This window comes from Phoca vitulina, unplaced genomic scaffold, assembly GCF_004348235.1.
Source record: "Phoca vitulina isolate PV1807 unplaced genomic scaffold, GSC_HSeal_1.0 scaffold57, whole genome shotgun sequence".
Classification (NCBI taxonomy): Eukaryota; Metazoa; Chordata; class Mammalia; order Carnivora; family Phocidae; genus Phoca; species Phoca vitulina.
In genome coordinates this window covers 61,580-133,668 of record NW_022589760.1, presented here as the reverse complement: position 1 = coordinate 133,668, position 72,089 = coordinate 61,580, and the positions used below count along the sequence as shown (strand labels likewise).

The window sequence follows — 72,089 nt, the reverse complement described above, 5'->3', positions numbered from 1 at the left end:
GGCCGCACCTTTCCTGGTTCTTTGGCTGATGAGAAAACTTGTTGGAGCTTTTTTTTGTCTGTGACTATTGGCATCTCTGGATTATCTTTTTCTCCAGCTCTAAGTCTGGAATATATGAGATAAAAAGAAAACCTAAGGAACTCACTATGATGTCATTCCTTGGGTCTCACCTTTCAGAGTCTTCTTAAGTTTGTTTCCCATATAATGTCCATAGTTTTAAGTTGAACTTAGAGAAATAAAGAATTTGTATACCTTTCCAGAAGCAGAAGTTTGTCTTTTAAGTTGCGCACTTGGGATAGTCATATTGGTAGAAGTTAATGAGATGAATAAACCAGCTCTTCTCTATCTACGCTGTTGCCTCAATTCATCTGCAGATCTAGAGGTCTTCTTTATGGATTAAGTTACTTTTATATTGCAGTAAATTGGTATTTTTATTTCCATTAAGTTATGATTTCTAACTGCACAAATAACGTGGAGTATTTTTTTATAAGAAAACTATGAAATATGGGGAAAGGAAAAAAAAACCTACTTGAATCCCACTATCTGTTGATATGCATTGCTATCATTTTTGTATATATAGTAAATGAAAAGCGGAGACTAAAAAGAGCCTAAGCTAGCTACACAGTCCTGTCTGGTATTGAGACTGTGTGAATAGGCAGAAAGGATGGGAAAAGGTCCATCAAAAAGTAAATCTGGAAAATTTATTCCTAACTCATGTGATTTTAGGCCATTTTCTCTAGTAATTTTTTGTCTATTTATAAGCTGCATACATTTATTTTATTTTATTATTTTTTAATTTTATTTTGTTGTGTTAGTCACCATACAATACATCATTAGTTTTTGATGTAGTGATCCACGATTCATTGTTTTCATATAACACCCAGAGCTCCATGCAGTACGTGCCCTCCTTAATACCCATCACTGGGCTAAACCATCCCCCAACCCCCTCCCCTCTAAAACCCTGTTTGTTTCTTAGAGTCCATAGTCTCTCATGGTTCATTTCTCCCTCTGATTTCCCCCCCTTCCTTTTTCCCTTCCTTCTCCTAATGTCCTCCATGCTATTCCTTATGTTCCACAAATAAGTGAAACCATATGATAATTGACTTTCTCTGTTTGACTCCTTTTACTTAGCATAATCTCCTCCAGTCCCATCCATGTTGATGTAAAAGTTGGGTATTCATCTTTTCTGATGGCTGAGTAATATTCCATTGTATATATGGACCACATCTTCTTTATCCATTCATCTGTTGAAGGGCATCTCTGCTCCTCCCTCTTGTTTCCAGACTGCAGGTGGAGTCATCATTTAAGACAGCAGATCAAAAAGGTGGAAAGAACCTGTGTTCTTGATTAAATCACTGGGCTGCTGAATCAACCAACCCAGAAGCCCACTGTATATCTGACCTTCCTGGGATGAGAGGCAATATGGGAGGCATTTAGGGACTTTTAGCCTGGGGTATAAGGAATAAAACTTATGTGGACATTCTAAAAAGAAAAAGTAGAGCCAAGACAGACAGACTTGAAAGTGGCCAGAACTTTGAATGTGTTCCTCTACCCACACTTAGATACAATGACAGGGGTAGAAACCTTACTGGCTTGAGTTGTTTGAGCACAAATTCTATCCAATCTTATTTAGCTATTAAGCTACAGAGACCAGAGACTACCTCCAGGATATTCACTATATATATATATATATACACAGACACACACACACACACACACACACACACACAAAAGTGGAGATTTTATATATATAGGTATATTATATATATTATATATTATATATATAATAGGTATACACACACACATACACAAGTACAAACACACAACTAAGACATCAGCTGCCATATATTACAGCTGAGATAGTTTTAGCCCAAGCTTATTACTAAACAATGAAAAAAATAACTACCAGAGTTACAAAAATATATCATCAAAAATTTCCAGTTTTCAACAAAATATTACAAGACATGAAAAGAAACAAGAATTTGTAACCCATTCTCAGGGGGAAAAAAGTCAAAAGAAACTGCCTTTGAGTGTCCCCGGGTATTAGATTTAGCAGATAAAGACTTCAAAGCAGAAATTATAAATATATCCAGATAACTAAAGAAATCACTTTAATATAATTATACAAAAGTGTGGAACAATGAGTCAACAAATAAGGATCCTCAATAAAGAGATAGAAGTAAAATAAGAACCGAATTTCCATTGGGTTCAATTTGTAAAGTACAATAACCGAAATGAACATTTCACTTAAGGCTCAAGAGCATATTTGAAATGGCAAAAACAACAATAATAACATCAAAAAACTGTGAATATGAGGATATATCTTGAGAAATTATCTACTCTGAAGAACAAAGAGAAAAAAATAATGAACAATGAACAGTCTCAGAGATCTTTGGAATATCATCAAGTGTACCAAGTAATGGGAATGGCAGTAGTGGGGGGGGGCAGAAATATATTTGAAGTAATATACCTGAAAACTTCCCAAATTTTGATAAAAAAATATTAATCTACAGTAACAAGAAGCTCAACAAACCCCATGTAGAATAATTACTAAGGGAACTACAACTAGACACATCATAGTCAAACTTCCAAAAACCAATGACAAAGAGAAAACTGAAAACAGCAAAAGAAAAATGACTTGGCACATACAAGGGATCAAAAATATGATTAGGGGCCAACTTCCTATTGGAAGTAACATGTCAGAAGGCAGTGATGCTGGAAAAAACCCTGCCAACCAAGATTTCTATATCCAGAAAAAATTATTATTTAGAAGCTAAGATTAAATAAAGACATTCCAGAAAAAGACAGACTGAGAGAATTTGTTGTGCATACCTGTCTTACAAGAAACAATACAAGAAGTCTTCAGGCTGAAAAAAATGACACCAGACATTAACTCAAATCCTCAGAAAGAAATGAATAGCAACAGGTATGGTAAATATATGGATTAATATAAGAGATTTTATCAATATATTTTCTCATTTCTTCTCTTAAATTCTTTAAAAGGCATAAGATGACACAAAACAATGATTATAACTCTGTATTGTTGGATTTATAACATATGTAGATGTAATATACATGGCAATAGCACAGAGGAGGGAGGGATAGAATGGAATTTTTGTCTGAACAAATATCTTTGTTTTATTGGAATTTCATTAGCATTAATCTGAAATAGGTTACAATAAATTAAGATGCATGTTGTAATCCTTAAAGCAACCGCTAATAAAAATTCTCAAAAAACTATAGTAAACATAAAAAATCACTGGAAGAACTAAAATGGATATCAAAAATAATTTTAACCTCAAGAAAGGAGTCCAGTAAGAATAGAAGAACAAAAAAAAAAAAAAAATAGAAGAGACATTACTCAGTCATAAAAAAGAATGAAATCTTGTATTTGCAATGACATGGATGGAGCAGGACAGTATTATGCTGAATGAAATAAGTCAGTCAGAGAAACACAAATACCATGTGATTTCACTCATCTGTGGAATTTAAGAAATAAAACACACAAGCAAAGGGGGAGAGAGAGAGAGAAAAGAGAGAGAGAGAAACCAAGAAACAGACCTAACTATAGAGAACAAACTGATGGTTACCAGAGGGGAGGTGGGCAGGAGGATGGGTTAAATAGGTGATGGAGATTAAGGAGTACATTTGTCATGATGAGCACTGGGTGATCTATGGAACTGTTGAATTATTATATTGTACAAATAAAACTAATATTACACTGTATGTTAACTAGCTGGAATTCAAATAAAAACTTAAAAGAATAGGAGAGACCTAGAAAACAAATAAAAAATAAGAAATGAAACTCTAAATATATCAATGATTACATTAATCAAAAGGAAGCAAATCACAAACTGGGTAACAAAACAAAATTCAACTATATATGGTCTTTAAGAGACACCTTAGATTTAAAGACACAAATGATTTGAAAGTAAAAGATTCAAAAAAGATATATCTTGCAAACAGTAACTACAAGAGTGTTGGAGTGAATTAATTAATATCAGAAAAAAATAGACTTTAAGAAATATTATGAGACATAGGGAATATTTCATAATGATAAAAAGGCCAATACCTTGAGAAGATAAAACAATTATATATGTGTATGATCCCAAAAGCGGAGCCCCCAAATACATGAAACAAAAACTGACAGAACTGAAAGGAACAATAGTTGGAAACTTCAAAACTCTATTAATCAGTAATTGATAGAGTAACTAGATGGAAAATTAATGACTTTAACAGCATTATGAACCAATGTGACATGTGTGTATGTATGAGTGCATGTGTCTGTGTGTATAAAATGCATCGCTCTGTAAATGTAGAATACACATTCTTTTCAAGCACAGATGAAACATTCCCTGAGATTGACAATATGCTAAACCATAAGTCTCAATAACTTTAAAAAAATGAAAATGACACATTTTCTTGGTTCACAACAGAATTAATTGAAAAATCAAGAGAGAAACAAATCTGGGAAATTTCAAAACATTCAGAGATTAATACACTTCTAAATAACACATGAGTGCATTTCTTGACTGGATTTTTTGTTTTCTGGGTGTTGAGTTTGATAAGTTCTTTATAGATCTTGGATACTAGCCCTCTATCTGATAAGACATTTGCAAATAGCTTCTCCCATTCCGTAGGCTGCCTTTTAGTTTTGTTGACTATTTCTTTTGCTGTGCAGAAGCTTTTTATCTTGATGAAGTCCCAATAGCTCATTTTTGCTTTTGTTTCCCTTGCCTCTGGAGACGTGTCTAGTAAGAAGTTGCTATTGCCAAGGTCAAAGACGTTGCTGCCTGTGTTCTCTAGGATTTTGATGGACTCCTGTCTCATATTTAGGGCTTTCATCCATTTTGAGTTTATTTTGTGTATGGTGTAAGAAAGTGGTCCAGTTTCATTCTTCTGCATGTTGCTGTCCAGTTTCCCCAACACCATTTGTTGAAGAGACTGTCTTTTTTTCCATTGGATATTCTTTCGTGCTTTTTGAAGATTAGTTGACCATAGAGTTGAGCCATTTCCGGTTCTCTATTCTGTTCCATTGATCTATGTGTCTGTTTTTGTGCCAGTACCATACTGTCTTAATGATTACAGCTTTGTAGTACAGCTTGAAGTCCGGAATTGTGATGCCTCCCACTTTGCCTTTCTTTTTCAACATTCCTCTGGCTGTTTGGAGTCTTTTCTGGTTCCATACAAATTTTATAATTGTTTGTTCTAGCTTTGTGAAAAATGCTGGTGTTATTTTGATAGGGATTGCATTGAATGTGTAGAAATGGACAGAAGACATGAACAGACATTTCTCCAAAGACATACAAATGGGTAGCAGACACATGAAAAAATGCTCAACATCACGGAAATACAAATCAAAACCACAATGAGATACCACCTCACACCAGTCAGAATAGCTAAAATTAACAAGTCAGGAAACAACAGATGTTGGCGAGGATGTGGAGAAAAGAGTACCCTCTTACGCTGTTGGTGGGAATGCAAACTGGGGCAGCCACTCTGGAAAACAGTATGGCGGTTTCTCAAAAAGCTAAAAATAGAACTACCCTATGATCCAGCAATCACACTACTAGGTATTTATCCAAAGGATATAAAAATAGTGATTCGAAGGGGCACATGCACCCCAATGTTTATGGTAGCAATGTCCACAATAGCCTAAGTATGGAAAGTATGGAAAGAGCCCAGATGTCCATTAACTGATGAATGAATAAAGAAGTGGTGCTCCTATACATATGTAAAATATATATAGATACAGGAATATTACTCAGCCATCAAAAAGAATAAAATCTTGCCATTTGCAATGACATGGATGGAACTAGAGGGTATTATGCTAAGCAAAATAAGCCAGTCAGAGAAAGACAGATACTGTATGATGTCACTCAGATGTGGAATTTAAGAAACAAAACTGGTGAACACAGGGGAAGAGAAGGAAAAATAAAATAAGATAAAAACAGAGAGGGAGGCAAACCATAAGACTCTTAGCTATAGGGAACAAACTGAGGGTTGGTGGAGGGGAGGTGGGTAGGGGGTGGGGTAACTGGGTGATGGGCATTAAGGAGGACACTTGATGTAATGAGCACTGGGTATTATATGCAACTGATGAATCATGAAATTCTACCCTGAAACTAATAATATGCTATATGTTAAATAACTTGAATTTACATAAAATTTTTAAAAAATAACACATGGGTGAAGGAAAAAAGAAAAAAATTAGAAAATACTTTGAATTTTGAAAATATTTTGAAATGAATGCTCAATCATAGCATATCAAAGTTTTGGAATGCAACTAAGGCAATGCACAGAGATAAATTTATACCTTCAAACACCTATATCAGAAAAGAAAGAGTCTCAAACCATTAACCCAAGCTTCTATTTTAAGAAACTAGATAAAAGAAGAGCAAACTAAACTCAATACAAGCAGAGGAAAGAACAGAGCAGAAATCAATGAAATGGACACCAGAAAAAACAATAGATATATTTTCGAAATCAAAAGTTGGCATTTTGAAAATGTATGCAAAACTGCCAAACTGTTAGCTAGACTGACCATGGAAAAAAGACAAATGACAAGAATAAGTAATAAAAAGGGACACCACTGCAAAACCCACAGAAAGTAAAAGGATTTTAAAGAAACATGCACAACTTTGTGCCAGCAAATTACACAACCTAGATGAAACAGACAAATTCTTAGGAAAGATACACATTATCAAAACTAGCTCAATAAGAAATAGAAAATCTGTACAGACCAATAAGTAATGAAAATGAACTAGTAATTATAAATCTTCCAATATAGGAAAATCCAGGCTTAGATGTCTTCACCAGAGAACTCCATCAATAAAGAAAAAAATAATACCAAATCCTTCACAAACTCTTTCAGCAAATGATAGCAGTATTGTCTTGATATAAAAGCTGAAAATAGGTATCAAAAGAAAATTAATCCATAGACCAATATCCCACATGAACAGACATGAAATTCCTTAATAATATTTAAGCAAATTGAATCCAGCAACATATCCCAGAAGGTCAAGGTTTGCTTAACATCTGAAAATTAATATAATACATTTTATTAGTAAAATAAAAAAACCCACATGATTATTTCAATAGATGCAAATAAAAGCATTTGGCAACAACCAACAAACTTTCATGATAAAAAAACTCAACAGGGCATTAAGGAGGGCACATGTTGTAATGAGCACTGGGTGTTATACGCAAATAATGAAACATTGAACACTACATCAAAAACTAATGATGTACTGTATGTTGGCTAATTGAACATAATAAAAAAATCTCAACAAACTAGGAATATAAGTAAACTTCCTAAACATGATAAAGAACATTTATTGCAACTGAAACCTGGTAGAGAGAGTTTCTTAGCATTGCTTCCTTGCCTCAGCGCCCACTACAATCCAGTATGGTCTCATCCTAATTTATTATATCTGTGACAACCCTATTTCCTCACATTCTGAGGTGTTGGTGGTTAAGATTTCAACATATCATTTGAGGGACACAATTCAACCCTTAACAATCCGCTTGGACACTCTGTTATTTTTGCCTCAATGTTCTGTATTATTCCCTTACTAAATCTCTCTATCGCAATGTAGTGCTTTCCAAATGTTCCAAACTGTACTAACACCACAAGTTACATTTTATCAGATCCATTTCATAAACATTAAATGCTTCTGGTTCAAGGTCAAAGGACTTAGGACAGCCCAGGAATCACCTCCTGCATTTTCACTAATTCCTACCTTCAGTAAATTGGCAACGAGATGAATTTAGAGACAAAGGGGCATTGTGGGCCTACCTGTTAAACCACTGAAGCTCTCCAAAAATAATCCAAAGTGATAGGGCCAACTGTGTATGAGGGACCATGAGCAGATAACACAACTAAAATCCAGAAAGAATCCATCACATCCCAGGGGAAACCCTGCGCAGAGATTCTACTGAAAACAGTTAAACAGGTCAGATGGTGTGAGTAAATGCACAACAGCAAAATGCACATTGATGTAAAATATGCCAAGCCCATGTGTCTGCAACAGCAGAGCTGCCCAAGCATAAGGTTACGGGGTGTTTTGTAAACAAATGCAGCTCTGTTGCAGAGGGACATTGGTCAGATCCCAATTCTGCAGAAATAACAAAAAAGGGAAGCAAAGCCATCAAGGGGCAGAGGAAGCAGAGGAAAATGTAGTCGTCAGCACACACTCACACACAGACACACTCAAACACACACACTCACATACTCATCAGGTTCTCTTATAACAATACTAGAATTTGCTCAAGACAGTTTGCTGAGGTTAGAAAGGACACATTCAGTCCTCCAATGAGAATAGCCTTCTGAGATGTGACCTGAACTGTGCCCTTTACCAGTGTACACACACTGAAAACATGTCATCCACACAGTGGTGATAATAGGTAATATTAGAAACATCCTGAATTCCAAATAACATGAAATTATGAGAATTATGTCAGTCACATCATTAGGATAGAACTCAAGGTAGGGATTAAAAGTGAGTTATAATGGAAACAAATGATGAGACATGATTTGTTGTCTATTAGATTAGCAATGACTCACATTATCTTCAACGTGTTGAAAACAGTCACGGTGCTACTGCATTGTTAAGAATATAAAGTAGTCATAGGATTTTGAATGTAACATGTTAAAACGAAAATTTTTACATTGCATAGCTTTGAAAGAACGCTTTCAGAAATTTATAAAGAAATGCTTACAGAGATATCTGTATATATGAACAAGAGTGTTAAGTATACTATTGTACATAGTAGAAGATACGGTAAGGGAACTAAAATTTCATCAATAAGATACTGGTAAAATAAATTTTGGAGCATCCATATGATGAAATACCCAGTTGATGTAAAAACAAATAAAAAAACCTACAGAGTTTGTTGTAAAGTAACTTAAAATGTAAAAAAAAAAAAAGTGTTATCATAGAAAAGTAATTATGTGGAAAGGTGGTCATAATAAGTGCAAATGCAGCTTACAAAGATCATAAGTGTCACATATCCATTTTGCTTATATTGGTCTCCAGCTATGTATCCATAGGTCTCAAAGGATAAAATAAAAATGATCTTTTGGTTATCATACTGCTTTCTCATCAGCACACGAGGTTGCACTTTCTGTCTGGAGGCTGTCAGTATCCCTGTACACTGGCAGTGCCCTTTCCACCCAGATTTCTAGAAGGTGCTGTCTGAATTTTTAAAAAAGATTTATTTATTTACCTGGGCGGGGGGGAGAGAGAGAGAGAGAGAATCTTCAAGCCGACTCCCTGCTGGGCATGGAGCCCAGTGCGGGGCTCGATCTCAGAACCCTGAGATATGACCTGAGCCAAAACCAAGCGTGGGATGCTTAACCGGCTCAGCCACCCAGGTGCCCCCCCCCCGCCCCCTCCTCAATTTTGACCACAGTCCCTCCCTCCCACCTTCCAGCTCCGCGATATTCAAGCTGCGGTTCAGGCTTCTGTCATGAGGTGGCTCCAATGTACCTTAGTTATCAAACTTTTCTACAAAGTTTATTCAAGGACCAAAAAAACACAATACCCTCCCTTAAAACCCAGCCTTTGAACCTATGTACAGAATGATTCTAATTCTGTCTGAATAAAAAACCGATAGGTGTAAAAGAAGATTGTAAACAAATCATATACTCCGGGGCATGCAGACAATGAAACACCAAGTGGAGGTAAGCACGCCTTGGCAGGTGGCGCAGCGAAAGGAATACAGAGCCAGGCAGGCGGAAGGTAACTGGGCGAAGATGGGGCATCAGAACAGGGTCGGGGCATCTGTGTCCTTTGTTATGGACAGTGAATGAGGACTGAATGTGTCCTTTTTAACCTCAGCAAACTGTCTTGAGCAAACTCTAGTAGAGGACAGGAGGTCTGGGAAGCCTGTATAAGGGGGGCGATAATAGAGGGTGAACGCCCTGCCCTGTTCTGTGGGAGGGACTCTCTACAGTTTAGACACTTCAACCTACACTAATCAGGGAAGAGCTATGTCAATGAACGCAATGTAGATTTGGAACAGCTAAAGGAACTGCTTTAACATACATATGAATTTTCCAAGTAGAATTGGTATCATAGCAAAATAAACAGTTTCATAACATTTGTTATTTACAAAATAGACAGTACCCCTTTCCCTTAGAAAAGAAAAATGAGGATGATGCCACCTGGTGGCCACATCCAGGATTGCAGCTCTGAGTGGTTCAGATCAGTGGAAGGGCTCAAGAGGGATGGAAGGATAGAAGTTGTGATCTTGGCTTAGTGGTATCAGCCAGTATTTTCTGGAATTCTACACCTACTGTGAGCAGTCAGTCCCTCTGTGTCCGTTATTTTCTAGGACGTCTAAACCTAAGATCAGCTGTCCAGCCCCGGCCTGAACTGTAGAGAAAGCTGTACTTGTGAGTGTGTGTTTGAGGTGATAGAGCTAGGGGAGACCCAGAAACACACATGCACACGCACACACACACACACAGATGGGCTGTGAATTCCAATTTTAAATCTATTTTGTTTCCGTATAAAATTACATACAATGAATATATTTTCAAAGTAATACATGTTCACATTACCTTTGTCAGTCTGTTCACAGTAGTTTTCAAATTTTTAGGAAAATTTCTTTTTTAAAAGGTTTTACTTATTTATTTGAGAGACAGAACAAGCAGGGAGGAGGGGCAGAGGGAGAGAACGAGAGAGACCGAGAGAGAAAGAGAGAGAGCGAGAGAAGCAGACTCCCTGCTGAACAGGGAGCTCGATGTGGGGCTCAATCCCAGGACCCTGGGATCATGACCTGAGCTGAAGGCAGATGCTTAACTGACTAAGCTGAGGTGCCCGGAAAATATCTTTTTCCCCAATACATTTCAAATGATATGCAAAAGTACATTTACACATTGAAACTATCCTGCCTCTCTCACCTCTTATCACTGGCCAGACTCCTACCCACTGACTCAAAGGGGTCTGCTGTCACAGAATGGTGTCTCTTCTCCAGATGTGTCCCTCTAGGTGAAGGGTACACAAACATAAATACCTGCACACACACAGCGTCTTTTCTGTGGGGCGACCCGATTAAGCAGTAAAAAAAGTCACCCAAGGCAGAACAAAGGAAATAGAAGGTTATTGAATATATGCAAGGGAGCACTGGGCAGGACAGCAAAGGAGAGACTACTAGGAGGCAGTGTTGGGGGGCTGTAGTTAAGGGGAGAAGGTGAGGAGGTATGGGAACATATGGAATTTTCCTTTTTTAGTACCTGTGCCCACTTGTAAATAGCCCATTGGTCAGGGAGGGCTTATGGTATTTTGAGGTGGGTTGCCTAATGAACCCGTTTACATTCAGCTTGGTGGTCATTGTGGGCCCTTTTACCTTGCTCAGGTTTCCATGTTCAAACCTACTGCCCATGAGCGGCCTGTACATTTTCCAAAAGAGAAATCACATTTCTCATCTTCTTTTGCATCTTGTCTTTTCCACTTAATATTCTTCTTAGGATTTATTTTGCATCTTATTAGTTCAAGTTCTGAGGGTTAATTTTACGGGTTAACCTGACTAGCCATGGATTACCCAGATTAAATATTATCCTGGGTGTATGTGTGAAGGTGTTTCTCGATGAGATTAGTACTTGAATTGGTGGACTTAGTAGACTGTCCTCTCCAGTGTGGATGAGCCTCACCCAATCTGTGGAAAGCCTGAATAGAACAAAAGTTAAAAAGAGGAAGAATTCATCCCTTTTGCTTCCTGCTGCACTGCTTGAAATCTCATCTTCTCTGGCCCTCACACTGGGACTTAAACTATTGGCTTCCCCTTGGGTACTTGGCTGGCTCAGTCAGAAGAGCATGTGATTCCTAATCTTGGGGTCGTGAGTTTGAGCCACATGTTGGGTGCAGAGATTACTTAAATAAATAAACTTTAAAAAAAATTTTAAAAACTCAGTCTCACTATTGGCTTCCCAGGTTCCTAGGCCTTTGGACTCAAACTGAATTGTACCGCTGGCTGTGCTGGGTCTCCAGCTTGGAAATGGCAGACCATAAGACCTCTCAGCCTCCATAATAGAATGAGCCAATTCCTCATAATAAATCTCCTTTTATATATAAATGGATGTCCTGTTTCCATTTCTCTGGAGAACCCTAAGACACTAGTGATTTAAGCATATTTTAACATATTTATTGGTCTTTTATAAATTCATTTGAATTATCTGTTGAAATTAGTTGTTTGTCATTTTGTTACTGAATGTGCTTCACAAATCATGGATATTAACCCAATATCTGAGGTGTAGTTTATAAATGTTTTCTCCCATTTTAATACAACTCTTTGTGTTTTATTTTTCATTTAGAAAGTGTTTTAAATTTCAACAGTGTGACTTAAAAACAATGCAAGTACTACTTAAAAAGGAAAAAATGTGGGGACCATGTACTGTCAGCTTCTAGGGAGATGAGAGCATTCAGAGCGCTAGAGGCATCAAGACAAAATGGAAACAACTTTAGAGTGATTCCAGAGTGAACTGCTGATCAGGAGATGAGAGCATTGTCTTTCTGATCAATTAGACTCCCCAGAGTCAGCCCAACTCAACATTTCAGGGATCAGCTAATGGATATGGCCCACCACCCATGTCTGAGGGCACAAGGGATGGGATTCCATCTCCTCTGTCATCTTCATCACCCAGAGGGGTTGCTAAGTGACTATGCACAAGGCCACAATAGCAGGGGAGTGTGATCCAACCAATTCTCCAGTCCTTAAAGCCCATCTTCTATAAAGGAGTCTGCTCTGTGTCCTCTAGGGAGGGCAAGGGATGGAGCTTCATTCCTATTCTGGCACTTACCTGCAGAAGTGACTTAGACTCTTTTGTCAGTCTCAGCTTGGTTATCTGTGAAATAGGACTCATGATACCTGATATCTTCATCAAAGAGTTGTCCCGAAGGGTAAATGGCTCAGACAATAAGTCATGTAGTGGGACTTCAATGGCCCTTTAAATGTTGAGACACAGCAGTTAAGAGCTGGCTAAGCCTCTGGGCTAAGGCCAGCATTGTGAAGTCATTTCTCATTGTTTCTTCTAAGGAAATTACAGACATATAAAGGAAGGGAGAAAATATCTCTCTGACATGCGTTGAGTTCAAAGTTTTGGAGATGGTAAGTTCTCTATATTCTTCAGTGTTTCAGAATGTCATAAAAGCTGTTACACATCATTCCTTTGAGCAGATCCTAATCTAGTTCCCCCCCACTGGGAAGATAGGCTTGTCTTTGACTCAGCTGTGAGCTTAGTGATAGATTGTACCAGGGAAACAAGGTGTGGTGTTTGCCTAACTGCTACTCTTGCATTATTCCATATGTTAATATATTTACAGAAAAATTCAGACCTCATCCCACAGTCACCAGTGCTGAGGTCCTCAAATCATTCATTATCCAGCTACATCACACCAGGACGTCAGCCATCTGCTACTTCCCTGAGAAGCAAAAATCCAAGAACTATTATCATATCTTTGACACCCAAGTACCCATCCTTTCATGCACTAATAACTAAGTATATATTGAGTAAATTCCATTCCACTGTTCCATTGGAGGCATCTCATTAACTTTACACTGGAAAAAAGGAGGTAATAGGGGAAATGAATATATGACATATTCAAAGGTTAAATCTGAGATGAGATAGCTCTTTCACATTAACTTTTTTTAAAATGAAAAGTATACTTTCTAAAGAATAGTTTACAGCAAAATTGACTGGGAGGTACAGAGATTTCCCATATACCTCCTGTTTCCACACATGCATAGCCTCCCCATTACCAACATCCCTTAACAGAGTGGTACATGTATTACAATTGATGAACCAACATGGACACACCATAATCACTCAAAGTCCATAGTTTACCTTAGGGTTCACTCTTGGTGTTGGACATTTTATGTGTTGGACAAATGTATAAGACATATAGCCATCATTGCAGTATCATACAAAATATTTTCATTGCCCTAAAAACCCTCTGTGCTCTGCCTATTTATCCTCCCCCTACTTCCAGCAAACCCTTAGAAACCACTAATCTTTTTAACTATCTCCATAGTTTTGCTATTTTCAGAATGTCATATAGTTGGACTTTTACAATATGTAGCTTTTTCTAATTGCTTCTTTCACTTACTAATATGCACTTAGAGTTCATCCATGTCTTTTCAAGGCTTGATAGATCATTTATTTTTAAGGATTAATAATATTCCATTGTGTGGATATACCACAGTTTATCCATTCACCTAAAGAAGGGCATCTTAGTTGCCTTCAAGTTTTGGCAATAAAGCTGCTATAAACATCTGTGTGAGGTTTTTGTGAGGACATAAGTTCTTATTTCCTTTGGGTAAACACCAAGGACTGTGATCGCTGGATTATGTGGGAAGAGTATGTTTAGTTTTGTAAGAAACCACCAAACTTTCTAAAGCTGCAACTATTTTGTGCTCTTACGGCAATCAATGAGAGATCTTATTGCTCGAAATCCTCCCCAAGATCTGGTATTATTGGTGTTCCAAATTTTGGCTATTCTAATAAGTGTGTAATGGTATCTCACTATTGTTTTAATTTGCCAACACCCCGGCATGTAATAGTAAAACTTGCAAATCTTAGAACCAAGGAAACCATCTTAAGGGCAGTTAGGGGTAAAAGATTCCTTACATACAGAGGGAGGAACATCAGAATAACATCAGACCTATCCACAGAGACCTGACAAGCCAGAAAGGGCTGGCAAGACATATTCAGGGTACTAAACGAGATGAACATGCAGCCAAGAATACTTTATCCAGCAAGGTTGTCATTTAGAATGGATGGAGAGATGCAGAGCTTCCAAGACAGGCAGAAACTGAAAGAATATGTGACCACTAAGCCGGGCCTGCAAGAAATATTAAGGGGGGGTTTTATAAAAGGAGAAAGACCCCAAGAGTGATATAGAAAAGAAATTTACAGGGACAATCTATAAAAACAAGGTCTTCACAGGAAACATGATGACAATAAATTCATATTTTTCAATAATCACTCTCAACATGAACGGCCTAAATGCTCCCATAAAACGGCACAGGGTTGCAGATTGGGTAAAAAGACAGGACCCATCCATATGCCGTCTACAAGAGACTCATCTTGAACCTGAAGACACATCCAGACTGAAAGTGAAGGAATGGAGATCCACCTTCCATGCCAGCGGACCTCAAAAGAAAGCCTTTTGTGTATCGAGTCATTTTATGTTCACAGTTCCATTTTAAGGTAGATATGATGTTAATCCTCATTCTATAGATGAAAAGCTGAGGGGCAGGGAGAATAAGAACTTAATCCATGACTACATAGTTAAGGAGCAGTACAGGCTGGGTTTGCATCTAGCACCTCATGCTCCATAGTCTGAAAAAAATATCAAAGATTTGGTGTTAAGTGACAGAAGCTGTCTGCACAAACATGCATATTTTAGGAGCTCATTAAATGTAGCACTCAGTATGTTAATATATTCATACAAAATTGGTGGACCTAGTGGAAAAAAGTGGCTTGTGACCATGATGAGACCACTTTCATTACAATCATGGGGACAGAAGCCATAGTGCAGTGGGATAATGAGTCAGTTGGAAGTAAAGAATGTTAACAGGGAATACAGAAAATGCTTTCAGGAACTTTGAAAAGGGAGAGGAAAAGGTAAATACAGAGATAATGAGAGATAGGCACTGAGAGACAGAGATATTCTGTGGCTGAATGGTGATGAGGGGTCCAAAGAGGGTTTAAAAAATCTTCAATGCTTTGAAAGTTGAGCAAGTTTAAAAGTTAATGTGAAAGATTTCTCTGTTCTCAGATTTAATCCTTTTCTTTTCCCATATATTCATGTCCCTTCTTACCCTCTTACTTCCACTATAGAGTTAATGAGACACCTCTATTGGAATACTACCGATTTTAAACTCAATATATATTTAGTTAGTAAACAAAATGGGTATTTGTGCAACAAAGAAATTATAATAGCTCTTAGCTTTTTGCCTCTCAGGAAGGTAGCAGACAGCTGAAATCCTGGTGTGATGCGGCTGGTCTGAGGACTCCACTGGTGACTGTGAGGCATGTCCAGGATTTTCCTATAAATATGTAAACATAGCAAGCGGTCCAGGAGCAACAGTTGGGCAAGCACGACTTGCTGTCCTGGTACCCATCTCTCACTGAGATCAACAGGTGAGTCAAAGACCAGCCTGTCTTCCCAACGTGGGTACCTGGATTAGGGTCTGTCTGCTCATAGCCATGATATTGAGCAGCTCTTATGAGCTTCTGAATCACCCCAGAAAGTAGAGAATTTCTGTCCCCAAACCTTTGAACTCAAGACAAATCAGAGACATATTTGCTCTCTTTGTCTGGATGCTTGTATTCTCATTATAAGAAAACAATGAGAAATGACTTTTAACTTCTGAAACTGCCACTGAGAGAAAAAGATGGTACCCAATTGTGTTTGTCAGGATAGGTTAATAGCATAGCATACAATTCTAATTTTTCTTTGGCTTAATGTAATAGAAGTTTATTCTTCTCTCATAAAACAGTCCAACACTTCTATTACTTGTCAAGTAGTTGTCATGGATACCTTTCCTGCAAGTGGGGATATAAGGACCCAAGACCTTCCATCTTGTGGCCCTGATATTCCCTTGAGCCTCAGAGTCCTGTGATCAATTTCCTGTTGGCAGAGAGCAAGGGAATGGTGTATTGCTTGGGAGGCTCTTAGTGGTCAGGTATAGAAGTGGCAAGCATCACTTTTGTTCACATTCCATTACTTAGTGTTTTAGTTTGAATTCGCTCAAAAGCAGAACTTAGATGTTGGTTGTTTATTTGGGAGGTGATCCTAGAAAGTGACAGTGAAGTAGGAGCCAGAATGGAGTCAAGAAAGATATAAAGCTAATATATTGGTGCATTATTCACATTACAGCTGTAGTTAAGTAATGGGGACTAAGACTGGCTGGGACCTCTGAGAGGTATACAAAATGACTCCCAGAAATGTCTGCCCAAAGGTTGAGAGGCTGGAAGTTTTATTCATCACTCCATGTTCTGTTGGTTAAGACTAGTTTCTGGGTGCATTAATTCCCATCCAATTCGGGGATGGATTTGTGTGGGTTAAGAGGACTGCTTAAAGCTAATGAGAAGAATTTGAAGCAGGAAAGTGAATGAAGGTGGCCTGCTTAAGGTAGGACACTGCTGCCATCAGTGTGAGCTCACAGGGAACTATCCATGACAGCTGTGGATGTGTGCCAAAGAAATGCAATAGGAAGCACCAAAATTCTTGCTGCACATGGACTTCGCCTAATTACAAGGGAGGGTAAGCAATGTAGTATAACTCTGTGCTGTAGAGGAAAAGAAAATTGGAAACAATCTAAATTTTTATAAAGTAGAATATTTAAATAAATTTAATAAATTAAAACAAATAAAATTTATATAAATTATGAAACATATTAGCTAATGAAAAGTTCTCTAAAACACATTTAAAGGGAAAAGAGTGAATTGCAGAAAAAGTCAAATAATGTAATCCTGGATTTCAGGAGTGAGATCTGCACTTGGGGAATCATGATTATATATATTTCATGAACTAGTTGAAACTATTTATCAAGTAATAGAAGATAGAAAAGTGATGAGGTCCAAGAATTAAATTAAACCTGGGCCATCCAGTATTAGGAGGGCAGAGAATATATATATATATATTCTCTTGAGAGATAGATGATAGGAAGGATTTTGGACTGCTTTTTATTTTATTCATTTTTGTTTTCTATTTCAGGCAATAGCGAATATTTTCTTACCAGCCTATTTTTTTTACAAATGAGAACATTTCCCTACATTACATGCTTACATATATATTCCCTGAAACTTGATTTCAATAATTTAAAATCTTTCAAAAAGTGTGTGAGAATTCTCATTTCTTCATCCCACCTCTACACCTGGTGTCATCAGAATATTTAATGAATCAGAATAATTAATAAATTTAAATATTCATTTCTAACTGATAAGTGTGCTTCCATTTCCCATTTCTGTGATTTGTACTGAAATTGAGTCGCTCCCTCTCCCTCTCTCTCTCTCTCCCCATACACACAGAGCCAGTTTAAAATTTTTTCTTCCATGAACTTTTCCTCCATTTTATTGAGTTCTTTCTATACTTAATTTTTTCAGGTGATAGGTGATAACAGGTAATTTCGATGCTTTTATTTGCATTTGTTAAATTAATAGTGAGAACTTTTCTTGTAATTATTGACCATCTGCACTTTCTTTGTGCACTATTTACAAATTTTGTTCATTTTACTGTTTTGTTGTAGGGGCTCTTAAGGCATTGAGGATAATACCCTTTGCTGATACATAGATTCATTATTTCAACAGATATTTATTGGGTGTTTATTATTTGCCAGACACTCCAGCCAAACACCATATTCTAGATCTTTCTTCTGAGATATAGATGCTTATATGTACTAGAAATGTCCACTTAGAGAAAGAAAGGTATTAGTATCCATCCATACATGCATGAATTGCCAAGGAGAACATACACAGCTCAAAAACACTTCTGCGTGATCATAGAGTTAAAAGGATGTAGCGTGTTATTTGAGGAGACTAGTAGCTCAGGATTAGCCTTTTTGTCATCTCTGTACTAATGGCAAGATTTTTTAAAAAATTACACGTTTCTGAGTTTTTATTTTCTCATTTGTATGATGGGAATAATTATGCCTATATGAGACAATTATTGTGAAGAGCAAAAAAGCAAAATATTTCAGGGGCGCTGGGTGGCTTAGTCGGTTGAGCTTCTGCCTTTGGCTCGGGTCATGAGCCCAGGGTCCTGGGATTGAGATCCGTGTGGAGCCCTGTGTGGAGCCCCTTGTCAGGCTCCCTGCTCAGCTGCTTAGTGGGGAGTCTGCTTATCCATCTCCCTTTGCCCCTCACCCTGCTCATGCTCTCTCTCATTCTCTCTCTCGTTCTCTCTCTCTATCAAATAAATTAAAAATCTTTAAAAAAGCAAAATATTTCAAGTGTCATACACAGCAAATGTTACATTTGTACTTCACTGATGTTAGTTTCCTTCCTTTCTCACATCCATCCTTCCTTTAAAGGAGATTCCTTTGACATAACCCAAATAACATGATTACATAATTATCATGTGAAAATGTTAAATGGAAGGGAAATGTACAAGTTTCCACTATGTATAATTTCTATGTATTCTATGTGCATAGTCATTTCTATGTACTAGAGTAATTTCTCTGCTAATTTAGAAAAAAGGAAAATAAACACTGGATCAGTTCTGAGGGTTTGAAAAAGAAAACCATCACCCCTTTCATTTTATTTCATATATTCTCCAAACCACTTTTTGATGATATATTATTTTCTCAAGAATAATATGTCTAATGTGACCAAGAAAGAAGAGGCTTTGCAAAAGAACTTTGCAGTAGAACACCCGGGGGCCAGGCATACCATATGGGCTTGATTATGTCATGTCCCCTGTGCTGGCCATTTTTCTCGGGGGGGGGGGGTAACACCTCTCAGATAGATGTAGGGGTTAGTGAGATCCCACCTGGGAAAACACATATGATAAAATGTCATATGACCAAATGCTCACATTTGCATGTAAAATGGTGAAATGTGAATAAGGTCAGTGGATTATATCAATGTTATTTTTCTGTTTGTGATATTTTACTGTAATTACACAAGTTACCATTGAGGGAAAATGGGTAAAGGGCAGAAGATAACTCACTCTGTTGTTTCTCACAACTACATGTAAATCTACCATTGTCTATATATACATATATATACATATATGGTTTTTCTTGTCTAGGGAACTAAGAAAACACACCCAGTTGAACCCTTGCTATGTGCCAGGTACTAGGCAAGTGGCTCTAGGATAAAAATACTTTCTGGTTTTTCCTTGATAGAAGGGTTACCTGTTGACCTGGTATCCCTTGTAGTTTAACAATTGTCCAATATCTTCATTTTTAAACAATGTATTATTATTACTGATATCTACATTAAAATAAGCCAGAATGGGTTTAGTAGACCTTGTTTACTTGAATTAGTTTTCTAGTTCTACTGTTACAAATAAACATAAACTTGAAAGCTTAAGACAATACATGTTTATTCTTTTCCAAGAGTGTTCCATTAAGTCCAAAATCAGTTTTACTGGGCTGCAATCAAAGCTGTTGGAGGTTTCTAGGAGAGGTTTCCCTTCTGGAGGCTCTAGGGGAGAATCCATTTTTTCTTGCCTTTTCCAGCTTCTATAGCTACATTCCTTGGATCTTGGCTCCTTCCTCCATCTTCAAAGCCGGAAGCTTAGCATTTTACTTCAGTTGTCACATTGCCTTCTTCTGTAGTAAAAACTCCCTCTCTTTCCCTCATAGAAAGGACACTTGTAATTGTATTTTTAACCCAACTGGATAATCCAGGATACCCTCCCATCTCAAAATTCTTAATTTAATCACGCTTGAAATGTTTCTTTCCCAATTCAACATAATTAACATAACCATTTCAAGGACAATGTGCAGGGTCGTCACTGGTAAAATGAAGTAAACTCATGCAGGAGCAGCTGCAGAGCTAACTCCTTTTTGTTTTAAGTGGGAGTGAGAAGAACATTTGATGTTGCTACCTCCACTGGTTATGTATGACTAGCTAGTTGGGCTATGATCCATGCCAAGGACACCCAAAGTGCATGAAAATGCCAGCCCATCAGACAATAAGATCAGAGAAAAACATGGCAAATTATGGGTTTAAGTGTATGTGAAATGTGTGCGAAGTAAAGGCTGAGCTGTCCTACTGTGGAACATGAAAATCTTGGTACAGTGGTTTTGTCATTTATCACACTGTGTAAATCTATATTTATTTTATTGTTGGGATGATTCTTTAATTTTTCAATAAGAAATGAAAGTGCATATTGAATGGAAGATTAAGTAACAAATTTCATTTTCTTAAGAAAGTTGGGGATAAACATTTATTTAACTTGCACAAGACATTTGCTGGCATTTACTATGCACTAAGGGGACTATAGTGATATTATTGATCTCATGAAAACCCAAATCTACAAACTTGCTGAAGAAACATTTGCATCTACTTCAGAAGGTAGTAGTTATTTTAAGAAGAATGTGTTAATTTAGTACATACAGATGCAGTTGTGTTGACTTTTCATTGTATGAACACAACTTCTAATTTAAATAAAATTATTTTTCTTCTAATTTAATTGCACAAATCTTGAATTCCAAGTTTTTGTGTGCATGTTTAAAAACAGGAATGATAGCTGATAATATGTTGACTCTATTAACAAAAGAACTCAGAAAACAATTATTGATGATAGCTTATTTATTTATTTTTATTGATGATAACTTAAAATCAGCATCATCAGATGGTTAAAACAGAAAATCTTTTAATACCAACAGTGATTTGATATTATTTTAGTCAAATTTATGGAATAATAACAATAATGATCAAATGCTTTTGAAGTTCATATTCATGAAAGGGAAACATCCAGCCTTGTTATGAATGATATTGTGAATTCAGTAAAAAATTCAACATTGAGGATAGTATTTTTTGTTATATGGTGATAATGCGAATATACATTTTGGTGGAGAAAAATGTTGTAGAAAGATCAATGTTTTGCTAAATAAGAAATATGCAGCAGAAATAGTTAAATTGGTTGTGTCACACACATAATTCAAAATTGTGTAAACAAGATGTGGCATTTTGCAAATCAAAACAGAAATGGAGGTTTCCCATATTTACACATAAAAACACTCATGCACACATATACTCTGTGTGTGTGAGAGAGAGAATACACAGTAGAAGCTACAATATTGGCAATTTTCTAGTTCTCTGGCTTGGTGGTGGTTTCATAAATGTGAAAGAGGGAAAGGGACAAACATGGGTTACTAATAAGAGTGTTGTGAACCAAGGGTTATGATGAATCTATACATCTACGGTGCATTTTAAAAAATGTCTTAATGCTTCTTTTTTTTCTTTTTGCCTGTCTGACATTCTACATGAGAACAGGTCAAATATTGGAGTGCAAGTTTCAAGTGTGAAGAGAAGTGAAGGGAGAAGGTGAGAAGAAAGTTGCTGAAAGCAGGTTGGGGTATATGGATTTTGAGGTCCCTCGGGGACATTCAAGCAGTGGTATCCAATAGACAGTTGGCAAAAAGGGTCTGGGGCTAAGGGGAGGAAATAGCCTGGAGATGGAGATTTGAGAATCATCTGTGCTTAGAGGGAAATGAACAGAAATCTCTCAGGGAGAGAGAACGTGTGGACTGAGAGAAGAGGCCCAGGAACACAGCTACTCAAGGCGGTAGCACCGCTTCCCGGTGGGCACTACTACCTGGGCTCTGGAGTCAGGCAGAGCCGGTCTTGAAAGCAGCCTGTGGGACTCAGCTGCTGAGCGCTCCTGGCAAAGTCGGGTACCGTCCCTGCGATCAGCGGTCACACCTGGCAATGACGTACATCGCAGAGGGATGCTGTGCGAGGACCTGAGATGCGCCAGGTAAAGCACCTGCGGTCGGGAAGCCTCCGGGCTCCTGCTCTCTCCTTGATTCCCCCTTTGCCACCCCGCCCCCCCACCGTGTGCGGTTGCTCGGTCCCTTGGGGATGGGGGTGAGGGGGCGGGGTGGGGGACCGAGCTCGGGTGACGCGGCGCTCACGTGACCGGCTGGGCGCCGACGTGGGCAGCAGCCCCCGCGCCCGCCCGCTCGCCCGCCCTGCGGTCCGGTCCCTGCGCCCTCCGCTCCCGTCGCCCGCGCGGAACCAGCTCCCTGAGCTGCCCGGGCGGCGGGCGAGGGGCCAGCGGGCTTCGGCGAGCCCGAGGAGGCGCAGGTCTGCCCCGGGCCCCGCAGGTCAGTGTGAAGGTGGGCGCTGCTGGCGGCCCCGGGCTGGGGTGGAGGTGGATGGCAGTAGGATCCGTGAGCAGCGCGGGGCGGGGAGGGGTCCGGGAGGTCGGTGGGGAGGGGGATGCAGTGCGGACGTGGGCAGGTGGGGAGGGAGCACCCCGCCGCCTCCTCGACGCCCCTCCTGTGCGCCCTCCATGAATTTTTGGACCTGAAATGGGGGGGGGGCGCCCCTGCAGTGCGACAGTGGAATGTAGACATATTCTAGAAATAACCCCCTCTCACACTCTGCACCTAAACGGAAATACTGACCTCTGCGGAAAGGGGGTGGGGGTGGGGGCTTGCCTTCAGGGGAGGGGGATACAGAGACCCAAACAGTTTGGAAAGCATCCTGGCTTGGAGCCTGAGGCCTGAAAAGTAATGGAGGCTGGGGTTCAGGGGAGGTAGGAGAGGGAAATGTTGTATGAGGAGGGCCCAGATTCAGGAAGGAAACCTCAGTAGGCTGAGTGCACAGTCGCTGCCCTTGTCACTCTCTGTCTGCAGGTCTGGTGTCTGTCCTCAGCACTGTGCAAGTGTAGAAAAGGAGGAGGAACCTGTCCAGAATCCCTACAGGTCAGTGAAGGGGGGCGGAGTGCTGGACAGGAATGGTGGGGGGTGTAGAGGGCACAGCCTGGCCAGAATTTGAGGTCACCAGTGCCCATCTCCCCATTGCCCATCCCACCACCATATATATTGCACACACCCAGCCACGCTGAAGGATGGCAGAAGGTGGTAGCACCTGCCAGGGAAAAGTTTGGGAGGAATGGTGGGGTAGACACTTGGAGGGCTGGGATTCAGAAAAGGGACCAGAGTCTTTGTGCATCTACTGAATGCCCAGTCTCTCTCTCCTGTCTGTCTGCAGTTCTTTGTGTTTGTTGTCAGCACTCTACAAGGCTAGAAAAGGAAGAGTTACCTGTTCTGAATTTCCGCATGTCAGTGAAATAAGGGGGTCTCTGGACAGGGACTCAGAGTGGTGGGGAGTGTGGAGGGTAGAGCATGGGCAGAATTTGGAACCCCACTACCCACCTCCCAGCACATTTACACTTTACCACGCTGAGCAAACAAAGAGAAAATGTCAGGGCCTGAGAGAGAAATGGTTGGCTCACCTGTGTGGGAGGAATGGTGGGAGAAGGAGTATGGCTGAAGACACACTTGGAGGGCCAGGCCAGGTTAAGGGAACTCAGACAAGGGGAGACCAGACCTGCATTCCACCCCCAAGCCCTCAGTCTCCCTTGTCTACTCTTCCTCCCGCTCCCAGGACAGGAAAAGGAGGGGAATCTCAACATGGAAAAACTCTGCGATGCAAATGAAGGAATGCCTGAGAACCAAGGAAAGATGGAATACAATGAACCACCACAGGATGCGGGAAAGCCAGAATTAGCTTGTACTCTGGAAGACAAGGAAAAGTTGGAAAATGAGGGGAAGACAGAAAATGAGGAAATACTAAAGGACAAGGAAAGGCCAGGGAGTGTGGCAAAGCGAAAAGAGGGAAAGCCAGTAAATGAGGGAAAGCCAGAGAACCAGGGAAAACCAAAAGAAGAAGGAAAACCCACAAGTGAGGGGAAGCCAGAGAGCAAGGGACAGCCGAAAGAAGGAGAACCAGGGAGTGAGGGAGAGCCAAAAGAAGAAAAATCAGAGAGTGAGAAAAAATCAGAGCCAATGAATGAGGGAAAGCCAGAGAGCCGGGAAAAGCCAAAAGAAGGAGAACCAGGGAGCGAGGGAGAGCCAAAAGAAGAAAAATCAGAGAGTGAGAAAAAATCAGAGCCAATGAATGAGGGAAAGCCAGAGAGCCAGGAAAAGCCCAAAGAAGAAGAAAAGCCAGCCAGCAAACCAAAGGCTGCGGGAAAGCGCCCAGCTGGGGATGATGTACCCAGGAAGGCCAAAAGAAAAACCAACAAGGGGCTGGCTCAGTGCCTCAAGGAATATAAGGAGGCCATACACGATATGCATTTGAGCAATGAGGAGATGATAAGAGAATTTGACGAGATGGCCAGGGTGGAGGATGAGGTGAAGAAAACCAGACAGAAACTGGGGGGGTTTATGTGGATGCAAAAAAGTTTACAGGACCCCTTCCACCCGAGGGGCCCAAGGGAACTCAGGGGTGGGTGCAGGGCCCCACAGAGGGGCTTTGAAGACATTCCTTTTGTGTAGTGCCCCTGGCAGGCATTTGCCCAGGCCCTGTGCTTTAACCTTATGCTAGTAATTTGCTTTAGCTGTCACTCTGGTTATCAGTAGCCTTTTGATCCAACTAGAACACTCTACCAGTAGGAGATTTTTCACCCATGTGCATTGCAAAGTCGTTCTAATTCTTGGAAAATAAAGTAGCTTATAATATCATCTATAGAATCTGTCCACTTTGTAAAAAAACACATAAGTTTATATAGTACCTCTATGCACAGGAAAAATAGAAACTTTTGTTCACCAAAAGGTTAACAGTGGTTCTCTGAATTATAAGACTGTGGGTGACTTATTTGTTTTCTTTCTACTCATATTTTTTCCCTAAAGAACACAGATTACTTTTCTCATAAAGAAATACTAAAATATAAAAAAACAATACACAAAAGAAATACAAAGATCTGTTCAGTGAGTTTATGAAGGCAATGGAGACACTTAAAATTCTTGTCAGAACTTAAAACAATATGTAAAACTCACATACCTCTAGGACTCATATTTAGAGGAATCAACCAGCAGTTATGACAGATCCATTGCTGTAAAAGACAGTCTTGTCATCTGTGAAATGGGGATAATACTTGCCTCACAGGATTGCCGGATGGAATAGATGAGGTGCTGAGTATGTGAGCTGTGTTGGTCTGGTTTCTACTTTTTCCCCTACACTAGCAGGGACCAAGACTCCCCCCCCCCCACATCAGACACTTGGAAGAGGGTAAGGTACAGCTCACCTATGCTCAGGAATAAGGCCAAAAGATGGGTGCCATCCTCCCCTGGGTACTGCCATGTCTTCTGGACACTGTGCCTCTTCTTATGAGTTCTGCACACTCTTAAGGGTCTCACTGCTGCTGATGGGCTGGTGTCCTCAAGGTGACAAAGTTATGCTTATCCAAGTGGGTTAACACCTCAGTAATACTTTGGCCCTTAATGGATTTCAGATTTTTTTAAGCAAAACAATCCTTTCTGTGTTTGTTGCTTTGTAAGTATGTATTTGCAGACAGCTATCTCTCTACTGGATTCAGATATGGGAGGCTGGAATAAAATCTGAGGGGCACACACCAGTTTTTTCATCTGTCGGTGCCTTGTCTGCTTGATTCCTCTTTCCTCAGAGGAAATTGTCTCCTAGGAAACTCTTGCCAGGTCCTGCCTTACAAGGTTAACACACCTTCCCACACTTAAGGTTTTAAGAGCATTGCTACTTAAATAGTGATCAGTGGACCAGCTGCATCAGCATCATCTGAGAGAGAGTTAGAAATGCAGAATCTCAAGTCCCCATCCAAGATGTACTGAATCAGAATCTCCATTTAACAATATCTGTAGTTGATTTCTGTATGCATTAAAGTTTGAGAAGCACTGTTTTTAAGGAGACCTTACCTAGCCTCCCCACTCCCACCTTCACATGAAATATGTGACTAGAAGAATAAATACATGTACTACATAAGATATACATCAGATTATCTTTGTTAAACTGTGTTAACTGTGTTAAACTTTAGTTCCACCTTCCCTGCACTAATAGAGCCTAAAACAAATTTAGTGAGTCAAGACCTACAATTTATTAAGGAAGTAGGGTAGATTAGTAAATAATCAGATTATATCACATCACAGGTAGGTAGGGTGAGAATTGTTTTGTGAAAATTGTGTTTCAGTTACATATATATGTATATTTGTACACCCTGAGTTGTGATGAAAAATGTATTTATGATTGTGGACTGACACTTTTAAAAAACTGAGAAACACTGCATTGGACTCTGCTTCTCAAAGCGCAATCTTTCCTTTCCATCCTAGTACCTCTAATGCCTAGCACAGTGTCTGACAAGTCATAGGTTCTTAATAAATTTATAAATAATAATAACTAGGAGTTCTCACCCCAGATAATGTCTTGTCTAGGTAAATAACTGAACTTCTCCGGCAGGGTTTACTTGCAGTTCCAGATGGAACACCATGTAGAAGTGTATTACCACAAATTTAACCCTATTTCATTTTATTAATGCTTGCGTGTTTTTGAAGTGTGCTAGTCTGCCACATGTCAGAATCACCAGGGGACTCTGTTGAAAATGTGAACTCCTGACCCCTACCTCAGATCTACTGCTTCTTATGTGATTCTGATTCATCCTAAAGGCCGATGTCCACTGACTTATATATTCATTATGATCTCAGTCATATTAAGTGTGAACCACCAATAGGTAAGCAGAAGAAAACAACTGCAATATCTATTTCTGGAGAGAGATGGGAGATGAAGGTCTTTCTAAGGTGTAAAACAAAGTTTGGGAGTAAGAATACATAAAGGCAAGGATTCATATATCTACTGAAGAGAACCTGAAAGTGTCTTTAGAGCAAATCAGATCTAGAAAAAAAGGCAAATGGAAAGCATCTCATAGTATTGTGTAGTTCCTTCTTCAGATGCTATGATAACTATAGCAGTTAAAGAGTTCCATTGCTAAAGAAGACTCATGGGACTCCAAATGTCAGTGCTTGCAAATCCATAGTTTAGTGCAGAAAAAAAGATGCAATATAGCAACAACATTAAGGATATGTGTCACAGCTAAAAACTGTCTCATAACAAGGGGTCTGGAGTGGCCAGGTGCAAGCTCCAATTGTCTGCCCTCTCTATACGAACCCCGGCAATAGGCACTTCTTTTGGACCAGGAACCACTGATGTGTACACAGAATACCTCGGAACCAGAGAGCACAAATGGAGTCTCTGTCCAGGATTCTCCTACACTGCTGGTTATGTAGGCATATTCTTGCTATGTAGCTAGCTTCAACAGCAGAGCGCTCTTGGTGGGAAGGTTCACCAAGACTAGGTGCAAATAATCAACCTTGTTGTTACCAATAAACAACAAGCTGGTACAAAGCATCCATAACTTCTCAGACCCGTGGTTATAAAACAATACTCTTATTATCTTTAATGCCTTTTTGATAGGACAGTACTAAACAGGTACATTTCTTATTTCAGTAGACGAGCTCAGACAAATCCCAGTCTTATTTGGATTGACCCTCTAATAACAATATACCATTTACTCTCTTCCTTACAATGTAAATAAAGCCAATGGTGTACCCTTTCTCACTGCAGGCACAATTCTCACTGACTACTACTAACATGACTCTCACCCAGTTGCTGGATATCTCTGCATCTCATCTGGATTCACTCTCCTCCCTTTCTGTATCCTGGGAAGTCTGACTTGTATGAACTACATGGTCCTTTGGGAACCAGCAGTGAACAATGTGGTCAGGAACTTTTCCTCCCAGTTTGCTTCCTGCACTGTCACCAGACACTGAGTCTCTTCTCCAAAGGTTTCTGTAAGGTGGCCCTCTCAACATAGGCTATGTGTCTCCAACTTTTAGTAAATCCTCTCTCCCTTTGTCTTTCAGGGCTAGGGCTGATAATCCTACCTTTACTAGCCACGGAGTATTGCACTGTCCCTTGTGGTTCTCAAATACTCTTCCCACACAATTGTATATTGTCCTTTTGGAAAAAAAAAAAAAAAACTCCTCTCACATTTTCTAATGTGAATATGCCCCCCGTTTTCTGCCATGCACTTCTCAGATACAGTAGTAAATACCAAAAGTTACTACAGGAATTGGGTTGCTCATTTGAAGAGGGAAAAATAACCTCCTTACAATGGGGGTAAGGAGAGTGGAAAGCAGCTGTTAGGAGAGGTTCACTGGTACATGGCATGTATAGTATCACAGTCAAATTAACACCACTGGTGGCATGGAATGAAGTATAGGAATCCAAAGTTTTGGGAAATCAAACAGATGTGTCATTTAAATACTGTGTTGAAAATAAGTATCCAAAAAGTTGTGGAGTTATCTGATGGTCTTAAAGAGTATGCATAGGGAAAAGAGGAAATTAAAAACTATGAAAATACAACAGAAAACACATGTAGAACCCTAGAAAACCTGCATGACATGTTTGAAGGAGTCCCTCGTCTTATGATATATAAAACTGAGGACCAAGTCTGGGTACTCATAGTGTCACAGAGTTCCACTGCCAATAAAATGTTCTACCTGCTATGGCTTTTACAATAAGGTAAGGATGCAAGTAAGGAAAGAGTGGAATCCTGAAATATCAAATAGGGACATTTGTGTAGACATGCTCTAAAATATTAAGAAATGCAGTAGTGAGAGGGTCACCAAGCATCTTTGAAAATTTCTGTGTGTCTGTGCTCTGTAGGCTGGAGAGAATGGTGGAGAGTACTGCAATGGAATCAGCTACTTGATCTTAATGTGAATAAAGGGATCCCAGAGTGGTGGAGGTCAGGTGACAGTGCTTAATCATGTAAGACAAGGTGAGTGCAACTACAACAATAAGCCACAGGAATGAAATGATAATTAGAGGATGTTTGAACCACAGGGATCTGTGGTGATGGCTAATCAGAGAATTCCAAAAAATGAAATAATTGGGCAGTGTATAGGATGCTGCTCAATATATTTCAGGCAGAAAAAAATTCTAGATCTGCTGGAGAGCCTAATTAGAGTTGCTGTGGTGGGGTTTCTCAATATCTTACTCAACTGAGGGGAAGGCAGAGTACCTTTAAGGTAGGACCCTACAGCCACTGGTGTATATTATAAATCTTCCATTCAACCTTTCCCAGTGGGACCTGCAGATATTTTTTAGGGTGACTGTGCACTAGGGAAAAGGAAATATCAAGACCTTTTGAGAGTTATTAGCTAAAGACTCTGAACTGGTGCTAACCTCTAGACTGAGAAACAGAGAGGCAACAAGATAGACAGTACAGAAAAGGCTATGACAGACTAATGAGGCATGGTGGGAAAAAATCTACTGTATATGTAATCAGAGTTCCAGAAGAAGAGGAGAAAGAGAATGGAGAAGAAACACTGTGAAGAAATAATGGAAAACTGATTTCTGTCATGACTGCCTGAGGAGCCCCACTACTGACCTGATACCCAGTGAAAGTGATGAAAATTATATTTTAAAAACCCACAACCATTAAAGCTTTTGGAAATGGTCCTAAGGACAAACAGCACACAAAGAAACATCTGTTCAAGAAAATCTACAAAAATTTAGTAAGGTGAGAGCCTGTAATATTTGAACCAAGACAGTTCCTTCCCCACTTTCCAAGCTCAATGAGGTGGATACTTCATTCCACACTGCTGCAGCCAAAAACACAGGGCTCCTTCTCCCCAAGATCCCAGCCAGAGGGCCTACTTCACAAGAGGGGCAGGACTTCAGCATTCTTCATCCTTATCCCAAATGCCTGTTGCTGAGACTAAATCCTGGATGAGTTCAGCTGAGGGGGGTGGTCTCCCTTCTTCTGCCCAACTCCCACTTGTGGAACAGAGAATCTACCTTGGGCATAGCATGCCTAGAATATTTGGGGCTCCAATTGTCTTTGCCTTCAATAAGGAAAGGGTTAAGGTATAGGCAGGGAAAGATAGGGGGCCCCTGGCGAGGCTCTGAGACTATTCCTGGCAGGCAGAAGCACTAAGGCAAAGTGAACAAGAGATAAGGAAACAGACCACCTGGCTTTTTGGATGGTCCAGAGTATTTTTCTTTGGTGGCTACAATGTATCATAGAAAATGACCAAATCTCAAAGAATTAAGTCATTAAGGGTGTTATCAATAGTCCATGCTCAAACCAAGACGGCACAAGAAACTCAAGGCCATAAGTTTCCCAGTCAGTTTTCAATAAAAGACCAGCCTACAAGCTCTCAGTGGCATCCCTGTTGGGACCCCTCTCACTCCTGAGAGCTTTTTCTGTATCCTTGATTAAAAAAACTCTTATCGCTTTACTCACTCTCCTTTGTCTGTGAGATTCATTCTTCAACTCTTTGAGACAAGAACCTAGTTCTCCCGCTTCAGCCTCAGCTTATGAGGCAGTGGTACTATGCCAGGAAATGCAAACTGAGAGGACCTCAGGCTGCTGTCCCCTTCCACTGAGGGCTCGGATCATACAACAGATGTGATATTCAGAAAGAAGCTATCCATTGCCTGATCCCCAGTTCCAGAGCCCTTGTTCAGAGATTTTACTGGTGGGATAAGCAAGCCATAAAATAGCTCCTTATCTATTCCCAAAGGAACTGGCTTCACTTACAACAGAGCACAAAGAATCTTAAGCCTAAGGGCACTCTCAAGAAACGTGATGGTTGTGGTGAAAATAAATTGGAAGAATACTCATGGGTCTAACAAACACAGAGCCTTGACTGTGGGCTGGCTGGTTTGCAGAAGAGAACTGAAAAATAGGACAGCTTAGAGGAGCCCTCCTGGAGTCAAGTATCAAACAGGTATCAAAAGCTGACCTCAGAAAGTGTCATCTGAAGGAGTCACAGTTTGATTGGATTAATTTGCAGAGAAATTTATGCCCAGGGCACTATTGAAAACAAGAGAGCAATCAACTAAGAATTAGTGGAATTTAACAGCTAGATGTGTTCAGGGAAACAGTGAAGGAAAACTCTACCAATACCGCTGTGATTCCAGTATGCCTGTGTTCATACCAAAATTTGAACATCAGGTTAACACTATGTGTATGAGCAGTAGATTTTACTAAAATAGTCCAGCCAGTCACTAAACAAATAAACAAGTAGATAACAATAAGAAATCATGGTGTGGGGGGAGTATCCAGAGTTGCTACAATATATTATATAAAATGTCCAGTTTCCAGCAAAAATTATGCGACTAGCAAAGAAACAAAAAAGTATACCTCATGCACTGGGAAAGAAAGCAGGCAAAAAAACTGTGAGAGTGACCAGATACCAGATCTAATAGAAAAATATTTCAATGATATATAGATATAGATATATCTAAATATTTATCTATCTATAAAATATATACATATATATTTCCACAGAACTAAAGGAAAGTATGATTAAAGATGTATAGGAAGGTGTAATGACAATGTCATATTCAAAAGAGAATATCAATAAAAAGATAGAAATTATAAAAAGAACTAAATGGAATTCTGGAGGTGAAAAAGTACAACTGAAGTAAAAGTTTTTCACCAGAGGGATTCAACAGTAAATTTGAACTGGCAGAAAAGAATTGGAAAACTTGAAGATAGATCAATAGAGATTATGCAAACTGAACAACAGAGGGAAACAAGCATGAAGAAAATGAACAGAGTCTCAGAGAAATGTGGCACACCATTGGGCACACCAGCATTACGTTTAAGAGTAGTACCAGAAAAGAGGAAAGAGAGAGATTATTGGTACTATAACATATAAAATTTTACTATATGTGTAATATATTTGCTAATCACAGCACAAAAGAGGTGGGTGGGAGTAAAGCTGTAAAGGGCTGAGGAAATAACTACAGGTGGCAAAGTAATAAATATGACAATGTGTTGTTGGCCTTGCAACATTAATAAATGTAAAATATAATGATAATGGCACAAAAGGGGAGATAAGGGAATAGAGCTATATAGTAATAACGTTTTTATATATCATTGGAATTAAAAAGGTATGACTCTGAAGCTGATTATGATATGTTAAGATATATATGGTAAATGGGAGCAACCACTAAAAACATAAGTAAAAAATATTGTAAAACGTATTAAAGTATACTATATTTAAAAATAAACAGGTAATGCAAAATAAAGCAGTGAAAGAGGAATAGGAGAAAAGACATGATCATAGAAAATAAAAAGTAAAATGACAGAAGTAAATCCAGCTATATCAACAATGACATTAAATATGAATGCATTAAACAATCCAATCAAAAGGCACACATTGTCAAGCTGGATAAAAAACATGATTCAACGATATCCTGTTACAGGAGACATACTTTAGATCGAAAGATACAAATAGATTGAAAATAAAAAGAAGGAGAAAAATGTATCATCCAAACAACAACTTCAAGAAAGCTGGAGTGCCTATACTAATATTGGACAAAATTGATGCTAATACAAAAATTATAACTGGAAATAAAGAGAGACATTTTATAATGATAAAAGGGCCAACCCATCAGGAAGACATAACAATTTATTAACATGTATGCACCTAATAATCACCAAAATACATGAAATGAAACTGATGGAAATGAATGGAAAATAGACAATTCAAAAATAATACTTTGAGACTTCAATACTGCATTTTCAATAATGGATAGAAAAACTAGACAGAAAATCAGCAAGGAAATAGAAGACTTGAACCACACTGTGGAACAACAATGCCTAACATATCTATAGGACACTCCACCCCAAAACAACAGAGTATACATTCTTTTCAAGTGCACATGGAACATTCTCCAGGGTAGGTGATATTCTACACCATAAAAAAAATCTCAATACACTTAAAGGATGAAGATAATGCAAAGTATGTTCTCCAACCATAATGGAGTGAAATTAGAAATTTATAGCAGGAAAAACATTGGGCAATTCACAAATGTGTGAAAATAAAACACCACACTCCTAAATAACCAATGGCTCAAAGAAGAAATCAAAAGGGAAATCACAACATACCAAAATTATGGGATCCAACTGAAGAAGAAAGATCTCAAATTAATAACCTGTCCTTCCACCAAAGGCACAGCAAAAAGAAGAGCAAATTAAACCTGAAGCAAGCAAAAGGAAGGAAATAATAAAAATTAGAGTGTAAATTAATGAAATGGAAAATACAAAATATAAAGAAAATCAATGAAACCCAAAGCTGTTTTTTTTTTTTTGCAATTTTCTAGTATATATATATATTTTTTTAACTTAAAATCAATTAATTAACATATAGTGTGTTACTAGTTTCAGAAGTAGTTTGGTGATTCATCAGTTGCATATAATATCCAGTGCTCAGTATATCAAGTGCCCTCCTTAATGTCCATCACCCAGTTACCCCATTCCCCCCCCCACCTCCCCTCCAGCAACCCTCAGTTTGATTCCTATACTTAAATGTCTCTTAGGTTTGTCTCCCTCTCTGATTCCATCTTATTTTATTTTCCCCTCCCTTTCCCTATGTTCATCTGTTTTGTTTCTTAAATTCCAAAAACGAGTGAAATCATATGATATTTGTCTTTCTCTGATTGACTTATTTTGCTTAGCATGATACCCTCTAGTTCTATCCACATCATTGCAAACGGTGAGATTTCATTCTTTTTGATGGCTGAGTAATATTCATATATATACCACATTTTCTTGATCCATTCATCTGTCGATGGACATCTGGCCTCTTCCCATATTTTGGCTATTGTGGACATTGCTAACATAAACATTGGGGTACGCTATGTTTGTATCCTTTGGATAAATACCTGTAGTGCAATTGCTGGGTCATAGGATAGCCCTATTTTTAACTATTTGAGGAAACTCCATAATGTTCTCCAGAGTGGCTGTACCAATTTGCATTCCCACTAACAGTGTAAGAGGGTTCCCCTTTCTCTGCATCCTCGCCAACATTTGTTGTTTCCTGACTTGTTAATTTTAGCCATTCTGACTGCTGTGAGGTCACATCTCATTGTGGTTTTGATTTGTATTTCCCTGATGCTGAGTGATATTGAGCATTTTTTCATGTGTCTGTTGACCATTTGTATGTCTTCTTTGGAGAAATGTCTGTTCATGTCTTCTGCCCATTACTTGGCTGAATTATTTGTTTTTTGGGTGTTGAGTTTGATGAGTCCTTTATAGATTTTGGATACTAGCCCCTAATCTGATAAGACATTTGCAAATAATCTTCTCCCAGTCTGGAGGTTGTCTTTTAGTTTTGTTGACTGTTTCCTTCACTGTGCAGAAGCTTTTATCTTGATGAAGTCCCAAAAGTTCATTTTTGCTTTTGTTTCCCTTGCCTCTGGAGATGTGTCTAGCAAGAAGTGCTGTGGCTGAGGTCAAAGAGGTTGCTGCCTGTGTTCTCCTCTAGGATTTTGATGGATTTCTGTCTCATATTTAGGTCTTTCATCCATTTTGAGTCTATTTTTGTGTATGGTGTAAAAAAGTGGTCCAGTTTCATTCTTCTGCATGTGGCTGTCCAATTTTCCCAACACCATTTGTTGAAGAGACTTTTTTCCATTGGATATTCTTTCCTGCTTTGTCAAAGATTAGTTGACTATAGAGTTGAGGGTCCATTTCTGGGGTCTCTATTTTGTTCCATTGATCTATGTGTCTGTTTCTGTGCTGGGACCATACGCTCTTGATGATTACAGCTTTGTAATACAGCTGGGAGTCTGGAATTGTGATGCTTCCCACTTTGCCTTTCTTTTTCAACATTCCTTTGGCTATTTGAGGTCTTTTCTGGTTCCATACAAATTTTAGGATTATTTGTTCCGGCTCTGTGAAAAATGTTGATGGTATTTTGATAAGGATTGCATTGAATGTGTAGATTGCTCTAGGTGGCATAGACATTTTAACAATATTTATTCTTCCAATCCATGAGCATGGAATGTTTTTCCATTTCTTTGTGTCTTCCTCAATTTCTTTCATAAGTGTTCTATAGTTTTCAGAGTACAGTTTCCTTACCTCTTTGGTTAGGTTTAATCCTAGGTGTCTTATGGCTTTTGGTGCAATTGTAAATGGGATTGATTCCTTGATTTCTCTTTTCTCTGTCTCATTGTTAGTGTATAGAAATGCAAATGACTTCTGTGCGTTGATTTCATATCCTGCCACTTTGCTGTTCTAGCAATTTTTGGCTGAAGTCTTTGGGTTTTCCACGTAAAGTATCATGTCATCTGCGAAGAGTGAGAGTTTGACTTCTTCTTTGCTGATTTGAATGCTTTTATTTCTTTTTATTGCTGTTTGATGGCTAAGGCTAGGACTTCCAGTACTATGTTGAACAACAGCGGTGAGAGTGGACATCCCTGTCATGTTCCTGACCTTGGGGGGGAAAGCTCGCAGTTTTTCCCCTTGAAGATGATATTCGCCATGGGTTTTTCGTAAATGGTTTTCTTTTACTGAGGTATGTTCCCTCTATCTCTACACTGCAGAGAGTTTTTACCAAAGCTGGTTCTTTGAAAAGGTCAATAATATTGACAAACCTTTAACCAAATTGACCAAGGCAAAAAGAGAGACTTGAATAACTAGAATCAGAAGTGAAAGAGGGAACATTACTATCAACTTTACAGAAATAAAAAAATAATAATATAAAGTAATACTAGAACAATTGTATGCCAACAAATTAAATAATTTAAATGAAATGGAAAAATTCCTAGAAGGACACAAACTACTAAAGCAGACTCAAGAAGAAAGAGAGACTTCCACAAGATGGCACTGTAGGAAGATCCTGAACTTACTTTTTCCCATGGACACATCAAATGTACAGCTACATATAGATAGATTTTTTCCTCTGAAGAAGATCTGAAAACTAGATGAATTGCTTCTCCACAACAAGGGGTACAAAGACCACATTGAAATGGGCAGGCGAGGCAGATAGACATAGTCTCACCAAAAACCCCACCCCCAGTACAGTGATACACAATAAGGAGGGTTATCACCAGTCCTGCCTATCTCCTGCATATCTCCCACATCAGGCACCCCAACCCCTTGGATCTGCACCAGACACAAGCTCCCAAAATGTTTGGTTTATCAAACCGATGGGGCTGATGCCCATGGGGCCCAATGTGCTATAGGAACCTGAGATTCTCCTTTTAAAAGGCTCACATGTTGTCTCACCCATCCTGAGACCCATCAAAAAAGCAGCAGTTTGAAAACACCTAAACTGTATGTGAAGGAGATTCATTTGCTAATCCAAAAGCATCTGCTGAAGGGGCAGGGGACAGTTAAAACACTTCACAGAGATGGAGGCACTGGCAGATGCTGTTTTTTGCACTATCCACTTACCCTGCTAGCCCAGGTGGGTGAGCTCAGGTGCAGAACCCTCCTGCCACCTTGCTAAGACAGGTGGGGGTGAGCAGTTGAGGCAATATCTCACTGCTTTGCTGAAGCTGGAGAGCATGGGTGATTGCAACACCCCCCCCCCCCCAACTCCTTGACTTGTGCTGGGGAGTGAAGGCAATCATGGCTTTCTCCCACTCCCAGCTTAAAGTTGGCACATGGACACAGAAAAGGCACTGCCCTGATGCATTCCTGAAGGCAAGGGCATGCACAGTCAAGACATTTTCCCACTGCCTTTCTGAAACCAGCAAGCATATCTCACCCCCTATACTCCCCAGCTGCCCAGCTAAAGCCAAAGGGTGCATGCAATTCACACAGTGGATGCTTCTTGATTACCTGGCCCTGGTGGCCAATGGGCCTGGTGTTCCTGAGCTCCACGGTAACATAACAATCAGAAAGACATTTCCTGGCTGGCCAGCACCCCAGGGCACAGCACAGACAGCAGACTGAAACACAACCCCGGGCTTCCTATAAAAAATGCCTATTTACTTAGCCTGGAGCTTAGCCTGCAGGACAGGCTTCAGGTTTGCCACACATCTAGGAACTAAGGAGGTGCTCCCAGGAAATGTAAGCAGAGAGACACCATCTTTGCACACCCTCTTGGCCTTGCTACGGGTTGATGAGACCTCCCAGAAAGAAGCTTATCTACATATCTAGAACCATGATTTTTGCAACTATTGTCCAAAGGAAATTTCTAGATTTCTTGGTATGGAGGCCAGGGGGATTATAATTACAGCCTGACAGGAGGTATGGAGCCTGATGTGGGGCTCAAACCCAGGACCCTGGGATCACGACCTGAGTCAAAGGCAGATGCTTAACGACTGAGCCACCCAGGCACCCCTATATTTCCATAATTTAAAAGTTGCTGCCTGCCTCTGGTTTCTAATCAGCCTGAACTAGGTGCTAAATGAGATTCCTTCTTTTGGAGCACTGACAGGTCTTGGCACACTTCCAAAAGCAGGGACACTTCAAGAATAAACCAGGCAGTTTAGATAACCACAAAGATTTGAGAGAAAAACAAGAACTAGGGCAAGGTTGAACAAGAAGTTTCACCAGCTACACAAAGCTAAGAGACTCCTTCAAGACTAAGAGAGGTAGCTATTTTGCCTAATACATAGAAATAAACACAGACTCAGGAAAAATGAAGAAACAGAGAAATATGTTCCAAATGAAAGAACAAGAAAAACCCTCAGAAAAAAAGACCTTAATGTACAGAGATAAGCAATCTACCTGATAAAGAATTTAAAGTAATGGTCATAAGGAAACACTCAGGCTCAGGAGAAGAGTGGATGAACACAGTGAGAACTTCAACAAAGAGACAGAAAATGTAAAGAAAGTACCAAACAGAGTCATAAAACTGAAGAATACAATAACTGAACTGAAAAAAATACACTAGAAGTATACAACAGCAGACTAGATGAAGCAGAAGAGATAATCAGTGAGCTGGAGGACAAAGCAATGAACTCATCTAGACAGAACATCAAAAGGAAGAACAAATGAAGGTAACTTAAGGGACCAATAGGACAACATCATTCAGAATATCTTTTACATTGTAGGGGTCCCAGAAGGAGAAGAGAGAGACAGAAAGGGACAGAAAATTTATTTGAAGAAATGATGGCTGAAAATGTCCTCACTTAGGAAAGGAAACAGACATTCAGGTCCAGAAAGCCCAGCGAGTTCCAAATAAGATGAACCTAAAGAGATCCATGCCAAGACACATTATAATTAAAATGTCAAAAGTTAAAGATAAAGAGAATCTTAAAAGCAACAAGTGAAATACAAATTGTTATATACAAGGGAAACCCCATAAGGCTGTCAGATTTCTCAGCAGAAAGTTTGCAGGTCAGTAGGCAGTGGCAAGACCTATTCAAAGTGCTGAAAGGAAAAACTTCCAACAAAGAATACTCTACCTGGAAATGTTATCATTCATAATTGAAAGAGAGATAGAGATTTTTTTTTTTTTACACAGGCAAAAGCTAATGGAGTTTATCACTACTAAACCAGCCTTACAAGAAATTAGGCGTGCCTGGGTGGCTTAGTTCGTTGAGCATCTGCCTTTGGCTCAGGTCATGATCCCAGGGTCCTGCAATTGAGCCCAACATCGGGCTCCCTGCTTAGCGGGGAGCCTATTTCTCCCTCTCCCTCTGCTGCTCTCCCTGCTTGTGCATTCTCTCTCTGTCTGTCAAATAAATAAATAAACTCTTAAAAAAAAAACCAAGAAATGTTAAGGAACTTCCTTAAGCTGAGAAAAATGGCACTAATTAATAACAAAAAAAAAAACTTATGAAAGTAAAAATCTTACTGGAAAAGGTAAATATATAGTAAACATAGATCAACCACTTAGAAAGCTACTATAAAGGCTGAAAGACAAAAGTAGTAAAATTAACAAAGCTACAATAAATACCTAAAGGATACATAAGATAAAAATCTGTAAAATGTGACATCAAAAACAAAACATGGGGAGGGGGCAAAAATGCAGTATCTCGGAATGTGTTCAAATTTAAGTTTCTATCAAATAGAATGTTATTTACATAGGATGATATATGTGAAACTCATAGTAAATTCAAAGCAAAAGCTTAAATACACAAAAGAAAATGTGAAAAGAATCTAAACATAACACTAATGGAAGTCATCAAACCACAAGGCAAGAGAGTAAGACAAAAAGAAAGGAACAGGGATGAACTACAAAAACAGCCAGAAAACAATTAACAAAATGGCAATAAGTAAAACCTTGCAATAATTACTTTGAATGCAAATGAACTAAATTCTCTAATTAAAAGAATTAGAGTGGCTGGATGGATAAAAAAAGACATATCTATGTGCTGCCTAAGGAGACTCACTTCAGAAGTAAGGACACACACAGATTGAAAGTGAAGGGATAAAAAAAAGATACTCCATGCAAATGGAAACCAAAAGAAAGTGGGTGTACATATACTCATATCAGACAAAATAGACTTTAAAACAAAAACTGTAACAAGCTGGAGGAGGGAAGATGTTGAAAAAGTAGGAGACCTTCATTTCATCTGGTCCCTTGAATTGAGCTAGATATCTATTAAATCATTCTGAGTACCTGTGAATTCAACCTGAGATCTAAGAAAAGAATTACTACAATTCTACAAATAGAAAAGTGACTACTTTTTACGGGTAGGAGGTGCAGAGAAGTGAATCTGAGGGGATATATTGGAAAATAAAACCCAGGAGGAGGGAGCCACTGTTAACTGGCTACCAGAAAGTGATATAGCACTGGAGCACAAAATTGAAACTTTCAAAAGTCTGCTCCAGTGAGGGATGTCCCTGCCTGGAAGGTGCTCAGGTGGTGAAGCGGGGCAGAATCCTAGGTGGTACTGTGTGGTCTCAGGATCCTTGGGGTCAGAGAAAGAACAGAGGTGCCTGAGTGTGACAGAGTCCCCAAGCATTAGAGCGGGGACACCAGCTATAATCAGCAAGGCCAGGAGTGGGCTTTCAGCTTGGTCTTGCCATAAACTGTGAACCATGGCATGATCAGGTGACCACTCTCCAAGCTGGGGCCCTGGAAACAGCATCACCATGGCAAGACCCTCCTCCTTCCTTTGGGAGGAGTGGTGCTGGCGTGCACACTATCTGGCAACTGCTCCCAGAGCAGGGGTCCAGCAAGCTACAGAACAGCTGCAAGACTCTCTTCCTCCGCCCGAGAGGAGCCACAAGGGTATGTGCACCATTGGGCAACTACTCACTGAGCAAGATCTAACAATTATAAATATTTATGCTCCTAACTTGGGAGCAGCCAAATATATAAACCAATTAATAACAGTACTAAAGAAACACTTTGATAATAATACAATAATAGTAGGGGATTTTAACACCCCACTCACAGTAATGGACAGACCATCTGAGCAGAAGATCAACAAGGAAATAAGGGCTTTGAATGACACATTGGACTAGATGGACTTCACAGATATATACAGAGCGTTCCATCTGAAAGCAACAGAATACACATTTTTCTCAAGTGCACATGGAACATTCTCCAAAATAGATAACATAGTGGGTCACAAATCAGGTGTCAACCAATACAAAAGATTGGGATTATTCCCTGCATATTTTCAAACCATAATACTTTGAAACTTGAACTGAATCAGAAGAGGAAATTTGAAAGGAACTTAAAACACTTGAAGGTTAAAGAGCATCCTACTAAAGAATGAATGGGTCAACCAGGAAATTAAAGAAGAATTAAGAAAATTCATGGAAACTAATGCAAGCTGGTACTGCCACTCTGGAAAACAGTATGGAGTTTCCTCAAGAAGCTAAAAATAGAGCTACCCTACTATCCAGCAATTGCACTACTAGGTATTTACCCTAAAGATACAAATGTCGTGATCTGAAGGGACACTTGCACTCCAATGTTTATAGCAGTAATGTCCACAATAGCCAAATATGGAAAGAGCCAAGATGTCCATCGATGGATGAATGGATAAAGAAGATGTGATATATCTATATCTATCTATATCTATATCTATCTATATATAAAAAATATTTAATACCAATCCATCTCAAAATCCTCTGAAAAATTGAAGAGGAGGGAATGGTTCCAAACTAATTTTCCAAGGCAAACATTTTCCTGATACAGAAACCAGATAAGGACACCACAAAGAAGAAAATTACAGGACAATATCCCTGATAAAAATAAATGTAAAAATCCTTAACAAAATATTAGCAAACCAAATTCAACAATACATTAAATGCATTATATACTATGATCCAGTGAGATTTAATCCAGGGATGCAAAGATGGTTCAACATGCAGAAATCAATCAATGTGATACCCCATATTAACAAAATAAAAGATAATCATACAATCATCTCAATAGATATAGAAAAAGCATTTGACAACATTCAACATCTATTTTTGATAAAAACATTTAACAAAGCAGATATAGAGGGAATGCACCTAAACATAATAAAAGCCATATATGACAAATCCACAGCTAATATGATCAATAATGAAAAGCTGAAAGATTTTCCTCTAATATCAGGAATAAGACAAGGATATCCACTCCCCCACTTTTATTCAGCATAGTTTTAATAGTCCTAGACATAGAGATTAGGCAAGAAAAAGAAATACAAGACATAAAATTTGGAAAAGAAGAAGTAAAATTGTCACTATTTGCTGATGACATGATACTATATATAGAAAACCTAAAGAATCCACCAAAAACTGTTAGAACTTATTATACATGAATTTAGTAAAGTTGCAGGATACAAAATTAGTATACAAAAACCTGTTGCATTTCTATATACTAATAAAGAATTTTAAGAGAAAAATTTAAAAAATAATCCCATTTACAATCACATCAAAAAGCATAAAGTACCTACAAATAAATTTAACCAAGGAGGTTAAAGATGTATATATTAAAAAATATAAGTCATTGATGAAAGAAATTGAAGAAACACAAATAAATGGAAAGATATTCTGTGCTCATGGATTAGAAGAATAAATATTGTTAAAAAGTCCATACTACACAAAGCAATCTACAGATTCAATGCAACTCCTATCAAAATTCTAATGACATTTTCCAAGTATCTAGTACAAATAATTCTAAAATTTATATGGAACCACAAAACGCCCTGGATAGCCAAACAATCTTGAGAAAGAACAAAGCTGGAGGTATCACCCTTCCTGATTTCAAACTATACTACAAAATTATAGTAATCAAAACAGTATGTTATTGGCATGAAAACAAACACATAGATCAATGGAACAGAATAGAGAGCGCAAACATAAACCCACAAATATATGGTCAACTAATTTATGACTAAGGAACTAAGAATATGCAATGGGGAAAGGACAGATTCTTCAATAAATGGTATTGGGCAAACTGGACAGGTACCTGCGAAAGAATGAAACTGTATCACTATCTTACACCATATTCAAAAATCAACTCAAAATAGATTAATGACTTGAATGTAAGACCTAAAACCATAAAACCCCAAGAAGAAAACATAGGTGGTAAGCTCCTTGACATCAACTTTAGCAACATGTTTTTGGATCTGGCACCAAAGGCAAGGGAATTAAAAGCAAAAATAAATAAAGGGAACTATATCAAACTAAAAAGCTTTTCACAGTGGAGGAAACTCAACAAAACTAAAAGGTAACATACTGATTGAGAGAAGATATTTGCAAATCATATATCCAATAAGGGATTAATATCCAGAATGTATGAAAACTCATACAACTCAATAACAACAACAACAAAGAAACAACAACAAACAATTTCATTAAAAAATGGACAGAGAATTTGAATAGGCATTTTTCCAAAGAAGACATACAGATGGCCAACAGGCATATAAAAATATGCTTAGCATCGCTATTTATCAGGGAAATGCAAATCAAACCCACAAGGAGATATCATTTCATACCTGTAGAATGGGTATTATCAAAAAGTCAAGAAATAACAAGTGTTGGTGAGGATGTGGCGAAAAATGAACCCTTGTGCACTGTTGGTGGGATTGTAAAATGGTGTAGCCACTATGGAAAACAGAATGGAGGTTCCTCAAAAAATTAAAAACTACCATGTGATCCAGAAACCCCATTACTGGGTATCTGTCCAAAGAAAACAAAAACACTAATTAAAAAAGATACATATACCCCTATGTTCATTGCAGCATTATTTACAATAGCCAAGATATGGAAACAACCTAAGTGTCCATCAATGGATGAATGGACAAAGAAGATGTGATACATACACACACAATGGAATATTAGTCAGCCATAAAAAGTAAAATATTGCCATTTGTGACAACATGGATGAAACTTGATGGTATTATGTTAAGTGAAATAAGTCAAACAGAAAGACAATTACCACATGGTTTAACAGATATGTGGAATCTAAAAAGCAAAACAAACAGAACTCAGACTCATACATACAGAGAACAGATTGGTGGTTGACTGAGGGGAGGAAGATTGGGAGGAATGGTTGAAAGGGATCAATAAGTAAAATTTCCAGTTATAAAATAAGTAAGCTGTGGGGAGTATAATCAATAATATTGTATTAACTTTGTGTGGTAGCAGATGGTAAGTAGATTTAATGTGGTGATCATGTTGTACACTTGAAACTAATATATTGTATGTCATTTATACTTCCATAAAAAAGAAGAAATAGATTAAACAAATAGACTTATAACAGGTGACGAGATTGCATTAGTAATAAAAAATATACCCACAAATAAAAGCCCAGGTCCAGATGGCTTCACTGATGAATTCTACCAAACATTTACAAAATAATTATTACCAAATCTTCACAATAAGAGAAGTCATAGATTAGTAAATTCTGTAAGATTTAGCCCATTTCTTTTTATCTTTTGTAGCAAAATTAATTCCTTGGTTGAATATGATTTTGGTGATTCTTTGTGTGGCACTATTCAGGTAACTAAGACATGCTTATGCTGACAGAAGTGTTATGGACAGTAAAGGCAATTCTTTATCTGATATGCATATCTATTACTGTAAGGAAAAATATTCTGACTCCTCTGTGAAAGAAGGGTTCCAATAATCAATTTACCACTTGGCAGGTAGTTGGCTGCACCAGGAAATGTTGCCAAATACATGGGTCAGCATTGTCCTCTGCTGTGGGAGTTTTGGACAGCTGGCAGTGGCAGTAGCCAGGTCAACCTTGGTAATAGGAAGGCAATGTTGTGGAGCCCAGTCATAGTATCCAACTTGGTCGCCATGACACTTAGTGTATGGACCCATGGAGTTTCAGATGGAGAGTAATATCTTCAGGAACTGTACTTAGTGGATTATGCCTAGGAATCTCATACACATCTAGTTTAGGTGATTTAGATGATGAGATTTCAACTTTTGAGCTAATGCTGTAATGAGATGAGATTCTTGTGAATATTGGGAGAAGGTGAAGATGTTTTGCATTTGGGAAGGAAATGAATCTTCAGGAATCAGAAGGTGGACTGTGGTAGGCAGAATTTTAAGATCGCCTACCAAATTGCCAGCTGGTTTGCATACATACCTTCTTCCAGTTATTTAATCAAGCACTAATCCATGTGTTTCTGTGAAGCCGTCTGCAGATATAATTAGTGTCTCAAATCAGTTGACTTTAACATAGGAAAATTATCTAGGTGGCCCTGACCTAATCACATCATCCCCCTCCCCGCTTTTTTTTTTTTTTTTTTTAGAGAGGGAAGGGGAGGGAGAGAGAGAATCTTAAGCAGGCTTCATGCCTAGCACAGAGCCCAATGTGGGACTTGATCTCACAACCCTGAGATCATGACCTGAGCCAAAATCAAGAGTCAGATTGATTCCCCCCAGGCACCCCATATTATCCCTTTAAATAGGGGTCTAGAGTCAGATCCAGAGAAGTCAGAGATTAGAAGCATGAGAAAGAGTCAATGTGCTGTTACGGGCTTGAAAATGGAGCGAGCCTTGTGGTAAAGAATGTAAGCTTTTATAAGCTGAAAACAGCTCAGCTGTTAGCCAGTAAAAATGTGCAGTACCACAGTCCTATAGCTGCAAGGAACTGAATTCTGAAAACACCTTGATGTCGGCCTGGTGAGAGCCTGAGCAGAAAACACAATCATACACTGTAAGACCTCTGGCCTACAGATGTGTGAACTAATAAATGAATGTTTTGTTAACCTCAGTGTGTCGTAATTTGTTGTGCAATAGTAAATTATTATATCATGGGATACAAAATCTGCACTGTTATTAATTTTCTAATTTAAATTTTTCCAAAGTCCCTGATCAATCTTTTAATCATTGCATATTGGTCAGAGTAGATCCATACCTACAGCCATGAAGAGTTATATACAAAGACCCATATGAACCACATAGCATTCTACCTACTGGTAGCATGTTTCTTTCCCAGTGTTTCTCTGAGTCATTCCTGAGTGGGGTTATAGTGCAGCAGACATCCATTTACATCTACTATCAACATTCCAAGAAGATAGATCCACAAACTGGATCATTGTTTTATCCCTCTTCTAACTGGTTATGAGGAACTCCCATGAGGCCATACATGACGGTTGAGAGATAGAGACAATGAAATAGCAGGAATTGGTATCATGTAATTTACTTGTGCCATTTTTATGTACCCAAGTCCAGTCTTTTAATCCATTTGCCAGTGCTCACACAAAATTTTACTATTCAACAGAGTAAATAGAAACAAATTCATAATGGGTGTCTCATTCATACAGAAAATTAATACCTCATGGCCAGGTGTTAAGTCTCTACCAGGGTCTGGTAGCAAGTGAGCACCTTCTCAAATGGAGACTAATTGCTGAAAGAAGAGGGCACGGTTTGCTCAAAAACCCTAGGAGTGTGTTTTTTTAATTCTATTATTGGGGATTTTTAAGGCTGCATAGACTCTGTATAGCAAGAATATAATACAGTTGGGTCTGCAGGGTCACGAGGCTGAAGTGTCAGAGAAACTTGCACTGTAGCCTGGACCTACTGTAGATTTTTTTCTTGCTCTGGGTACCACTTAAAATTGGAAACCATGTGGAGTCCAAGCACAAAACCAATATGATATATGTTGTCTCTAAAATCTAAGGCCCTGATTCCCACAGGCTAACTGGAGAAAGATCACCTGCAGGTAGCTCAACTGTTATCCCTCCATGGCAGCTCCTTAGCCTGGCCTCCCACTGGCAGACATACTTACTGTTCCTTTATGACGCTGTACTCCTGTGGCATACACAGTCCTCCACTGGGTCCCTTTACAGCACATATACCACAGTTGTTTAGTTTCACTTTACAGAGCTTGTCTTCCTGGGGTTGAGAAGTTCCACCCTGTCCAGCCCAGGAGCTCTCCTTGGTGCTGGTAAACACTGTTAGACAATTAAAATTATTTGTCCAAAGTTAATTATGTAGATAGGGGCTAAGCTTGGGGAAAAACTTAGGGTTCCCAAATTAGTCCTTATTATTTATGCTTTTATTAAATACCTACTATTTGTCAGGTACTGTGTTGCGCACTAGGGTTACAAATATGAAATGGGCTGGATAAGTTTTGAGATGCAAAGAATCCAATAGTGTTTCTCAGTTTTTTAAAACCACAGCCCACAGTTAGAAATATATTTTTGTATCACAACTCATGTTACACACACACACACACACATCTGAAACACAAATTTCATATAATAGTCACCATACCTGCAATTTGATATTTTCTATTTGCCTTTATTCTATCTTATTTCCTTAACAATTTGCAAGTCTTGATTCACTGAATTAAATTCAAGACTTACCAATGCATGGGAAAGTGGTAACTGCAGTCTGACAAACATGGGTCTATTTAATAATCTGTGATGTGTATCTTATATGGTGCATATATTTATACTTTCAGGTACATATTTTATGGGAAGGTGGGAGTGGAGAGCCTGAAGAGAGTCTCCATCTAAGCCAGTGGTTCTCAAACTTAAATGTGCATAGGGATCACCTGGGGGTCTTGTTAAAATGATCCTAACTCAGTAGGTCTGAGGTAAGGTGAGATTCTGCATTTCTAATTAACTCTCAAGTGATACTGATGAGCTGGTCCATGCACCATATGATCACCAATAAGGATCTAAAAATAAAATATATTTAAGGGTTGGCTGAATTGCTAAATTGGGGCCTGAAAAGTTTCCTGGGAGAGAACTCAACCCAGGAAAGAGAGTTTGCAGATATTAACCTGTAAGAATAGCACAGCTTTTTTAAAAAAAAGATTTTATTTATTTATTTATTTATTTTTATTTATGAAAGAGCATAAGTGGGGGGAGGGGCAGAGAGACAAAAAGACTCCCCACTGAGCCCTGGACCCAACGTGGGGTTCTATTCCAGGACCCTGAGATCATGACCTGAGCTGAAGTCAGACACTTAACCAACAGAGCCACCCAGTCACCCTAGCACAGTTTTATCATACAGATCTTTTTTTTTCCTGGTCTAGCCTGCAATATCTGAATTTGATGAGGATATTCATGTATGCAAAAACACACAAACCAAAAAAATACACATAAAACACCATTGCAAGTAGCACTGGTGGGATATTCACAGGTGACTGAATAACTATAACTCAAGTGGGGAAAGAGCTTTATTCACACTTCTATAAGGGTCAAGGGTAGGTGGGCACTGGCTCTAGAGAAATTGATAGGGCTATGGCACCTAGGCCTCCAGATCATTAGACAGTATCAGTAATAAGTACAGAACCCAGGAGAAAGGGCACAGTGCCCAGCAGACATGGAAGTATCCAGGAGACAATGACATTCATCTTCTAGCTGCCTAGATTTGTTACTGGGCACAGGTGAGACCTTCAGTCCTGCTCCAAGTGTCTGATTCCATCCATATACCTGCTGCTGCATGGGAATGGTGTGGGAGCCCCCCCACACACACACACAAGTATCTGGTAGAGGCTGGGTTACAACAGAGCTCACATACTCAGTACCTCTAATCCACTTGGCAGGCCCATGAAGCAAGTAATATCCCCATTTCACAGATGACAACATTGACCCTAATAGCAGTGGGTCTGTTATAACTGTCAGGTTGATTCTTCTAGCTATTAGTCCTAGAAATGTGAGTTTTACTTATTATTGTATGTTCTGACAACAGGAATTTTAAGTGTCTTCACTGCCCTCTTAAACTCACAGAACAGTTCAATCATTTACCATGTTTTCTTTTCTGATTTTAGTTATTTTTTAATTATGACAAACATAATTCATATATTTAGGAAAAAGAGATGAGTGACCAAATAAAAAGAATCACACATGGTGGGAGCCATAGGATGGTAGAGGACTCAGAAGGAGCAGCAGTGCTCACTGACATGGTTACAACTAGGGGAAGACATGGGGTTGGGCACGTCTGCTGAGGAATGCCATGGAAGTACCTAACCATGAGGTGATTGAACTCATTTTTGAGTATGGGTGAGTCCTATTTTGGCTACCATGCAGGAAAAGCCATTGCTTACTTTTTAGTGTAACACACTTTCAGAGTTTTCTCTGCACAAATGCATTATGTAAACATTATATTTTTACAAAAAAATGGGCTGATACTGCATATGGGGTTCTGAAAGTGGTTTTATCTTTATTGTTATTTTGGAATGTACCATGAACATCTTTTCCATGCACATGGATGAAAATTCCCTACTGAAAGGCAGAGAGCATTATAGTTGGATCAAAAGGCTGCTGGTAACAAGAGTGACACCTAAAACAAAATATCAGCTTAAGGTTAAAGCACATAGCCTGGCAAATGCCTGCCAGGGAAAGCAGCGGCAGCAATATTCTCATCAGAGAAAACAAAATTGAAGGCCAAAGGCATTAAAGATATGGGATATCATGTAAGCCTCTTTGGCCCCTACCTCCACCCCTCACCCCCCTGACACCTCGTTGCCCCCTTGGGGCAAATGGATCCTGTACATCTCTTTGCATCCAATGAAAACCACCCATTTTCTGTTTTTTCCTTAGCTCTTCCTGAGCCCTTGACATATCTCCACATTCTCTCATCATCTCCTCACTGCCCAAGTGCCTTTCCTGTAAGTCCTCCTGATAGTCCTTGGGGGAATCATCTGTCCCCCTGTCTGTTTTTCTTTTTGCTTTCCTGGGCACGTAATCTTCAGCTGGGCGCTTCTCTGCAGCCCGTGGCTCACCCTCGGGTTTTGCCAGGGATTCTGGTTTGCCCTCACAGTGTGGTTTTCCCTCATTTTCAGACTTGCCCTGCTTTTCTTGCTTTCCCTCATCTTCTGGTTGTCCCTCATCATCTGGCTGTCCCTTATTCTGGAGCTTTCCCTCATGCCCTGGCTTCCCCTCCATTTCCAGCTTTTCTTCCTCATCTGATTTTCCTTCATCTTCAGGCTCTACTTCATCTTCTGGTGTTCCCTCGATTTCCAGCTTTCCTTCATTTTCATTGTAGAGTTTTTCCATGTTGAGATTTTCCCTTCTTTTCCTTGTCCTGCGGGGTAGGGTGGGATAGGGGGTTAAGAGAAGTCAAAAGAGACAAGGGAGACTGAGGACTTGGAGGTGGAGTGCAGGTGCTGATAGTACTGGCATCCTTCCCCTTGGCTGGGTTCCCCTGACCTGCCCAAGCCCTCCAAGTGTGTCTTCTGCCCCCCCCCCTTACCCCACAATTCATCCCACACGTGAGAGCCAACCATTTCCCTGGCAGGCCCTTTGCACCATCCCTCGGTGTGGCGGGGTGGGTGCAATATACATGGTGGTGAGATGGGCAGTGGGACCCTCAAATTCTGCCCAAACTGTGCCCTCCGCACCCTCCCCCCACCGTTCCTGTCCAGTGGTCTCCCTCTTTCACTAACCTGCAGGGATTCTGGACAGGTTCCTCCTCCTTTTCTAGCCTTGCAGAGTGCAGGGGACAGACACAGAGACCTGCAGACAGAGAGGAGACAGGGGCAGGGCCTGTGCACTCAGCCTACTGAGGTTTCTTTCCCGAATCTGAGTCCTACTCAAGCAACATTTCCCTCTCCTACCTCCCCCGCATCCCAGCCGCCATTAATTTTCAGGCCTCAGACTCCAGACCAGGATGCTTTCCAAATGGTTTGGGTCTCTGTGTCTCCCTCCCCTGCAGGCAAGCCGCCCACCCCCACCCCCTTTCCGCGGAGGTCAGTATTTCCTTTTAGGTGCAGAGTGTGAGAGGGTGTTATTTCTAGAATATGCCTGCATTTCACTGTCGCACTGCGGGGGCGTCTCCTCCCATTTCAGGTCCAAAAATGCATGGAGGGCGCACAGGAGGGGCGTCGAGGAGGCGGAGGGGTGCTCCCTCCCCACCTGCCCACGTCCGCGCTGCATCCCCCTCCCCACCGACCTCCCGGACCCCTCCCCACCCCGCGCTGCTCGCGGATCCTACTGCCATCCACCTCCACCCCAGCCCGGGGCCGCCAGCAGCGCCCACCTTCACACTGACCTGCGGGGCCCGGGGCAGGCCTGCGCCTCCTCGGGCTCACCGAAGCCCGCTGGCCCCTCGCCCGCCGCCCGGGCAGCTCAGGGAGCTGGTTCCGCGCGGGCGACGGGAGCGGAGGGCGCAGGGACCGGACCGCAGGGCGGGCGAGCGGGCGGGCGCGGGGGCTGCTGCCCACGTCGGCGCCCAGCCGGTCACGTGAGCGCCGCGTCACCCGAGCTCGGTCCCCCACCCCGCCCCCTCACCCCCATCCCCAAGGGACCGAGCAACCGCACACGGTGGGGGGCGGGGTGGCAAAGAGGGAATCAAGGAGAGAGCAGGAGCCCGGAGGCTTCCCGACCGCAGGTGCTTTACCTGGCGCATCTCAGGTCCTCGCACAGCATCCCTCTGCGATGTACGTCATTGCCAGGTGTGACCGCTGATCGCAGGGACGGTACCCGACTTTGCCAGGAGCGCTCAGCAGCTGAGTCCCACAGGCTGCTTTCAAGACCGGCTCTGCCTGACTCCAGAGCCCAGGTAGTAGTGCCCACCGGGAAGCGGTGCTACCGCCTTGAGTAGCTGTGTTCCTGGGCCTCTTCTCTCAGTCCACACGTTCTCTCTCCCTGAGAGATTTCTGTTCATTTCCCTCTAAGCACAGATGATTCTCAAATCTCCATCTCCAGGCTATTTCCTCCCCTTAGCCCCAGACCCTTTTTGCCAACTGTCTATTGGATACCACTGCTTGAATGTCCCCGAGGGACCTCAAAATCCATATACCCCAACCTGCTTTCAGCAACTTTCTTCTCACCTTCTCCCTTCACTTCTCTTCACACTTGAAACTTGCACTCCAATATTTGACCTGTTCTCATGTAGAATGTCAGCTAAAAAAGAAAGCATTAAAATATTTTTTTAAAATGTATCACAGATGAACAGATCTATCGTAATCCTTGGTCTACAACACAGTCTTTATCATTAACCCTTTGTCCCTCTTTTCTTTCCTTTCCTCCCCTTTATTTTTTTCCCCTTCCCTTCCCTTTCCTCTTTCATACCGTGAAACCACCACCCAACTCAAAAACTAGAAAACTGCCAAAACTATATTGTTACAGTGTAACACATATACTTGGTTTTGACATTGTGACTATAATGTATCTTGGTTTGGATCATGTTTATCCTGACTGGAGTTAACTGAACTTCTTGTATGCATAGATTAGTGTGTCCCCTTATGAGTAATTTTTAGCTTTTATTTGTTCAAAAATTCTTCCTGTTTCTTTTTTCTCCTTCTGGGATTCCTATCATGCATATGTTAAGTATGCTTCATTGTGTCTCCTGGTTCTTATAGGCTTTGCTCATTTTTCTTCATTCTTTTTACTTTTTGCTCCTCAGACTGGATAATCTCAATTGATCTATCTTCAGGGTAACTGATTCTTTCTTCTGCCTGCTCAAATATGCTGTCAAACCCCTCTAGTGAGGTTTTCACTTCAGTTATTTTCAGCTCCAGAATTTCTATTTGGTTCCTTTTTATAATTTCTATCTCTATATTCTATCTTTCTGCTGATAGTTTATATTTGCTGAGGCATTTTCCCCTCATTTCCTTAGTCTTTTGTCTATGGTTTCCTTTAGCTCTTTGAGTGTATTTAAGAAAGTTGATCTCAAATTTTTTTCTAGTTTGTCCAATACATGAACTTTCTTATACTCAGTCTAATAATTTTTTTCTTTCCTGGAAATAGACCATACTTTCTTGTTTCTTCATATGCCTCACAATTTGTGTTGGAACCTAGATGTTTTGTATATTAGAGAATTCAACTCTGTAAATTAGATCCTCCCGCTTTCCAGGGTTTGTTATTGTTCTTTATTGTTGGTACTTTCTTTGTTTAGTGACTTTTTAAAATATATTTTTTTAATTCTGTAGTCTTTGTCATGTGTGGCCACTGAAATCTGTGCCATATTAGCTCAGTAATCAATTGGTATTTGGACAGAGTTACTTTAAATGTCTAGAGCCAACAGAAGAAAAATACTTTCCCAGTCTTTGCAGATGAGCCCTGAGTTGGGGTATTTTTAATGCTTTACTTTCTGCTTGTGCAGACCTTAAGGCCAGCCCAAGGTTAATGTTTAGGGTCTTCTCTGGCCTTTCCTGAGCATGTGTCCAACCTTGGGTATGGACATATACTATTTGATTCCTTAGTATATGTGAGTTTTTAAAGTGCTTTTTCCTCCATGTATGTCTTTTCCCCAATTTCTCATACTTATACTTCTCAATCTGTCTATTGTTTATCCCAAATGTTGTTCCTTGCCCCAGGCTGTTTGTGGTAGGCAGACAATTTAAAATTTCTTACCACAAACAGCAGCCTCTTTTTTCACCAAATTTCCCCCTGGTTGTTACAATTTTTATTTTACTAGATTCCAGAATTCTACAAAAGTTGATTCTGATACTTTCTGCCAGCTTATTAGTTGCTTTTGGGAGAGGGGTCAAGTCCCAGAATTCCATTGCCATTTTCAGTAAGGTTACTTTTCTTTCTATTCCTATTCCTATTTGTCAGTGTTGGTAGTCTGTGTCTTCATTGGAATTTGTCTCTTTCATCTATCTTGTCTTACTTATTGTCATACAGCTGTTCATAGTATTACTGTATAATCCTTTGTAAACCTTTAGAGTTAAGAGTCATGTCCCCTCTTTCATTCCTGATTTTAATAATTTGAATCCCTATCTTTTTTTTCTTGGTAGGTCTAGCTATAGCATTGCCAGTTTTTTTTTTTTTTTTCCTTATATTTTCAAAGAACCAGCTTTTGGTTTTAGTGATGTTCTCTATTGTTTTACTCTTCTCTATTCCATTTTTTCCACTCTAATCTTTACTATTTCCTTCCTTATGATTTCTTTGGTTTTAAGCTGATTTTTTCTAGTGATTTAAGGTGAGAATTTAAATTATTGATTTGAGATTTTCATCTTTTTAATATAAGGATTTACAACTATAAAATTCCCTCTAAGCACTGCTTAACTACATCCCATAAGTTGCGGTATGTTGTGTTTTCATTTTTATTCATCTCAAAGTAGTTTCTAATTTCCCTCATGATTTCTTCTGATTAAATGTAAACACACTGTTTCATTTCTACATGTTTGTAGATTTTTCAGATTTCCTTATGTTTTCAATTACTAACTTAATTCCATTATTCTCAGAGAATATTATTTGTATGATTTCAATCCTTATAAATTTATATGGTATTTTATTATGGCCTACTGTATGGTCTATCCAAGAGAAAGTACCATGGGTGCTTGACAAGAATGTGTATTTTGATGCTGCTTGGAGTATTTTATAGATGTCTGTTATTCTAGTTGGTTTGGTTTTATTCAATTGTCTTCTTTTCTTTTCCTTTTTTTTTAAGATTTTATTTATTTACTTTTGAGAGAGAGAGAGAGAGCGCACAGGTGGGGGTGGGGAGGGAGGGGCAGAGGGAGAAGCAGACTCCCTTCTGAGCAGGGAGCCTGATGTGGGACTTGATTCCAGGACCCTGGGATAATGACCTGAGCCAAAGGCAGGCACTTAACTGACTGAGCCACCCAACTGTCTAATTTTCTTGTTGATACTCTTCCTACTTGTTCCATCAAGTTTTTAAAGTGTCATTTTGAAGTCTCCAGTTGCTATCATCAAATTATCTGTTTTTCCCCTTTTTTTCTGGCAGTTTTTGCTTCATGTATTTTGACATTTATATATGTTTACACATGTTTTAATATATTCCTAATGGGTTGACCTTGTCATTATAAAATACCTTTCTTGTCGAATAATATTTTTTGTCCTAAAGTCTATTTTGCCTGATAGTAAAATAACCACTACTCTTTTCATTACCCTTTGCTGGTATATATTTTCCATCTTTTCACTTTCATTCTATTTATTTCTTTGAATCTAAAGTGTTTCTCTTGTAGAGGGTATGGAGTTGGATTATGCTTTTTTTGCCCCATTCTGCCAATTTCTGCCCTCTGAGCGGAGTGTTTAATCAATTTATATTTAATGTAATCATGGATAAGGTAGGATTTACATCTGCCATTTTACTATTTGTTTTCTATGTCTACTGTCTTTTTTGCTGCTTTATTTTCCACTATTTCTTTCTTTTTTTAAAAGACATTTTTAGTATGCCATTTTAATTCTCTTGTTGTTTTTTAGAAGATTTAAAAAATCATGTTCTTAGTGGTTGCCCTAGGGATTAAAATTAACATCTTAAAACAATCTAATTTTGTCATTTTTAACTTAATTTCAATAGTATTAAAAGGTTTGTTCTAAAATATCTCCATTCCCGGGCGCCTGGGTGGCTCAGTCAGTTAAGTGGCTGCCTTCAGCTCAGGTCATGATTCCAGGGTCCTGGGATCGAGTTCCACATCAGGTTCCCTACTCGACAGGGAGCCTGCTTCTCCCTCTCCTCCCTGCTCATGCTCTCTCTCACTATCTCTGTCTGTCTGTCTCTCAAATAAATAATAAATAAAATCTTTAAAAAAATCAAAAATCAAATATCTCCATTCCCTCCTTGCTCCTTTGTGCTATTATTGTCATAGAAACTACACGTTTAGCCATTGCATACCCATAAACACTGTTTTATAATTATTGTTTTTATGCAGTTTTCCTTTAAATCAAATAGGAAAGAGTCACAAACATACATTTATACTGTCTGTATTAATTTTTTATTGCTGCTGTAACAAAGTACCACAAAGTTCATGGCTTAAACAATAGAAGTTTATTCTCTTACAATGCTGGAGGTCATAAATTTGAAATAATTTTATGGGGTTTAGCCAAGGTATTAACAGGGCAATACTGTCTTGGAAACTTTAGGGGAGCATCCATTTCCTTGCCTTTTCCAACGTCTAGAGCTGCATTTCTTGATTTATGTCCACTTACTCCATCTCCAAAGCCAGCAACATAGCATATTCAAATGTTTCTGCTTCCATCATTACATTGCTTTCTTCCTCTTCAATGTCAAATTTTCTTCTGTCTTTCTCTGATAAGAACACTTGTGATTGCTTTTGGGCCCCACCCAGAAAATCCAGTATAATCTCTCCATCTTGAGATCCTTAACTTTATCACACCTGTATGAGTATCTGTGGGGAGACCATTACTTAGCCAACCACTTTGTCTTTTATATTTACCTATTTTAGTTACCTTGCCAGTGGTCTTTATTTCTTAATGTGGATTCAAGTTACCATCTAGTGTCCTTTGATTTGAGCCTTAAGGACTCTGATTAATATTTCTTATAGAACAGTGAAACTGTTTAAAAATTCTCTCAGTATTTGTTATCTGAGAATGTCTTTATTAATACTTAATTTTTAAAGGAGAATTTGTTGGTTAAGAAATCTTGGTTAATATTCATTTTCTTCTGCATTCTGAAGATGAATTCTCACTGTCTTCTGATCTCCATGATTTCTGATTAGAAGACCACTGGAGATAAGTGTTTTTCATCAAATATGAGAAGTTTTGGTTATTGTATTTTCAAATGTATTTCCTTGTTGCTTTCTTTTTCTCATCTCTTTCTGTGATTCCTGTTATATCTATGTTGGTATACTTGATAGTGTCCCAAGGTTCTGTGTCTCTATATGCTCTCATTAATTTTTCTTTCATTTTTCAGACTTGAAATCTTTATTTACCTATTTTTAAGTTTAATGATTCCTTCTTCAGCCAGCTCAAGTGATTTTCTCATTCCAATTATTTTCTGTTCAGTGGGGAAAAGACTATCTTTTCAATAAACAGTGCTGGGAAAACTGGATATCCACATGCAAAAGAATGAAGTTGGGCACTTACCTTACACCACTTACAAAAAGTTAACTCAAATGGATCAAAGAATTCAACATAAGAACTAAAACTGAAAATCCTGGGAGAAAAAGGTCGGAAAAACTTCATGTCATTGGATATGGCAATGATTTCTTGAATATGATACTCAAAGCATAGGCAACAAAAGAAAAATAAGATAAATTGGTGCTATGGACTGAATGTTTGTGTTCCACCAAAATTCACATCTTGAAGCATGCTAGAAAAAGCCAATGTTGCCTAAAGGGTTGTTAAACTCGATTCTGGTGAGGGCTCAGAAAGGAAAGAAGAGTGTTAGAAATAAAGTTTTCATCTTCTTAGAGAGTAATACATAAATAATCATGTATAGAATGTTGGTAGTAATATGGATGGTAAAAGGCCATTCTGTTAGGTCTCAGAATGAGGAACATATTATTGGACAATGGAGAAAAGGCAACCCTTGTTATTAGGTGGTAAATAACTTGGCTGAATTGTGTTCATATTTGAGTGCTTGGAGAAGGTAGAACTTGCAAGCAACAAAAATGGATTTTTAGCTGAGGATATTTCTAGGAAAAGTGTTGGAGGAGCATCTGGGTTCCTCCTGACTGCTTATCATACAATGTGAAAAGAGAGAAGTGATTGAAGAAGGAATTGTTAAGCTAAAAGGAACCAGAGCTTAAGGATTTGGAAAATCCTTGGTCTACCCAAATTGCAAAAAAAATTAGAAAGCAAGTTCTAAGAGTATGGTGGAACAATCATTTGATAAGGAGATTAGTATGGGTATGAACCACAGTCCTAATCAGCCACCCCAGCAGAAACACTGCCAATTTGAACTGAAGAGAACAAAGATGTGGTGGAATGAAGGAAGATTTTCAATTTCTTATATTCTTCAGGACAGGATAATAAACCTATTCTGTTATGAACTTGCACTATTCAAGAAAAGGAAAGAATGGCCATGAAGATGATTCAGAGATTATCAAGGCCACCATCTTCAGTATCGATAGGTTAGATGGTCTCTAACAAAAGCCATGGGTGGCCAAAACCAAGGAGCACAGCTCCCACCTGGCAGACCACTGGGGATTTGTTCCCCACCTATCAGAGCTGATATGTGGGTGGGGACCTTGAAGAGAGCTGATATGTGGGAAGGGCTACCACAGAGCCGTAGCATGGGCAGCAACCCTAGGAGCTAGGGGAGTGATGTTGCCACTTCAGAGGGCCTGAAAGGCAGAACATTGAACCGAAGAAGATTATTCTCATGCCTTAAGATCTGGGATTTGTCTTGCTAGGTTTTTGGACTTGCTTGGGATCCATCACCCCTTTCTTCTTTCCTGTTTCTCCCTTTGGAATGAAAATGTCTATCTTATGCCTGCCCCACCATTGTATTTTGGAAGCACATAACTTATTTGGTTTCATAGGTTCATAGTTGGAAAGTAATTTTGCTTCAGGATGAGTTACACCTAGAATCTCACCCATATCTCATTTAGATAATATTTAGAAGTGATTTTGGACTTTTGACTTTAGAGTTTATGCTGGAATGAGTTAAAGCTTTTAAGGCTGTTGGGATTGAATTAATGTATTTTGCATGTGAAAAGGACATAACTATTGGGGGGCCAAGTTTGGACTACTATGGATTGAATGTTTGTGTCCTCCCAAAATTTATATGTTGAAACCCTAATCCCCAATGTGATGGTATTTGGGGATGGGATCTTTGGGATATAATTAGATTTAAATGAGGTCATAAGGGAGAAGCCTTTAGATGGGATCACTGTCCTTATAAAACAAGGGAGACCAGAATTCTCTCTCTTTCCAACATGAAAGGATCAGCAAGAAAGTGGCCATCTGCAAACCAGGAAGAGGGCTCTCACTGGACACTGAATTTTCCAGAACCTTGATCTTGGACATCTCAACCTCCAGAACTGCAGGAATAAAATTTTTGTTGTTTAATACACCCAGTCTATTGCATTTTGTTACAGTAGCTCAAACTAATACAATTGTAATTAATCAAAATATGTTTTGTGCATCAAAGAACACTATCAAGAGAGCTAAAAGGCAACCTACAGGATTGGGGAAAATATTTGCAAATCATATGTCTATTAAAGGAGACTATATAAAGGTCTCCTACAACTCAACAACAAAAAGAACCCAACTAAAAAATGGGTCAAGAACTTGAATAGACATTTCTTCATAGTAGATATGCAAATGGCCAAAGTATATAAAAAGATGCTCAACATCACTATTAGAGAAATGCTAATCCAAACAACTGTGAGATATGACTTCACACCCATTAGGACAGCTATTATAAAAAAAAACTCAGAAAACAATGTGTTAGTGAGGATGTGGAGAAAATTGGAACACTTGTACACTGCTGATGGGAATGTGAAGTGGTGCAGCTGCACCAACATGCTGTTTACTCAAAACAATACAAAACAAAACAAAACAAAACCCAAAACATATCATTATCATATGTTCCAGCAATCCACTTCTGGTTATATACCTAAAATAATTGAGAGCAGAGGCTTAAATAGATATTTGTACTCCCATGTTCATAGCAACATTATTCACAATAGTCATAAAGTAGAAGCAACCCAAGTGTTCATTGAGAAATAAATGGATAAATAATATGCGGTATATACATTCAATAAAATATGATTCAGCCTTAAAAAGGAATAAAATTCTTCTACACACTATAATACAGGTGAACCTTGAAAATGTTATACTAAGTTAAATAAGCCAGACACAAAAAGACAAATACTGTATTATTCCACTTTTATAGGGGTCCTACAAATCAAATTTATACAGACATAAGGTAGAATAGTGGTTACCAAGGACAGTGGGAGATGGAGAATGGGAAGTTATTGTTTAATGGGTATAGAGCTTCAGTTTGAAATGATGAAAAATTGCTGGAAATGGATAGCGGTGATTATTCCACAACAATGTGAATTTAATGCTACTAAATTGTACACTTAACAATGATTAAAATGTAGATATTGCACTATGTATATTTTTCCACAATAAAAATAAAAAAAAAATGGACCATTTTAAAGTGAACAATTCAGTGGTATTTAGTGCATTCACAATGTTGTGTAGCCACCACCTTTATTTAGTTCCAAAACATTTCTATCACCCCAAAGTAAAACTACTTACTCACTAAGTAGTTTCCCTCCTTTACTCTATCTACCCAGTCTCTGGGAATCACCAATTTGTGTTATATCCTGTGTTGGTCTTCTGATTCAGCCATAAAAAAATACCACAGATTGGGTGACTTAACGGAAATTAATTTCTCACAGTTCTGGAGGTTAAAATTCCAAGATCAAGTTGTCAGCAGGTTTGGTTTTCTCTTGAGGCCTCTTCCCTTGGTTTGTAGATGGCTGTCTTCTTGCTATATCTTCATATGACCCTTTTCTTTTGAGCAAACACTCTTGGTATCTCTTCCTTTTCTCAGGAGAACACTTATTTGATTGGGGCCCCACCCTTAAGACTTTATTTAACCTTATTTACTTCCTTAAAGACCCTATCTCCAGAATACAGTCACATTGGGGGTTAAAGCTTCAACCTATGAGTTTGGGGAGAACACAATTCAGTACATAACATTCCACCCTCTGGCCCCCCAATATTCATGTCCTTCTCATATACAAAATAAAAAATACATTTATCCCATTCCAACAGCCCCCAAAGTCTTAACCTATTCCAGCATCAACTCCAAAGTCTCTAAATTAAGGCTGGGTGGGGCTAGAAGTATGATTCATCCTAAGGCAAAAATCCTCTTTAGCTGTGAGCCTGTGAAACTAAAGAATTTAAGTGCTTCCAAATAGATGGTGGGATAGGCATACAATAGATATTCTCCTTTCAAAAGGGAGAAATCCAATATCGTGAAGCTTTCCGCATGCTTTCTTCTAAGAGTTATAGTTTTAGCTCCTAGATTTAGGTTTTTGACCCATTTTGAGTTAATTTTTGTAGATGGTGTAAGTTAAGGGTCCAACCTTCTTTTGCATATGAATATGCAGTGTTCCCACCACCACTTGTTGAAAAGTAGTATGTCCTTTCCCCATTGAATGTCCTTGGCACCCTTGTTGACAATCTTTTGACGAAGCATGTGTGGGTTTATTTTTGAGATGTCTATTTTATCCCATTGTCCTATATGTTTGTCATTATGTGAATACCACACTATTTTGATTATTGGAGCTTTGATAACAGTTGCACTGCAATGAATGGTTTCTTCTGAAGAGCTTCCAGTGTTCCAGTGGGAGCATTACCCTGCCCACACATTAATTTCTGACTTCTGGTCTCCAGACCTGTGAGAGAATAAATTTGTATTGTGGTAGTTTTGTTTGTTTACAGCAGCCACAGGAAACCAATACAAATGAATATTTATGCTTATTTTCAACTTCCCACATTTTCCCTGAGACAAGGAGATAAACACTCCCTCGTAATGGGATTAATTCAAAATGGCTAGGATGGACTCTCACAACAAAGGTTTTAAATTGGCAAGAGGAATGAAATTTTTATTCATTTTATTGTTTATATGTTACCCACATTGGAATGAGAGAAAAGCATTACATAGTCTTCAGTTGAGGAAATCATCTTTTTTAAGACATGTGAACCCTCCCCTTTAACTTTTACTTACAGTAGTGCTGTATTTTGCATAACGTTTAATATTTTTTACATAGTAAATACCAATCTTTCCCTTTATGGTTTCATCTTTTATTTTTCTAATGCTCAGATAAGCCTTCTCCTTTATGCTTTTTCCTGAATTCAGACTAACATATATCTATATTCTTTTAGTTATTTTATTGGTTTGTCCTTAATATACCTGAGATAAAAATGTATGCACAGGTAACTCCCAAACTCTAGTGTGCAATAGAATCAGCCGGGAGTTTGTTAACATTGCAGTTACCTAGGCACCATTACTAAAGAGTATTCTTGGGTGAAGGGCCAGGATTCTGTATTTTAAACAAACTCCACATGTGATTCTCAAGCATTTGATACACTAGCAAACTTGAAGGAACACTCACATACACTACTTTTTTAAAAGATTTTATTTATTTATCTGACACAGAAAGAGAGAGAGAGTGAGCACTCTTGAGCACGAGCAGGGGGAGGGGCAGAGGGAGAAGCAGACTCCCTGCTGAGCAGGGAGCCTGATGCAGGGCCTGATGCAGGGCTCCATCCCAGGACTCTGAGATCGTGACCTGAGCCAAAGGCAGAGGCTTAACCAACTGAGCCACCCAGGCGCCCTCACATATACTATTTTAAAAGGATCTAATGTGTTGATTTTGGGGTATAACTCCTCCTCTTTGATATGTATTTCACAAGATCTATATTCTAGATAAATGAAATGAATTGCTTAGGGTCACACAGTCAATCAGGGGTAGTGCAGAGAAAATAAACCAGAGATACTTAGGTCACAAATTATACTCAGTTGTTCTAAATTCTACATGTACATCAGAATCATTGTGAGTTTTTACAATGTAATGATCCCTTGGTCTCATTTCCAATGAGTCTGATTCAACTGGTTGGGAGTGGATCCTGAGCTCCACTTCAAAATCTCAGGTGATTCAAACCTGCTGCCAAGGTTGAGAACCTATGTATTAAAGATAACAACATACAAGTAAGACAGTTGTCTCTTTAAAAAGGGCACAGTCTAGTGGAAAAATAAAGCCTGATATATATAGGTTAATTAAGGCACTTAAAAAGTACTTTCATATATACATGAGGAGGGGAGTGCCCAAACTTGAACTAAAGCTGGGGACTTCACTTTAATTATCTAAGTCCAGAGATGTCTGATAAAGTTGCAGGATTTTGTGGGTGTGGAGTAAAACCTAGTTGCCTGAATTTTTTGCCAGTTCTTCAGGTGATTCTGATGCAGTTGGTCTATGTAGCACAAGTTGATAAACGCTGACATGTAACATTACAGTAAGTCCATGTGTTGAAATTGTTGTATAATGCTTTCTCTGTTGCGTTTCTTTTTCAATTACAAGCTACAGTCTGTAGGGAAAAGTTACTTGCCCATAAATGATCAGAGGCAAACCTGAGCCCAGATTGCAGGACTCTTGACTCAGCTATACTTAACTGTTGTACCCTGCAACTTACCAGTCTCTATGCTAGGAACCGAGGGTACCAGGACAAATTGGACAATATATTTACCATGAGAAAGGCACAGTCTACTTGGGGACCACTGATGACTGGGTGATGGAAAATACTCTAAAACAAGGGTCCACCTACTAGGTCTCTAGTCTCAGCCAGTTTCCAATTGTTCTGTGATTATAGGCTTATTGGGCACAGCAAAAATCAAAGCAAAGGAAGAGGGAAACTCCTTTGGATCTATGTAAGTTAGTGTGAGTAGAGACTACGGGGGATTCTAGGGTTAGGATGGTATGGACATAAAGCCACCCCCACACCTGTGTATGTGCGGAGTGAAACCTGAGCAGTGTCTGCACAGAAAATGGAGTCAAGGAAACAGGCCATATTGATCAGAGGATGGAAACGGTAATCCAACTTTGAACACACTATAATGAGTGGCACTCAGATTTATCTAGGGGAAGGGGATAAGGAAGAAAGTCTGAGAAAAATCATAAAGGGCTATTTGGATCCCTAAGCAGCACTAGGGAAGTACCCACCTGGATTCAGTATAACTACAAAGCAGGCAAGGGCATTCTCCATGTTTCTGAAAGGGCAAAATGGAAATACAGACCACTGAAGTTTCAAGAGAAATCAGTAGGTCTTTGTCACCTTTAGGACTCCAGCACATCAGCAGTGGTGGGGACCAGTGGAGGAAGCAAAACCTAACAGAAGGGGAAGGAGTGCCTAGCAGTCATGGCATTACCTAGGGAAGGGAGACACAGAAGCCTAGGTATAGAAAGTTGCCACCCAGGGCTGCCTGGGTGGCTCAGTCAATTCGGTGTCTGACTTCGGCTCAGGTCATGATCTCGGGGTCCTGGGATGGAGCCCTGTGTCGGGCTCCCCACTTGGCAGGGAGTCTGCTTGTCTCTCTGCCCCCCCACCACTTGTGTGCATGCTCTCTCTCTCTCAAGTAAATAAAATCTTAAAAAAAAGTGTCACCCACTTGGCATTCAATTAGACTTGATGGTAGACATACTTCTTGGGCCCTTCTCTAAATATGAAGAGCACCTATAGGGTGCATGTGTTATCTTCATTTATAGATTAATAGGCTGACTGTAAAGAAACGTATCTGTAATAATGACCAGGTTTGTGCTTCTAAATAGGAGATCTTATTATAAGAGGTAATATAAGATTTATGTGTTTTTAAATTGTGTCTCGAGTATTTACTGATTGTCTCCATTCCCTTTATAAGCCAATTGGCAAGTTCTTTGCCTCTTACTCTTTTTCTGACACAGATAATACATATGTATTCATTTTGGAAAAATGAGAAAAAATAGGTAATCAAGAAAAATTAAAGAAAATAAGAAAAAAAAGCATTCTGACATATATAATATGCATGCTTTTAAATGAGATAGTATATCTATAGACTGCTTTTTAAACTGCTTTATTACCTTCACAGTATGTAATAAACATCTTTCCATGCAAGTTGATGAAACTCCCCTGCTGACAGAAAAACTTCCAGACTAAGTCGAAATAAAATCTCCAATCAGAAAAATGACAGAAAACCACAGGTTCACAGTAAAGGGTACATCAAGAAAATGCAACTTTGGGAAGCAGGGGGGTTATTATTATTAACCTCGGCATTCAAGGCATAAGGCAAAACTCATCATGATGGTCATGGTGAGGGGGATCGCCTATAAGAATGCGCAAACTGTACCTCAACTGAAGCTCCCTAATTTTCCTCCTTAGCTCTCTCATCTCCTCCATGAACCGTTCCATATCATCTGCATCTCCATCTATCATGTCAAGGTTATTGACAAGCCTATTGGGCATATCCTCTCTAACATCATGGGCAGGTGGGGCCCAACCCGCTCTAATATTTCCTCCAGGCTCCTGGCCTTCACCACCTCCCAAAGGGTGGGCTTCTTCTTCATTCTGCACCGGAGCCTGCTCGTCTCCTTTGCTTTCCTGGGGGGCATTTTCCATGTTGAGACTTTTTTTTCCTGCTTACTCTTCCTAGGAGATAAAAAGGAAGAAGGATGGAATGCTTTGTAACAACAGGATTCAGAGCTCTGTCTGAAAAGGTTTTCCCATGTGAGAGACTTCGTGCGCCCTCTAGGGGACGCCCCAGACCCAGCCCTCCTCCAAAGCCCACAATTTTCCCCGTAAATTTTTCCTTAGGCCACTCCTCGCACCTCCTGCCCTTAACTCGGGCAGATAGGGCAGTGAATCCCCCAGATTCTGTCTTAACCCCTGATAACCCTACACCAGAGGGTCCCAGGCAGTCCCCTACCTGCAGGGATCAGAAGCGGTCTTCCTCTCTTAGCCTTGAAATCTGCTGCACCAACCGACCTAAAGACCTGCAGACAGAAATGCGACAATGGTCAGGACTGATAACTTGATTAAAGGGCCAGTATCAGGGGCCACCAGCTCCGTCGTTGATTTAGGCCTCCGTTAATCAAATGTTGCCACTTTCTCTTTCTCCTCCATCCTGTGTCAGGGCTTCATTTCCTGCCCTTTGATACGCTACCCCGCCCTCCAGAAATGGGCACTGTAATCAAAGATGATTATTTCCAAGCCAGTTTCACCTCTTCTTTAGACCCTTTAACCCCTGTCTCATCTTTCCCGTCACCTAATTACCATTTCTTGAACACAAATGGACAACTTGCTGGGCGGGGGAGTCAAAACAGCTTGCTGGATGGTGACGTGGTTTATTTATAAAAAATTTCAATGTGGTTGGGACCCACTAGCCTTTCTGGAACTCACCCTCCTTTCACTGCCCACCATTTTATGCATCAAAATGGACGAAGAGCGAAGAGGTAGTGTGGGCATTGCAAACCTGGACCTGCTGAGGTCTCAGCGCATTGTCTTGCTTACCCCAGGGTCCGCAAGCAGCGCCCACGCTTACACCGACCTGCAGGGGTCAGAAACAGTTTCTTGCTCCCCGACTGTACCTCAGTAAGAAAGCTTCCGCTCGATTGCCTCCTCCGCAGAAGAGAAGTGTTTCCCGAACCTAATCTCTGTCCCTATCCTCCGCTACCATCATCTCCGCCCCGCTCCGGCCCCCTTCCCCCCCACCCCGTTTGCCGCAGCCCACCATTTCCGGCTCCAAAATGGACGGAGGGTGGAGAACAGATTCCAGGACCGAGGCCTAGACCCGCGGCGGAGTCCGCCATCCCCAGGGTCAACGGTTGCGACCCCCTCCCTTCGCCCTTCTAGAATCAGGTTGTTTCCTCGCTGTCCCCTTCTCCGGCCCTTCCCTTCCAGACGCCAGATCGCCCAGATCCCCAGTCCTAGGACATCCTAACTGGTACCCGTTCCCAACTCTTGGCCCCTCTCGACCTCCTCCCACCAAGCCCTCCATTTCTTGCACCATATAAATGGGTACTGGTAAAGGGTAGAGAGAATCCAAGAACCCGCTCTGGTCTTAGCCCTCTGCCACCCCAGTCAGCGCTCACTAACCTGCTACGGATCAGTGTCAGCTTCTACGACTTCCTCCTTCCCTGGGCTACAGGCTCGCCCGCCTTCAAGGCAATAGCGAGACGGCGCACAGCCACGAACGACTACCAGACTGCAACTAGGAGGAGACACGAATCCACGCGTCAGCTCTAGGTCTCGTAAGGGCCACGTCACTGTGAGCTCAGATACCCAATTATGGTTCCCACCTGCATTGCGGCAAGAGGGTGGGGGCGGGAGCGTGGGCGGGGCCACTTTTTTCTTCATCCCCGCCTTCTCCCCTCAACAACCCATCCCAATTTTTTTTTTTTCCTGTAAGACCAAATGGGTCATGATATTTTGTAGTTTATATTTTGCCTTTCCCCTGATTTCTGCTGGAGCCTTTTTTTTTTTTTTAAGATTTTATTTATTTATTTGACAGAGACACAGCCAGAGAGGGAACACAAGCAGGGAACACAAGCAGGGGCAGTGGGAGAGGCAGAAGCAGGCTTCCTGCAGAGCAGAGAGCCGGATGTGGGGCTCGATCCCAGCAACCTGGGATTATGACCTAAGCCGAAGGCAGACGCTTAAGGACTGAGCCACCCAGGCGCCCGTCTGCTGGAACCTTTAAATAATTACTTCTTTCTCTTCTAAACCATTAAATGCCTACTTCTCTCCCGTCACTCCCCAGCAAGTAAAACCCAGAATTACCCATAACAGCGAGGCAAGGAAGTCTGGAAAATACATAGAAAGTGACATAAAAAAAAACACACACACACTTTTATTTTATCTCCCTTTCTTTCTTTCTTTCTTTTTTTTTTTTTGAAGGGAAAGGGTGATTATTTTTGTTTTGTTTCCCATTAGCATGCATTCCATTTTTGGCTGTTATAATTAGACAATACAATTATTTTCAGTCGAAAAATAGGATTTCTAGTTGTAAAATCTAGACAACCTCCTTCTCCTTCACCCTGTATATATAGACCCTTCAGAGACCAACCCCCTTTTAAAGACTTTAAATTATAAACCTAAGCTGATGGTTCCCCTTGTGAAGGGTCTCTGTGAGGTCTTTCCATGAGGTGAGGCATTGAGTCTTGCTGGTGGATTTTCGTACCTTGAGAGCCTGTGACAAACTTATGGTCTCCTCTAAATTATATTAGCACAACTTCACTTTACAAAACTCTAGCATGGCCTCTAAAGTAGAACAACACTGAGGTCTTCCAGCAATCCAGAATAATAATTTGGGAAAGTTATGCTGACAGATACAAAGTATCGTGAAGCTATAATATTAAAACAATATTATAGCAGAATAAATATAGGACAAATAAGCAGTAAAGAAGGCCATTGTCAAGCCCAAATACAGAGAAATATTAGAAATCTGATTGAAATATTTTTAATTAGCAGGGAGAGGTTAGATTACTGAAGGAATGGTGCTGGGACCATTGGTCAGCTATTTGGAAAAAAAAATTCAAGTGCCCTTTTCCTGTTAAATACAGACATAAAATATTTAGATAAAGGGACATGAAACCACTGAAAGTAGTATATAACAAATGTTACTTTGTATGTAATCTTAGGATGAAAAAGTTTGTTAAAAATATAGCACCAGAGACAGACATGGCCAAAGGGCAACTGGCCTAATCCTGTTGGGGACCCTCTAAGTCTAAAATACCATCCCCCTCAGAATTATCCCAATTAGTGATGGGAAACTGGAGTGTTTATCCACAGGCATGGGTTATTTATTGGTAGATGTTGCCCTGGGAATGTTAAAATCTCTGACACTTCAAGGTTGTCCTAAGCCTGGGTTGAGCAAGTTCCAAAGATACCAGAAAAAGTCCTCAATAAAATTAGTAAAATTAAATACAGACAAGGTAGAAAGACAATATCAGCTTTATTCCTGCCTCAAGAAATATACTATTCACATTTTACTCTAAATCAGTCCAAATATTTTCCTTTAAAAAAGATAATACACACACATGTCCATTCCAATATTTATGTATATTTAGGCTATTTGTAGTTTTCACTATGAGAAACAATATTGATTAAACTTCTTTGTACATAGTTTTTTAAATACCAATATGTATTAAATTCCTAGGACTGTCATTGAAATGACTATGGATGCTTTTAATTGTCATGGAAATCAACCGTGAAAAATATTGTCTCAGTTTGGCATCTATAACATCTGAGCATTCCTGTTTTCTCATGAGTCCACCAACACTATTACCTGGTTTATTGTACTTTTAAATTTTTGTTTGATTTTTGTTGTATTTTTTCTTATTTCATTTATTTTATTTGACTTCTGGTGAGCATAGCATAACATATAGAGAAGTTGGATCACTATATTGCACACCCGAAATTAAAGCAACATTGTGTATCAGCTATACTCAAGTAAAAAAACTGTTTTCAAGGCCATCAGGCAATGTTTTCTAAACCTGCCACATCATAACAGATACCTGAGATTAAGATTCCAGACTTTTCCCTGAAGATTCTAGTTCAATAAATTGGAGCCAGGTCTGGGAACCTGTATTTAAGTTCTTTACACAATTCTTTTTTTAAAAAAAGATTTATTTATTTATCTGAGAGAGAGAGAGATTGTGATCATGCAGGGGTGGGGGGAGGGGCAGAGGGCGAGGAAGAGAGAGAATCCTATGCAGACTCCCCACTGAGTACAGAGCCTGAAGTGGGGGTCAATTCCACGACCCTGAGACTACAACCTGAGCCGAAATCAGATGCTCAACCGACTGAGCCATCCAGGTGCCCCACAATTCTTAAAATCAGATAGGTTTGGGAATCATGTCATAGGCAAAAAGAATCAAAACTAAATTAAAAAAACCCTTCCATTATTATGTAAGTGGTCTTTTTTTTAAAGAAAATTATGAAATAATTTCAAAGCTACAGAATAAGATTAAAAAATAGCAAAAGAAGCCCCACAAGGCCTGCACTATATTTCCCACTTGTTAACATTTTGCTACATTTGCTTTATTATTTTCTCTTCATGTAGAAGGACACATTTTTTTCTGAATCATTTGAGTCAGTTGAAGACTAAATGATCATTTAAAATTACTTAGTTTGATTAATTTCATATAAAATTTTCTTAAAAATTAGTTTATTTTTTGTCTTTGGAGGTTTCTTACATAAAATTTGAAATATATATAAACTTGCAATATATAAAGATAAATATTTTAGCATATGGTCTTACTAAATGTTCTCTAGTCACTATTATATTCATATAGTTTATTTATGCTTCTATTTTAATGTAATAGTATATCATATTTTCAGGTTAGTAACAAAGCACTCTGCCTGTTTTTGATGTTTCAAGAGTGTTCGAATTATCTTAATTTATTTAACCAACCCCCAATTGATTCATATTGGCATTATTTCCATATATTTACAGTTATTGGTCTTGTTTCAATAATGTATATATGCAGATTGCCCTCAAAAACATTATCTGTTCACGCCTTCACCAACAAAGGTTGTAATCAATCATATTAATTTAGGAAATATTGAATCATGCAAAACAAGGTTGAGAGAATAAAGCATACATCCATGCTTTTACACTATATATAGTTTGAAAATATATATAAATACATATTTATATACATACAGACACATAGAGACATTTTAATGTATTTTAAATGTGTGTATATGCATGTAAATACATATATATGCACACATATACAAACATAACCTGCTTTTATTACAAATCATGTTTTTGAGATTCATCTATGTTGATGTATAGATGTAGGTCTCTTTTACAGCAGTACAATATTCCATTGTATAATTGTATTGTTCATTTTTTGTTTTCTTATTGATGAACATTTAGATTTTTTCCCTTTTTTTTGTTACAAGCATAGATTCAGGAAATATCCTGTGCATGTCTCCTTTGCACTTCCTTCACTTGAACAGCAAAACTTTATATTTGTTCTGTTTATCATTTTTAGGTTTTTTGTTTTTTTGTAAGCCTGATCTACCAGGATTTTCCAAATCTACCCTTTCTTGGGTGGTGTCCTAGATATGTAAATGATACCTAGATACACAGGTTTGTCTTCTGGAGGTTTTAATTTAGTATGTCTGGAATAGGAGATGACAGTTTGTATTTTACGAAGAACCCCAGATTATTTATAAGATCAGGCAAGTTTGGGAACCCTTTAATGAGTTTTAAAAATTATTTCTTTAATTTGCTGATTTATTTTCTTTAATTCTTAGCATAGTTCAACATCTATTCTTAAATATCTTTATTGTCCTTAATGACTGTGTTTAAAAAAATACAGTAATACAGGTATATGTAATGTAGAAAGTGAATGAGTTTGCTATATATTTTTCAGAAAGTTTATTTTGTATGCCTTTATGTATAGGAATACTTTCTTAGCTCAAGCAAGGATGAAGTAATACTTAAAATTGTTCTTTAATATTTAGGATGTTACTTAGCTTCTGACGAGAGTAGCACTTAACAAAATTGTAGGTTGACAGGAAAATTTCAAACTGAATACATTTCTCTAAGTTTTCTGTAAAAGCAAACAATTTTGTTAAAGCCTGAAATTGGTACACACACACACACACATATCCCTCATTGATCTGTAATTTCCATTTCTTCTGTTTTGTTTGTTCTTTTTAAAAATATATTTCTAAAATTTTAATAATTGTTTTCCAAAAATAAAACAATCCAGTTTGATGTATATTATTGGAAATCATTTTCTATGCATATACTTATGTAAAGGAAAACTTTATTAAATCTGGGAAGAATTACATCATAAATGTGAGTTTCTCCTTTAAGGATTGTACAGAATTATGCTTAAAAGAAAGATGAAAGTTTGAAGAAGAATGAAGTTTTAGAGTCACTACATTTTTCCCATTTACCCTGAACAAGAAACTTTTGTTTTCCACTCAACTAAGTTTTTTAAAAAAATGAATACAAATTTTTTCTAATGCTAAAAGTTGCAAAAATTTCATGGTCATAATATTATTTCTCCTTTTGTTATTCAAAATGTTTTAAAATATTTGAAACACTGTAATACAGCATGAGTCACACAGTAATGGTTAGTGGGAAAATTATTATTTTAAAAATTCTATCAGCTGATGTAACACATCCCTTTGTTAAGCTTAGTAAGCTTTGTTAAACAAAGCTTTGTACTGAAATGTTACTAAAACTCAGTTTTTCCTGATAATATTAGTAAGAATGGTTTAAGATAAATCTCCCTCCTGGGTAGAAATAAAGATAATTCAAATGGTTTTTCTAATCTTAGACACATTAGGAAAGCTGTTTGCTTTATTAAAATGTTATTAAAAAATAACACTTTACATATATATGCACATATTTTAATTGAACCATATATACTTTTCTGAGACTTAAGTTTTTTCAACTTAACAGTATATTTGGACATATTTCCATGTCAGTAAGAACAGTAAAACCTTGTATTAGTTTCCTATTGCTGTGTAACAAATTATCACAAACTTAGAAGCATATACAACAAAATTTATTATTATCTTACAGTTTCTAGAGGTCGGAAATCAGGCACAGCATGGCTAGGTTTTCTTCTCAGACAATCACAAGGCTGAAATCAAGGTGTTGGCTTGCTGTGTCCTCATCTAGTGGCAAACCTAGAGAAAAAAAATCTGCTTTCAAGCACGTTCTTGTTATTGGCAGAATTCAGTTCCTTGGGAATGTAAGCCTGGCGTCCCAGTTTTCTTACTAGCTATACCCAGGGACAGCTCCTAGCAACTAGAGGTTGTTCCCATATTTTATTACATGGTCCCCTTATTCCCAGCAGGAGAGAACCACACTTACTTTAAATCCCTCTCATATTTAGAATTTCTCTAACTTCCACTTCTGCAACCAGCTGGAGAAAATTGCCTACTTTTGAAAGGCATGTGTGATTAAGTCAAATCCACCCAGATAATATCAACATTTTAAGGTCAACTCATTTGGGACTTCAATTACATGTACAAAATTGAATCACAGAAGTACCTTGATTAACATTTGATTGAATAACCAGGGGCCTGTAATCTTCTGTGTGGTGGGGGTTGGGGGCATCTTCGAATTGCCTCTGTCACACTATCTAAATCATTTTTTTTTTAAATTGAGGTAAAAGTTACCTAACATAAAATTAAACATTTTAACCATTTGAAAATGCATTGATTCAGTGGCAGTTAATACATTTACAGTGTTTTCTAACCATCACCTCTGTCTAGTTCCAGAAAATTTTCACAACCCAAGAGAAAACTCCATGTTTATTAAGTAATCCCCAGTGCT

At 39.1% G+C, this 72,089-nt stretch overlaps 3 protein-coding genes across 8 annotated transcripts; 1 reads left to right on the top strand and 2 right to left on the bottom strand.

The window, feature by feature from the left end:
• The first annotated feature begins 22,196 nt into the window (after positions 1–22,196).
• On the top strand, positions 22,197–26,793 carry TCEAL2 (transcription elongation factor A like 2). Of its 4 annotated transcripts, none has more exons than XM_032390009.1 (3): positions 22,197–22,445; positions 23,329–23,397; positions 24,088–26,793. In XM_032390009.1, the coding sequence occupies exons 1-3, from the start codon at positions 22,437–22,439 to the stop codon at positions 24,973–24,975; spliced, it is 966 nt and encodes a 321-aa protein (XP_032245900.1). In that variant the 5' UTR covers positions 22,197–22,436; the 3' UTR covers positions 24,976–26,793. The 4 variants fall into 4 exon arrangements, with proteins under 4 accessions (XP_032245900.1, XP_032245903.1, XP_032245904.1 ...); XM_032390012.1 differs by having other exon boundaries at positions 22,198–22,445; positions 24,083–26,793; XM_032390013.1 differs by lacking the exon at positions 22,197–22,445 and adding an exon at positions 22,634–22,794.
• A 20,872-nt stretch (positions 26,794–47,665) lies between these two features.
• TCEAL6 (transcription elongation factor A like 6) lies at positions 47,666–51,205 on the bottom strand. 3 transcript variants are annotated; one of them, XM_032390015.1, is made up of 3 exons: positions 50,967–51,205; positions 50,014–50,083; positions 47,666–49,652 (listed from the first exon to the last, which is right to left on the bottom strand). In XM_032390015.1, exon 3 carries the CDS (start codon positions 49,622–49,624, stop codon positions 49,022–49,024), a length of 603 nt encoding a protein of 200 aa, XP_032245906.1. In that variant the 5' UTR covers positions 49,625–49,652; positions 50,014–50,083; positions 50,967–51,205; the 3' UTR covers positions 47,666–49,021. The 3 variants fall into 3 exon arrangements, with proteins under 3 accessions (XP_032245906.1, XP_032245907.1, XP_032245905.1); XM_032390016.1 differs by lacking the exon at positions 50,967–51,205 and adding an exon at positions 50,607–50,779; XM_032390014.1 differs by lacking the exon at positions 50,967–51,205 and adding an exon at positions 50,619–50,779.
• Positions 51,206–63,831: 12,626 nt separating this feature from the next.
• Positions 63,832–66,057, bottom strand: BEX5 (brain expressed X-linked 5). Its single transcript, XM_032390008.1, has 3 exons — positions 65,873–66,057; positions 64,704–64,770; positions 63,832–64,426 (listed from the first exon to the last, which is right to left on the bottom strand). Exon 3 carries the CDS (start codon positions 64,394–64,396, stop codon positions 64,055–64,057), a length of 342 nt encoding a protein of 113 aa, XP_032245899.1. The 5' UTR covers positions 64,397–64,426; positions 64,704–64,770; positions 65,873–66,057; the 3' UTR covers positions 63,832–64,054.
• Positions 66,058–72,089: the final 6,032 nt, after the last annotated feature.

Bases quoted from the DNA above. Each gene is read 5' to 3' on its own strand.
- TCEAL2 (XM_032390009.1), top strand. The intron at 23,398-24,087 runs GTCAGTGAAGGG...CTCCCAGGACAG, and splicing joins CCTGTCCAGAATCCCTACAG to GAAAAGGAGGGGAATCTCAA.
- TCEAL6 (XM_032390015.1), bottom strand. From the start codon at position 49,624: ATGGAAAAACTCTACAATGAAAATGAAGGAAAGCTGGAAATCGAGGGA.
- BEX5 (XM_032390008.1), bottom strand. From the start codon at position 64,396: ATGGAAAATGCCCCCCAGGAAAGCAAAGGAGACGAGCAGGCTCCGGTG.